Below are 71194 nucleotides of genomic sequence, written 5' to 3'. Positions count from 1 at the left end.
TGGTTAGAAGTTGAAAAAAGAAAATTAAAAGCAACAGTCAAGAACCATTTATATGAATGATGTGGAAAAAGGTTAAGAACAGAATAGACAAAGGCAAAGAAGAGATTTCAAACCCTGGGATATCTCAAGAGTTATTTTGAGCACATTTTAAGGAACTGGAGCCCTAATCAGAATATGGCTAATTTTATGCCTTCTAAAAGCAGAAGTAGATCCTATTTTGCTCATTTGCCTCTTTGGCAGATTAGATTAGAGGTTTTTAGCCTAGAGTCCACAGATACCCATTCAGTCTGTGAGCTTGTTTTTTATTTGTAAAAGGTATTTTGATACACATTAGTTTCAATACATTAGTTTCCTTTGTTATCCTATGTATTTTGTTTTAGGCATTTAAAAACCCCTACCAAGAAGGGGTCCATGACCCCAAAGATGTTAAGGACAAACCCTTGCTTTAAATGAAGGTGGAACCAGAGTGCTAGGCTCCAGATTCCATAAGCAGTGTGCTAATCATCATAAGATGATAATCCAAAAGGGCCATTCCTTTAGAAAGTGGAATTTAATCATAACCTAAGTAAAAAAAAATAAAACATTGGTATTCAAAATGGCCTAACTTGTAAATCAAATCAAATCCAGCCTAAGAAAACATATGAAGGAAAAAAAAAAAGATGGATGAAATGCAGCTTTAAATAACTGGCTGCAGATTGCAGACAGCTTCCCCAAATAATACTCCTCGTAAGGGCTATTAATTAATCTTTGGCTACTTCTGGGTCACCAATGTATCAAGCTGCCAAAAAAAAAAAAGTATTACACTCTTAAGCAACATCAGAGCAGTCATTACAAATGTGGCCACAAATGTTTCCCATTGTGGCCTTTAGTTTTAAAATAAAGAGGTGAGATATGAGCCCTCTCAGTCCCTAGTTCCAAAATTCTGGTTAGCAACAATATTAATAGAACCAGACACTGAACAACTGAACTCCAATACATAATTGCTAGATTGTATTAGTAAACACTGTATCCACTCAGTAAGGTTAGAAAGCCACATAAGTATACCTACTCTTATGGGTGGTGAGGGCCTCAGTTTCTTCCTCTGTAAAACAAAGGAGTTTGAACTAAATGATCTCTTTCAGGTCTAAAATTCCAGTGTTCTCTTCTAGGCCTATATTATGCTGAACTAGAGAAAGAACTTGCCTATTTTGGGTTAGTTTCATTAGAACTAAGATCTACTTATCAATGATAAAAAATATTTATATGCCATATCAATCATTACTTCTTACATTTTTCATCTTCCTTAGTGTTTCTCCTAACTTATCTTTGGAACTCTTCAGCATTCATTTTTAGAAAAACTGAGAAGTTAGCAAAGCCTGTCTTTGGTAGTACCCTCTAGTCTCCATTTCAGTATCCCTTATTTCCCCCTTCTTGATTCCCCACCTAACATATGATACTCTTATACTACTTTCAACCCCCAGCCAACAAGGGTGCCCCCATCTAGGGAAACACATTGGAGGTACTCTGAATCATTCTCCCTATTAAAACCTACTTTCGATTAGCTATCCAAGTTAATGTGCCACCTCTCCATTCCATAGTGTCCAACTCTCTGTGATGCCATTTGGGGTTTTCTTGGCAAAGATACTGGAGTAGTTTGCCGTTTCCTTCTTCAGTTCATTTTACAGATGAGGAAACTGAGGCAACCAGAGTTAAATGACTTGCCTAGGGTCACACAGTCAGTAAGTGTCTGAGGGCAGATTTGAACCAACAAAGATGAGACTGACTTCAGGCCCAGCACTCTATCCATTGCACCATCTAGCTGCACCACCCTACCCCAAAACAATAAACCTCAGATTATATAATTTGAGTCAACAACAGGCTGGTGGGGAAGATAGTTGGGGATGCGCACATCCTGTGCCCTTTACTTCATACACCTACATATAAAAAGCTGGTTCTGAAAGGCTTCCTTTATGTTCATGATAACAGTGCATCTCAGATGCAGAGCACTGGAAAGGACAGATGAATCTCCAAGTAAAAGATTTTGTTTCCATAGAAATATAAAATCAAGAGAGAGATACATTTTAAAATGAATTGAAAAATTCCCACTAAAGTTTTTATCAAAGACATGAAGTGAGAAAATTTTTTCCAAGCAGGGAGAGGTCGTTCCTATGGATGTTTTCCTTTTGTGCAACTAACACAGATTTTGGTTCATATAAATTAGGAATTAAGTGCCTTATGCTATAAATAAAATCTTTCCATTGTTCTAGAGAAAACCTTCCACTGCACACTCAGCATATCAGACTATAAACTAGCTACAGAACATCATACATTGCTATTCTAGGGTTGGTCACAGTGACATGGCAATTTGTATCTGATTCTGAATGTACCCAACTACCATAGATGTTAAACCAAACATGGCCAGTTCACCTCAAGTGGCCAGCTTATTTACTGGCCATCATATGTGGCCATCATATCTACCAATATTGAGAGAATGTACATATTAAATGTTCTTAAAAGACAAGATTTAATTGGGGGAGGGACATAGGGATAGAAACTAGATGAAGCAGCACACAGAGCATAGGACTGGGAACCAGGAAGACCAGTGTTCAAATCCTACCTTGGATACTTATTAGCTATTTAACCCTCGCACAGTCAGATAAACTCTCTCAGCCTCACTAGCCTTGTCTGTTACATCAGGATAGCAATAGCACCTAACTCACAGGGTTATTGTAAGGACCAAACAGGAACAAAATGGAAAGAGCTTTGCAAACGAAAAAGCAGTACACAAATGCTAGTTATTATTAATATAGTTATAGTACATATTATAATAATATAGCTATTATTACTGAGCTCAAAAGAGGATTTTATTTCATATCATTCTTCGTAGCCAGTTCTGAAGTCCATCCATCTCTCTTATCCTTTTAGTTATTGTTGTGTTGTTCAGTAATTTTTCATCTGTGCCGGACTCTTTGAGACCCCATCTGGGGTTTTCTTGGCAAAGATACTGGAGTGGTCTGCCATTTGCTTCTCCAACTCATTTTACAGATAAGGAAACTGAGGCAAATAGGGTTAAGTGATTTACCCTGGCTCATACAACTAAGTATGGGTCTGAAGCTAGATTTGAACTCAGGAAGATGAGTCTTCCTAACTCCAGGTAACTCCATCTACTTAGCCACTTAGCTGTCCACATCCCTTTAGTAATTACACACACACAAGTAGTTTACATATATGTATGTATATCATATATATTCATTATTACATAGCTGTAAAGTCAGAATTTTAAATCTATAGTCAAATTGAAAAAATGTTGAGATAAGAATGTAGATTAGAATTAGCAGACGAAAATCTAATAGCATACTGAGTACAAAATGATAGGAATTAAATACCTTTTGCATTCTTAGCAATATGGCTCTATTAGAACAATGCAGAAAGACTGTTTAAACCAGAATTCAAATGAACTTCCTTTTAAGTCAGATGACTGACAAAACAACTCACTTCTAAAAGTAGTTCACTTTTTTTCACTCAGTTTCCCTGAGATACCCCATATGGTGGCTGTGAACAATTAAGAGGTCTGATGGCTATCTGAAGGGGTATGATGCTTATGGATCTGTTAAAGGTTTACATGCCCAGGAAGCAAACCACTGTATGCTGTGAATGGGAAGGAAATGATACTGTACTTCAGAAAAGAGATAAAAATAGAATGACTGGCCTTCCAAATGTCTGGCCTTATGTTCTTGGCATATCCTTCAAATAGTATGCATCTAGAAAATAACAAATAAAAAGGATGATTCCACACTGACTTCTCATTAAACAGAGCAAAACCTGAATAATACTTAAGGAGGAGAAGGAAGATGAGTGATTTTCCTTTCTTGAAAAAACTATCTTCAGTATTAAAGCATAAAGGAGGACTATCACATATAATCAATTCAATTACTCACAACCATAGTAAATTTATTAATTTCCAGATAGCTCCTCCCTAACACCTAGCTAAGGGCTACTAGTCTTTACTTAAACACAATTAGCAGATAAATTCACTTCCCCCAAAAAAGCAATTCAATGCCAAATGAGTTTTGGAGTAGCTGATGAGATGGAGCATGGTTTAGAGGATAGAAAACCAGCTTCAAAACCAAAAAGTTCAAGTTCCACTTCTGATCCATACTGGCTATATGACCCTGGGCAAGTCATTTAACCCTTTAGTGCTCTGAGACACTCCAGCATTGCAAGTGGTAGAAAGAATTTTATAACCTGGGATTTCCCAATATCATTAAATCACAGTTCCTAGTCCCTATCTTGATGTTGTCAAGTATCCGTAAGTACTCCTACTTCTAATATCTTGTAGAGGAAAACTAGCAGAGAGGGGAAAGCACAACTTACCAGTGGTTTTCACAAAAGGCTCTTTTGTAGCCATACAATCAGAAAATAAACACCACCTACTTAAAAGTAGCACACTGGTTTTTTTTCCCCCTAGCGATTTATATTTATTACAGTAATGAAGATGGAAATTGGGCTTTGTTCCAAAAATCGTTCTGTACATCTACACAGGAGCCAAAGTAAAAGGGCTATGGGAAACAGGATCAAGAGGTATACCGTGGTCCATGACAAAGCAAATGACCAAGTCCTTGGAGGGTCTAGTAATGCTTCCTATTAGTAGAGTACAAAGAATAACTAAATTACTTACATATAATCTTCTAGGTAGAGCTGGTTCAGAAGGGTTACAGGCTGTATTTGGGCCAGGTGGACATTTAGTTTCATCTAACATTATGAAGGTATCACACACACCATCTCCCAACCTAGTTGGAAACATTAAGCAGACTTTAGTTGGAAACAGTCATCATTATTAGCATTTGTCTTCCAGCTCCCCCTCCCACCCCCCCAAAAAAAGGCTTTGATATTAACCTCTATATTTCTAACTATTCAGACAGCTACAGGAAGAACTATTTGATATCTAATACAATTAACAACGATTAACTGAAATAATGCTAGTAGAGCAGTTTTATTTTCCTTTTTTTTTTCATTTAAATGATTTCACTGATGTACCTGTATTTGAAAATTAAGAATTTGCATAGGCCTCATTTTTCAAATAACATAAAACATTTTTCTTTAACAAGTTATACAAATTGTCCAGTGAAAAGGTTTTCTTTCACACTACTTCAAAATTGAGGTTAGTTTAGACCTAAAGTTAAAAAATAAACCTCATCCTAGAAACTAAGGAAAATAGAAAAGAACACTGGAAGCAGAATTGCCAGATTCTAATCTACCTCTGATTGTGCTTCCTTTGGAGTAGTCAGCACCCTGGGCCTCAGATTCTCCTTCTACAAAAAGAGAAAGCCAATTCCCCCTCCCTGCCTTACTGGGATTAAAAAAAAAAGATTACAGATATCAAGATAATTGGAGTGAACAAGTCAAAATGTATCGTGTTCACATTTTCCCCCCACTTCACTTTCTGGCAGGGGAACAAGATTAATGAACAAAGAAATTATCTACAGAACCTAGAATCTGAAGAACCTAGAGAAGCAAAGGACTTGGTTAATCCACAAATTCATTCCACTGGTTAACATGTTCTATCTGCTACTAAAAATTTAGATTTCTTAAACATACACTGCATTTGCTTTTGGTACATTTTGCCACATTATTTTTCCTACCAATAGACCAAAGTACCAAGAATTCCTGTACATATAATCTTCTAGGTAGAGCTGTACTAGGATTTCTGTACTATTTTAATTTTTTTTCCAAACCACCAAGTAACAAAAAAAAAATTTAAGGCAAAACATTTAATAAGTCACATAACTGAATTATGCACAGACACCAAAATAATATAACAGTATGTCATGGTAAGTGTACATTAATGACTATGTTACAGGGGAAGGGGGAGGAAATGTCCTTTTTTTAACCAGTAGAATTGATTTACACTGTTTTGCATAACCAATTCTAGCCTGGGAGTTCAGAGGCTATTTGCAAATTGCCTCTGGGGGAGTTTAAAATACCAGCAAAAAAAAAAAAAAAACCCTCTTAAAAGATTTTTATTATGGCCTCCTTGTGCAAATGTGGCATATTTGGACTAATTTATATTTTTAATTGAATTTAAGAATTCTAGACTGTCTGACACTTTGCCAATGGGTTGCAGAAAACATGCTAGCGCCAGACAAGCTGCGATAGTGGAGAGAAGAAAACCTGAATCATTGAGTAATATCTGCGTGACCTTGGTCCACTTAACTTATCTGTGGCCTCAGTTTCCTAATCTGTAAAATGAAAAGGGTTGGACTAGATAGTTCAAAAGGTCTCCTCCTGCTTTAAATCCTATGGTTTCCTACTAGCACTAAAAAAAATCATCCAAGTATATAAACAGCAGAGGAAATAAAAGATAGGATTGTCCCCCAGAACACTAAGTGAAATGGGAAAAGAATTAGAAAAAGAGAAGCTATGAAAAGTCTTACTGGGGCATCTTACCTATTCCAAAGCCAGACCACACCCCACTGTGCAAATCCCCAAGTGTTCAGTCCTGTTTTTATCTTCCTTGACCAACAGGGATTCTCTGAAGGAATTTTGGTCCCCAGCTTCCCCAGTTAGCAAATGGCTTGGCTTTTCCGTTTTCCTTGGCTTATGCCTCCCAATCTAGCTAGCTCCTCTTTCAGGATAACCCCTCCTTCTCTTTCCCCTCCTAGGCTCTACTCCAACTCTCTCCCCCTTCTTGGGTGGCAGAAGGCAGAAGGAGGAAACCTACAACTGGGAGCAGGGGGTGGAGGTTGCAAACATCTCCCCAGAAAGATCACAAAGCTTTAACAAGTTCCCTCCCTCCTCTTCTGGGGTGTCTGCACGATGTCTACCAAATCTAACCCCCATTTCCCCCTCTGTTGGGGTCCTCTTTCCCAATCCCAGTTCCTCCTTTCTGCTTGACCACCCCTACCCCAAGCACAGACCCCTCCCGATCTTCCTGGATGCCCTTCCCCACTGCTGGATCTCGATCCTCTGCATGAGTGCCCCTCCCCAAACCTAGTCCCCCCTTTTTCCTACTGGGCCCCCTTCCTCAAGCCAATTTCCCCCTTTTCTCCTTCTGGGGTGCCCCTTCCCCACTGCTAGGTCCCACTTTTCTGGTGGGTCGTCTTCCCCAAACCCTGTCCCCCACGTTGTGCTACCCCCCCCACTTCTTCAACCCACACCCACCTCGTCTCCTGGGGGGCTCTTCCCCTCTGCCGGTGTTTCCTTATGCCTTCTTTCTGTTGCCCCTTTCCCCAATTCCAGCCCCCTCCTCATTCCTGGGGCTAGCTTCTTCTCTGATGGGGTCCCCTTCCTCCAAACCCGCCCCTCCTTTTCCTGCTGCGCCCCTCCCCCCGGCTCCGCAGGGCCCCAGCCCCACGCGAGCGCCCCTACCTCCGTGGTTCCTGGGCTGGGGGCCCCGCTCGTGGCGGCCCCGCATCCTTTCTGCCGGGCGCACGGGCAGCACCGCCCATGGCGCGACCCGGGACCCCTCCACGGCGAGGGGCGAAGGGAGCCTGGGAAGGACTGGCCGAGGCCGCCAGCGGTGGCGGGGATGGTGTGGGGGCCCGGCCCAGCCCTACCCAGCGCCGTTTCCCCGGGAGCCCCAGCCACACACGGCCGCTCCCGCCAGCGCCCGCACACGTCTGCTCCCTCCTCCCCCCCGCCCTCCCGGGGGCCGGGCTGGAGCCTCCGAGGGGAGGAGGAGGCGGGGATAGCGGCCTGGTTACCGCAGCAACAAGGCACGCCCGGGGGACGTCTCCCAGGACCGACGTGATGACGCACGCGGGAGAGGAGGGTCTCGAAAGCATCCGCTTACCCCTTGCCGCACTCCCGGCCCTGGCTGTCCCTTACCTGGTGCGCACTCCCCGTGGTCCTTGTTACCGAGTTTGGAAATGGAAAACTGGGAGAAAGAAGGCAAGAGGGAAGAACAGTAGTCGTTTTTCAGTCGTGTCCGACTCTCCGTGAACCTATTTGGGTTGGTTTTTTTTTTTACAGATACTGGAGTGGTTTGCTATTTCCTTCTCCAGCTTGACAGAAGAGGAAACTGAGGCAAAGAGGGTTAAGTGATTTCCGCAGAGTCACAGCTAGTAAGGGTCTGAGGCTGGATTTGAACTCAAGAAGAGGAGTCTTTAACCCGGCACTTTAGCCACTGCTCCACCTAGCTACCCTAGGAAGGCAAGGGACCCTTGCTTTGTATGTTTGCATGTTGTCTCCCCCATTAGATTGTAAGCTCCTTGAGGGCAGGGACTGCCTTTTGCAGTGTTTCCCTCTGTTAGCTCAGTGCCTGGCATATAGTAGGCACTCAATATTTATTGAATTGTCCCCTTTCATTTTGTAAATAAGAACTTTGACATTTGGAGAGGGGCATTGATTTACCCAAAGCCACACAGCTAGTAGGCATTAGAGCATGGATTTAAATACCTATCTTGTGTCTTCAGATTCCATGCTACTCCATCAATGCTATGGGGAAAGGGCTAGGAACAGACCATATACATAGGATGAATGGAAGGAAACAAACATGTAGTTTGATTAAGTATAAATCAATTAAATATATTAATACATAAATTATTTTCCAGGCCCTGCGCTAAGTGCTTAACAAGTTTTTCATTTGATTTTCACAACCCTGGAAGATAGGTGCCTTATTATCCCCATTTAAAATTAAAGAAACTGAGACAAACAAAAGTTTAGTCATTTGCCCAGGGTCACAAGATTAAGTAAAGTATCTGAGGTTTCATTCAAACTCAGTTATTTTCTACTCCAGGTTCAATGATTTATCTATCCACTGTGCCCCCTAGCTGCTTCTAGGACAGATGGATGACAAGAGAAATGTCCCTAGAGGAAGGTGTATGAGGCATTCAAGGAACATGGAATGTCATGGTTGTCCTCAATGATAATAACCTTTTTCAGCTCTCCTCCAAAGACGTCACTCCAGTTTCCCTTTGTAACCAAATTTCCAAATTTGGTGCTTGTTAAGTTATCCAGTCTTTTGGGGGTATCTATTTATATTTTCAGCTTGTACCACCCCTTATTTTTGAAGGTAGGGTAAGGGTAGAAAGGAGTTATAAAAGTTTATTTCCTGCTGAAATAAAAGAAAACAGGACTGGCATCCAAAATTACAAAGGGCAGACCTTGTTTATTGTTGCTGTTCATTTATTTCAGTCGTGTCTAACTCTTCATGACCTCATTTGGGGTTTTCTTGGAAAAGAGACTGGAGTGGTCTGTCGTTTGTCTCTCCAGCTCATTTTACAGATGAGGAAAGTGTTGGAAAGGTTAATTGACTTGCTCTGGATCATATAACTAGTAAGTGCCTGAGGCCAGATTTGAGCTCAGGAAGATCAGTCTTCTGGAGTTACTGCTCTTGCTGACTTAGCACTCTGTCCACTATATCACCAAACTAGACCTCAGTACTACTCTCCTTTCCTAAGACCACCATTTCTGCTCTGCTGCCCTTGTTAAGGGAGTGATTCCTGAGCCACTTCATCTATAAAGGCCTTCCTAGATTTACATCCCCTCCTTCTCCTCCCATTGGAAATCTTACAATTAGAATGTCAGAGCTCAATATTAGAGATCTTAAAGTCTAACTCCCTTGTCCATCTCCCTCCTCTTACATCGCATGGAGGAGAATTGACTAGACCAAAGATTTAGAGAAAAGAGTTAAGATTACAGGTCTTTTGTCTCTGGATCCTGTGTTCTTGCCTCTTAGAGTCATGTGTGTGTTTCAAGTTGACCCTGTTAAACTATAAGTTCCATGAAGCAGGTTAACACTCTATTTATCATCCTATCTCCCCTAGAAGTTGGTCTAGTAAAGGATACTCCTTTAGCATTAATTGAGCAAGAGTGAGAAAAACTTCAGTAGAGTTACATCAATCCACATAGTGGGAAAAGGGCTGTTGTTTAAACTGAATTCCAAACACTTAAAAAAAATACAATTGTAAGCCCCAAGTATATTTTCAAAGCATCACTGAGCCAATAAACTAATTGGATCAATCAAAACATCAACAATCTATAGACTCCCCTCTGAAAATTAAATTCATTGCAGAAGAGTGCAATGAATCTCAACATTCTAGACACCAGCGCCACATGGTGGCAGTAAGAGGACTCAACACCCTTGTCAATTCCGGCCCAAGCTTAGGCAAAAGTGATATATAGTCCATTCTTCTTCTGAGGCAGAGTATATCCAAAGTTCTAAGCCCCAACAGACTCTTCAGACTAGGGATACATTTCCTCCCATTTTATTATTCTTAATGATATTGTTAAGTTTTGTTGTGAAAGATACAAATAAGTGGAGTAAAACATTCATTAATTGCTCAACATTAGAAAATTGAAAATCGCAGCAAGGATAGGAAACTAAAGATCTATGGGATCTGAAGGAAGATGGTGATCAACATGATGGTGGTGGTTTGGCCGGCCCATGCTACCCTCTACCTTTCAGGATGCTGCTTCAGACAGGCAAGCTTGCCTGTTCTGTGAGTGACGATTGGCTGATAGATTGGGAATGACTGGCTCCTCCATAGGTGTTGCTTCCTCAAAATAAAAAGAATTCACTCCCACTTAAAAATTTTGGCCCTTAACATGCTCAACCAATGTTATTTTGGGCACTCATACATGAAACTTACAAAAAATATATTAATAACACATTTATACAACTCTTTAATGTTTACAAAGTGCCTTACAACCCCATTAGATAGTTAATACAATTACTATTATCCTCATTTTACAAATGTGGAAACTGAGCTCAGAGGTTAAATGACTTGCCTAAAGCCATGAACCTAGTAAATGATGTCAAGAGGATTCATATCTTTTGACTCAAAAAAATATTGTGCTTTCCACTGAACCCCAAATACTTGCTATCAATAGATCAACAAAAGCCCTGATTAATATGGTGGGTTGCCTCTGATCAAATGATGAATTTAAAGGGCATGAACCTTTGTCTGATTGGTCCATGTCCAATGATGTTATCATGAGCCTGTGGCTCTGTGCTGAGGGATATCACCTTGCACATGACAGGGAATTATTTATTAGTCTCCAGTGACTAGGGCTTCCCTAATTATAGTTGTTGACTGAGAATTGAGAGTCAAGACTTTTTTCGAGCTGTGGAAATAGCCCTGAATTTCTTTATTTCAAATACTTTTCCAGCACTTTCTCCCCATTGGATTACCAGCAAGGACTTCCCATTTCCTTTGCACCCACCCACCAGTGACAATAGTTGCTTACAACACAAACAAATGATAGTGGGAAATTTGCTTTCCTAAAAGAGATTGAATCCTTGGCTGTCTTCTTTTCTTTTCTATTTCCTTCCTGAGCATAGGTCAATGACTAGTAAAGGGTAATGAAAAATGAATATTTTCCAGCCTTGTTGGCTACTTTGTGCATTGAGAGTGCATATGTTCAGGATTAAGGCATCAACTAAACAGGAATGTAATTTCCATTAACCAATTCCTTGTTGAATTGCACCAAAGTTAAGATCATTATGTGTCTGAAAAACAAAAATCCATGCTTCATCTGGGATGGAGATGTGGACCTTGTGAGTTTTTCGGATAGTGCAGATCCAAGGTGAATGAGGACTTACCATTTAGTAGTTCCGCAAAGTTGTCTTTACCTTCCTCCTGGAAGAGTATAATTAATGTAATGAGATATAATGTATGAGATATTTTATGTTTTAAAACATCCCCATCCCAGCTGAAATCACTCCCCCAAGTTATAATCACACTGGCAAGATGGGTCTCCAGAGGGTGCACAGATTCTAGGGGTAACTCTGTGAGTACCTTACTAACATGATAGCTCTTTATGGATTCTTTCCCTTAACAATATGCCAGTAGTCTTAATTTATAAATTTATTTTAAAAAATTATAAAAGGCATTTGCAAGTGAGCAGAGGCAGGAGAACACTGTACACAGTAACAGCAATATGAACTTAGTTACAACTATAAAGAAGAAATAAGAATCTAATAGGACATTCAGAATGGGGAAACTTCACTGCAAGTCATCTGTCACAGGAGGGAATGGAGTGAATCACACAGAATAAGTGAATGTGGACAGATTGTGATCACAGATTTCATTATATCCATTTTCTCCCTAAGCCTATCCATCTCCCACACCTTCCTGTTACTATCAAGGACAGCATCATCCTTCTGGTTACTCAGGTTCTCACATCCCCAATGTCATTTTTGACTCATCACTTTCCCACACCCCACATCCACACAGCCAGTTGCCAAAACCTGTCAATTGCATGCCCTTATCACTCACATCTGTCCCCTTCTCTCAACTCACACAGCCCTTACCCTAGTATAGTTCATTCTCACCTCTCACCTGGTACTATTTCAGCAGGCCACTCAATTATTTCAGCTCTTTTCCATCCTCTAGACAGCAACCAAAGTGATTTTCCTAAAGTGCAGATCTGATCATATCATTCCCTTACTTATTAAATTTCAGCAGTCCCCTATTGACTCTGTTGTTGTTCAGTTGTGTCTGACTCTTTATGACCCTGTTTGGAGTTTTCTTGGCTAAGATACTGCTGTGGTTTGTCATTTCCTTTTCTAGCTCATTTTACAGAGGAGGAAACTAAGGCAAACACGGTAAAGTGACTTGCCCAGGGTCACACAGCGAGGAAGTGTCTGAGGCCAGATTTTGAACTCTAGTCTTCTTGACTTCAGGCCTGGCACTCCATCTACTGCACCACCTAACTGCCCTAATCGACTCTAGGATCAAATATTATTCTGTCTTTATCTCATCCATTTTAATTTTTTTCTGAATAACTTTTATAATGTGTATAATTATTAGAGCGATGGATAGTTCACTGGGCCTGGAGTTAGGAAGACCTGAGTTCAAATTTGGCCTTAGATACTTGCTAGCTATTTTACTCTGAGCACGTCATTTAACCTCTGCATCAGTAAAATGGAGGTAACAATATTACCTACCTCCTGGTTTGTTGTGAGAATCAAATGGGATAATGTTTGTAAAAGCACTTTGCAAACTTTAAAGTGCTATATAAATGCAAACGTAATAATAATAGTAATAACAAATATGCACATATTAGAGGTACATGCTCAAAAATCTTTCACTATATTAGCAGTACATGACTAAAAAAATGTGGAGGCCACGTAAAGGCTTAAAGAAGCTCCCTTGTATTGTTTCTTGGTAAATAAAGGATAGTAGGGTTGGAAATTGATCAAACTTAGCACTTTCCAGTTTTCATTCCGTGCTTAGAATAAACCAGAAGAGCTAATTAGGAGCATGCTTGAGCAACTGAACTAAGCTAAAAGATGAGGCCTTTGTTTGGGATTTAGTTTATATCACTCTGATAAGTGTGGACTACTCTACCACCAAGAGATGGCTTGAGAAATCACCTTAATGGGGTATGGCCGATGACACTTCATGAGGATGGATGATCTAGTCATCAGAGACTCTTTCAGGTCTAAGCTACGCCCTTTGAACATGGCCTATAAAAAGCAGCAGAACCAAAATGAGGGGAGAATTCTAGAGACGCCTGAGAATAGAAGTGCATGTAGCAGATTACTGTGCATCTATACAGTTCTGTCCAGGGAACTACTAATGGCTGCTGCGGAGACATGGGGTAGAGCCCTTTCAATCATGTGTCCTGATTTTTGTTGTTATTCAGTCGTGCTTGACTCTTTCTGACCCCATTTAAGGTTTTCTTGGCAAAGATACCAGATTAATTTGACATTTCCATCTCCAGCTCATTTTACAGATGAAGAAACTAAGGCAACCAGGATTAAGTGACTTACCCAGGGTCACACAGCTACTAAGTATCTGAGTCTGGATCTGAACTTAGGTCTTCCTGACTCTAGGCCCAGCACTCTATTCTCTGGGCCCCTTTACTGCTTACTCCTGCCCTGATTGGTGGAATTCATAGAATCTCCAGCCTTCTGGAGACTTGTCAAGAGTAAATAAAGGCCTGAGATTCTATAGAGTAGGGCTAGAGGAACAATAAGGAACCAAGTCACAGCATAGAAGAGCAAACCCTGAATTTTGCTTGGATGGTGCAAGATCTGAAGGAAAAGGAGTTATCCTTCTTGCAGAGCCTTTTTTTTTAGAGCTGTATCTAAATCCTTAGGGCAGCACTATAAGCCTGAAAGACAGGTTATAGGACAATAAATTTGGAGCTAGAAGAACCCTCAGAAATCATCTAATGGATGTTCTTCATTTCACAGATGAGAGACTGAGGCTCAGCCAAACCAAGTGATTTGCCCAATTTTACATAGTTAAAAAGTAGTCAGAGAAAGATTTGAACCCAGGCCTTCAGTCTCCAAGTCCAGTACTCTATCCACTACTCCACATAGGTAGAAGGCCTTAATAGGATGTTGAGAGGTTGACTCCCTAGCATACCTAAGTTCATTTCCCTTCTAAGGGTAGACTGAACCCTTAATGTATTATTATATTAAACAGACCAAAGTTCCCTTTAGGTTCCTGGGGTGGAAAGTGGAGCTGCAAGGAAGAAAGAATGTCTTGATTGTTATGGGTTCCTGTTAATCATTGTGGGTTTTTCCTCCTCTATTTGCTTATGAAAGCCTGTGAATTCTTGGTGTTTTCTGCATTGTTTCTCCATGACCTAAAATAAATAATAAAATAAAAAATAAAATTTTATTTTTCTGATAGACATAATTAATTAAATACTTGCTAGAGAGGGAAGAACCCTTCTTCTACATCTGTGAAGACCTAAGACCTGATATTCCCAGGAAAGAATCCAGATGGAGGCAAAATGAACCATATTTTGAAGTTCTAAAAGAAACCTTGTCCTAGGACAAAGCTCCAGAGGAAACACAAGCCAAAGAGAAAGGGTTTTGAAAAGGACCTTGTTCTGGGTTGGAATCAATTCCTGTTAGTCCTCTGGGAGTTTATGTTCAATGTTTGAATGAAATGAAGCATTCATAGGTAATTCAACAAATAACACAGGATTTACTAAACCACAGCAAGAGAAGGAAGTTCAATGGATATGCATTGAATATGCCCTGAGTTGATTCATCCTGGAAGACCTCCCTTGCCCCATTGCTCACTGGGGCCTACCATCTGAGCATTAGAGGGAGCCTAGAGTTCTGGTCCTCATGGCTGTTTCATACTCAGGCAACCAGAAAATGATGTCAACAGCCTGTATCTTTAGTCTCCTGAACCAATGGAGTCTTGAAAATGGTTTTAATACCTTAAAAAGAGAATAAATTTTTATGGATAACATATATATATATATATATATATATATATATATATATATATATATATATTTACATCACCTAAATTTCTCCCAGCATCTTGCTATATGCCATCTTCCATTCTAACAGCAAGGAATACAATATAAGCAAGGTCTTAAGGAACATTCTACTGAGGTGAGATAATACATAGAAGGGAGCTGAGAGAAGGAGGGGCAAGGTGGAAAAGTAGTCTGGTTAGTTAGAGGCTGCTGTGGTATTTCTTCAGATAGAGGATCTGGGAAGGAACTTACCCACCGGAGAAGGAAATAGCAGGAGTGGAAGGAAGCATTGCCAGCATGAGAAAGTCACTGGGATGAAGGTGGAAAAGTGTTCAGAGGCATTGGAGATTACCCCACCCACAAGGACGTAGCCCTGGCTCTGAATAATCAGGCCCAGGTGGACCTGGTCCATGACAAATCTTTGCAATTCACAGTGGGCATCTCTGTGTAAAGAGGTAGTCAGAGGAAGAAGTCACACCAGGAATATCAGGGTTAAAGCAAAGAACTGCCCTGTACCACCACATGCTTAATGTCCTCTAGTACACCAGCCCTGTGAGCCCTATGGAGGAGAGGACAGGCAGCCCCTTAGAAGCCTCTCATGGGGCACAAATTTTAGAAAATCTTTGCCCTGTGAGAGGCTTCTGAGGGACTACCTCACTTCTGTAGGGACTGGGTAGATAATTACTACCCCCTTGTTGCTAGAAAGCAAGTTACCTGACAGCAATGCCACCCCTTGGTCTACCAATCCCTCCCCTGGAAGGAGTTGTACAGTGATAATTAAGTGTTGTACTGGCAGTGATTCGGAGGCACCAATCAGTTCTAGATTACAGTAAGCAATGAGCTATAATGGGCCTGCCTTTTCCCACTGCTCACGCTAGGGTCCACTCTTTTGTGGCTGAGTTGCGATTGCTTCTGGGAGCCCCTTAATTCTCCACTGCTGTCAGCTCTGATGAGGACATCTCTGATCACTACCTTCTGGCCATTGCCAGCAGGGTTCAAGTCTCTGCCCACTAGCCTCTGATGCTGGGTCCTGTGCCTCTTCCTGTTCTGCCAGAGTCAGCTGCTTCCCTTATTTACCAGGATCTGTGTGCTTAGGTCCTGCTACTACCCCCTGTGCCAAGGCAGGTCAAGTGCCACTACTAGGACCTGAAGTCTCCTGCACTGCCCCGAACTAGGTCAAATGTTACCCCTTCTCCATGCCATGGCCTGACTGGGCTCCCCACCACGTTAGGATAGAATATTACCTTAGGCTCGAACTTTGCTGAAATTCACCTCTATCTCCCTATGCCCTGGCCTGCCTCACTCTGCAGAGCTTTGCTGGGGGCCTGCACTGCCTTCCTCTGCTTGGCAGGAGTGCTATGGGTGCTGCTCCTGCTGGGGCCGGGTGCTGCTCCTGCTGGGGCCAGGTGCTGCAGGCCAGTATCACTGGCTACTCCACCATTGCTGGTGTTACCAGTAACTGTCATGCAGGAAGGCCCAGGAACTCCAAAGGGGTGGATTTCACCTTATTCTCAGTGGTCAGCTTCTCCAGTACAGGAAATTCCTCCTGTGGAGTAGGACCCCACTAAAGGCCTGAGGACCTGACATCTCAAACTCACAATGCTGCTGTGAAAACTGCAATTAAATTAATTTAAGCTATAAATCAAATTTAATCAATTTTCTACCTATATTCAGGGAAAGATACATAATAAAACAAAAAAAAAACCCTCAAATCTGGAGACCCCTCTAGGCCAATACACATGCTCTATCTGCCATGTGCAAGCAATATCCGTTTCCACAATGGTGGGGCAGGATGCTGGTTCCTGAGTTCTGAGGGGGATAGGGTTTGGGGATGGGAGTGGGGATGGTCCTTACTGAAAACTGCAGAGAGAGAGATACAGTTCACAGTTTGGGTATGAGAGTGGAAAGTTTTTAAATTGATAAGGCACCCCTGTTTGTCCTTAGCAAAGTAATTGGGGTACAATTGGCAAATTTGTCCATGTCTTCAATTCCAAAAATATCTCTTGCCTCTTGGAAGGAATAATGTATTATCTTTTCAAATTGTGTCTCCCCTATTGCTTTGCACCAAAGAATTACAACAAAGTTCATGTGGTAGAAGTCTGCTTAGCTTCTCAAATACCAATTAAAAAAAAAAACCCTCAAATGGTTCCTCCTAGCAGGTTGCTAGATAATCCTAAAAATTCCAAGGATCTATGTTGTTTTGCATTCCTTCATTGCTGGGGTCCTTCACACCACCCCTACCTGGCTGGCTATGATTTTGATTTTTTTTTTCTAATCAAAGGGGTCATCCCTTGACTCACTTCTTTAAAAGGCCTACTCTACTGGGTATTAGTTTACTCAAAGTGAGCACCTGAAAAGGCCTTAGCCTAAAAGGGCCAGGGTCTCCCACTGAATCCTGGGCCATCTCCAGTCATCCTGATGAATATCTGGTCACTGGACCCAGATGGCTCCGGAGGAGAAGGTGAGGCTGGTGACCTTGTACAGCCCTCACTCACTCAAATCAAAGTCAGCTTCAAGTCATTTCATCATTTCCCTGATGCTGTGGTTCTCTTCAGAAATGAATGACAAACACAACAACGACAGTCTCTCCTTGCCATGGAAAGTTTGCTCTCAAATCTTCCAGAGAGAGGAGTATCTCACAGGAGGAGAGGAGTAGGCAATGACTGAAATTAGTAGAGCGGTGAATCATCAAGCCAGTTCCATTTGGTTTCTCACCTGAAGGGGGAGGGGCCATCAACTCAAGCTGTCAAGCCCTGGGGGGAAAGCCCTGCATACAAGGAAGGAGGCATTCCCTCAGGAATGAAAGGGAACCTTAATTTCTTTTCTTTTCTTTTTTAATTTTTAAAAATGTATTTATTTTCTTTTTGGAGGGGGAAGGGCAGGGCAATTGGGGTTAAGTGACTTGCCCAAGGTCACACAGCTAGTATGTGTTAAGTATTGGAGGCTACATTTGAACTCAGGTCCTCTTGATTCCAGGGCCAGTGCTCTATTCACTGCACCACCTAGCCACCCCAATTTTTTCTTTTCTTTATTGTTTTTGTGTTGGAGGAGTGCTGTCAAAAGCAAGGATAGGAGGTTACTTCTTAAAACTTTTAAAAATTGATGTTGGTTTGTTAACTTGTATCATTATGTATTTAAAAGTATAGAAGAATGTTAGTTACTGTATATTATTATGAACTGCCACATCAACTTTTCTAGATACTCTTTAGGCACTAGAGAAGGCACAGAAAGGTGGTTGTTGTTCAGTCATATTCCATTCTTCGTGACCCCATTTGGGGTTTTCTTGGCAAAGATACTGGAGTGACTTGCTATTTCCTCCTCCAGCCCATCTTACAGATGAGGAAACCGAGGCAAACAGGGTTAAGTGACTAAGTTATACAGCTATTAAGTGTCTGAAGCCAGATTTGAATTCAGGAAGATAAGCTTTCCTGATTCCAGGGTCAGCACTCTATTCACTGGGCCACCTGGCTGTCCCATAAAAATGTTGAACCTCCCTACTAAGGGCTAAAGGGCTCCCAGGATTTGACCTTTGCTAAAGAAACCCCTGTAGATTTGCTGAAAACAATCAATCTTAAAACTTGAGGAAGTATGTAAAGATGGAGTCAAAACCACTCCGTTTTAGCTCTGGTACCTTGACTAGGTGAGAACATGTCTCAGTCATTCAAAAGACTTTAGATTAAATAAGATGTAGCTCAACAATCTACTATTTTTCAGAAGGGTTAAGGAAACTTGACCCTCTAGGCATATGTATAAATTGTAAATCCAGCTAAGAAGGGAGCGACATCCTGAAGTTTGAGTGTGGAGGTTTAGTTGAAGTGGTCATGGAGGTTGTCCAATGCATAGTCCAAATAGAAGAAAGATTCCATAGTATCCTAGATGGTGGCATCCTCCAGATTGCTCCTGTTTGCATATGATGTTGTCCTGATTTCATTAATCATTGGAGCACTGTTGAACCTCCTCAATGAGATACATAATCACTCAAAAGAATTTGGTCTAATTGTCCATGCAGGAAAAAAAAAATAAGGGCATCCTATAGAGTTGTCCCAACAGTAAGGATCTTGGCCAGATGATGCAGGTGGAAAATCAACTGGCTTGGAATTGAATAGGAGGAAGAAAATGGGCTGCATTGTCTTTGGAAAATTGCCCAGTGCTTTTTAAAAATAGATTTTTATTTATATCTCTTGTTTTTACATTGCCTATCCTTCTCCCCTGTATCTCTCACTGTTTCTTCCCAGAGAGTCATTCCTTTAAAAAAAATGAATTCTCTTAAAAAGAGGAAGAGAATAAAACAATTAGCAAAACCAGTCAGCACATTGAAAACATCTGAATTTATATATTGTATTTCATACCTGTGGTCCACTTTGGTAAAGGGGGGTTGTCTTCTCATATTTCTTCTTGGGGGCTGTGCTTGTTTTTTATGATTTCACAACATTTCATATAGATTATTTTGTGATTGTTCTTCCTATTTACATTATTGTCATTGTGTCTATTGTTCTCCTGGATCCACTTACTTTACTGCATCAGTTCATGTATCTTGCATCATTGTATTAATCATGTTTATAATTTCTTACAGCACAGAAATATTCCATTGGAAGATAGGTGGTACAGTGGGTAGAGTGCCAGGCCTGAAGGTAGGAAGACCCATCTTCCTGAGTTCAACACTTACTAAGAGGTGTGACCTTGGAGAAATCACTGAACCCCATTTGCCTCAGTTTCCTCATCTGTAAAATTATCTAGAGAAGGAAATGGCAAACCACTCCAGTTTCTTTGCCAAGAAAACCTCAAATGGGGTCATGAAGAGTCAGACACATCTCCTGAAAAACAACTGAACAAGGACAAAAAGATTCCATTACATTCATGTACCACAATTTGTTTGGCCATTTCCCAGTCAATGGACATTTAATTTGGTTCTAGCTCTTCACTTCTGCCAAAAAAAAAAACAAAAACACACATTGCTACAAAACGTTTAGGGTACATGGAACCTTTCTTTTGAAAATAAACTCCTTGGTGTCGGCGCTTTTAACGACCCCAAGCTTCTCCCTGAGACAAAGGCCCATCTTTTGTTAATACTAATATTCTTCCGGTGGTATTGCATAACTGAAAAAGAATGAAATACATATTCTAAGAAGAATTAAATTTTCACATTGCCCAAAGGGTGATGGAGAGTATTGCATGACTGATTCTTTTCCTCCTTAATATTTATTTGTCTATTAATATACAGGTTATACCCCTGCACTTCCTCCCTCACTACACACACCTGCTCCCCTGCCATAATTTAAGTTTATTGAAACCTTAAATATTGTCTTGCTTCCTTTTCTCTGTGTCCTGGGAAGAGAAAAACACATCTCAGGCCCCCATTCCCAGCTTTTGTCTTGCAGAAGATAATGTACTCCTCTTTTCTCCTTTTCCCTGAATTAGATTTCTTGGCTAGTGAGATGAGACAAACTTCTAAACCTGAGGACACTTGGCTAGAGTCCACACAATTTTCCCTATGACGTAGGTCCTCAGCACAGTCCTGCCTGTTCCTGGTTCCATCAAGCAGTTGCTACAATCATATTGATGATGACAATGACAACGATGATGATGATGATCTTTTTAAAGTCCTGAACAGCCTAGCTCTAGCTGACCTTTCTAGGCTTAGTGCACATTATTTTCTTTTATATACCTTAGGATCCAGCCAAACTGACCTTCTTGGAATGAGACATGTTTTGGACGTGGTCAACATGAGAATTAGTTTTGCTTGATCACATGCATGTTTATTACAAAGGTTTTCTTTTCCTTTCTTTTTTTTTCAGCAGAAGGGTGGGGCAGGGGAATGGGAGAGGTGGGAGGAAAAAAATAAATAAATGTTCATTGAAAAAATAAACTGCCCTGTTTTATTTATATTTTATTATTTTTTAATGCATCATCAAGAAAAAGAAATTTCAACATTGGCTATGTCTGAAAATATATCTAATTCTACACCTTGAGTTCTTCACTGTGGAGGTGGATCATATGTTTCTGGAATCATGGTTAATTCTAGGTCTTAATTCTTTCAAAGTTTTTTTTTTCTTTACAATTTTGTTGTTATCACAAAAGTTGTTGTCCAGGGTTTGATCTTATTACTTTGCATCAGTTCATATGAAATTTCTCAGGTTTCTCTGAATCCTAGGAATCCCTTTTGTCATTTCTAACAACACAATAGCATTCCATTAAGTTTATACACTACACAATGATCAGTCAATTCCCAATTAATGCTTTTTTTTCTTTATATGGGATGTTCTATCGCTTTCCTTGGTACAATTATATAAGTTATCTCTCCACAACAGGAATGCACTTTTTCCTCCTCTCTCTCTCCTTCCTCTCCCTTCCCCTCCACCTCACAGAATCTCCAGTTTCCTTCAAGTATAGTCCAAGTATCACCTCCTACAGGAAACCCATCCTAATCCTATCACTTGCTAGAGCCCCTTTCTTAGAAATTACTTTGCATATATTATTTGTAACCCTGGCTACATTTATATTTAATTTTACATGTACATGTCATTCCCTTCCAATGAAATGTGAGCTCCTTGTAACCAATAGTATGTTTTTGTCTTTGTAGTCCTAACATGGTTCCTGGAATGACAGTTACTACAGAAATTCTTGGTGATTGAATGAATGGATGGACGGATGGCAAATATCTATATTACACTCTAAGATTTACAAAACATGACCCCAACAAATAATTGTAAGGTGGGCTGGTAATAGCTCTATCTGACAGATGAGGCAACCGTGGTTCATAGAGAGGTCACTTGCCCATGATGACAGCAAGTGTGGAGCCGGCTGTAACCAAAGGATAGAAAAACTTTTTCCAGGTTCTCTAACTTCCAGTTCAAACTCTGAAACTTGAGTATCTGTTAATCTTCTACTTACCTGTAATGTTTAAGCTCTCAAGTAAATCTATACTGGCAGTAAAAACTATGTGTGTTCAGAGAAAGACTGCATAGAACCTTGTGGGCATCTCTGATTTCTTCTGCATCAATTTGTCCTTCTTTTGGCCTAGCTTAGGCATTCCCCTGGAAAGTAGTGGAGGAAGAGACTCTGCCATCACAAGTGGCCTTCAATCAAAAAGTGAAGTGGTAGAATGAGAACTTCCAATCTCCACAATAATTTGTGTATATATACTTATGTACACATATGTATAAATGTGTATATATGCACATATACATATATACACACACAGAGATATTACTTAGAGTTGGCAGCAAAACAAATCAATCATCAATCAACCAGCATTGATTAAATACTTGCTTTGTTCCAGACACTATACTAAGTATTTATGGAGTAGGAAGGCAGAGTACTAAGAAATGAAATCTCTGCCCTCAGGGAGCTTACATTCTATTGAGGATATGGATATGAACACATATAAGTATACACAAACTTAGCCATGTGGTAGGGGCCATCCCCCATGATGGTAGGACACCTTTCAGTGTACCATAAGTGCCCCTTGTTAATCAACTTTTGCTTCTGGATGATGCAGTAATCCCTTATTGGTCCCCATGGCTGTGGAACTATGTTGAAGGTAATTAGTTTCTGAGCCAAGAAAAGCCTTGAACTTAATATCAACTAAGGAAAAACTTCCTTTCTCTTTGTCTCTTTTGAGTGTCATTTGGGACTCTGCTGCCTTTCTCTTTGACTTCTTGATGGGTAGGTAGAAGGAATTTCTCTCCCTTTCCCCACACCAGCAGTAATGACAGCTACACACACACCTGTGGCATTGTGAATCTATGCTTGACTAGCTGAACTAGCCCCAACATAGCACATGCTATTTATTTATTTATTTATTTATCTATTTTAAGCAATTGGGGTTAAGTAACTTGCTCAAGGTTACACGGCCAGTTATTTCTGGGTGTGGTGCTAAGTATCTGAGCCTGGATTTGATCCCCAAGTCATCCTGACTCTGGAGCCGATGCTCTAGCTCGCTGTGCTACCTGGTCGCCCCTAGCACATGCTATTTAGCAAGAAGACAGAGGCCTATGAGTCACTGAAGTGTCTTTAGCAGATGCCCAGCTTTGTAGTGAGTTGCAACAGTCAACTTTTGCTAGCAATACGCACTTGATCCAGAACTCTTGAGCTAATGAAGTAGCTTCTAAGACAAAAAATGTCCACTAATCACTGTTTAGTCACCTGTGCTCAGGGATAAACACACAAACAGAAAGGGGCATCCAAGGACTTCAGGTTCTGTCTCAGATTCACTTAGGGAAGTACATATTCTGGTTGCCATGTGTTTATAGCGTCCATAACTGCTGGGGGAGGAGAAGGAAGGAAAATCTCCCTCACCCAATTGGGAAGTCCAAATGAGAGCTGGAAGAATCCCAAGACATGCTTGAAAAGGTGGAAGACAGAGGAATTTTTTTTTGTACTGAGTGCCTGTTATAAACTACTAAATGAAAGGCTCTTCCTGGCTCAAACCCTACTCATATTTTTTTTTAATCCCACAGTTACAAGGAACAAGGAAGAGTACAGTGAGCTCCCAAGGTATGAATCCTTAAGCACACAGGTGCCCCAGCAAGGACCAAGACCCAGGCCCATCCCCACTCATGGTCAAGTTCATTTGAGAGAGAGGTACTAGCAGCTGAGAGATTAGGAAGGGACTTATATTTGAGGGTGTTTTTTGAGGAGGTAGGAATGAAAAGGGTGGGGAGATGGTCACTGACTAACTTTCTCACAACCTGAGAAGGTACAATGAAGAGAAACCTGAACAGTAACCTTCAAACCTTACTAACCAACAGCCTGTTCAGACCTGCCTTAAAAAAATTCATTTGCAATGAACACCAGGACTTGTTGCTAAGGAGCCTTCACAAAGGATCTCTAGTGACTTAGCTCTTGCTATGAGTGACAGCTAGTCCAATTAAACCTGACTCAGTGTGCCCTTTTAAAATCAGAGAGGAACTGTTTGTCTTAGGGCCAAAGTTAGACTGGTTGGAGACAGACATGTAGGCCTATTTGGTTGAAAATGGAATTCCTCCTTGCTACCATGGGTCACAGCTCAACATTTAACCACAAATCAATCAAATGTTGGCTGGGAATAGACACTAACTTCAGACAGTACAAACATATCTATACACACCCAAACCCAAACTCACTCTACTTTTGAAAAGTATGCAAAAATGCTGTTGAGTAAGCTAATAGGCACCATTGTGGGTCCCTTCAAAATCCAAAATAATTCTTGGTTTGTTAGTTAAGATACCTCTTCTGTACTTGTTTATAGGATCATAGTGTTATAGCTACAAGGAACTTTAAAAGCAAACCCCTTTATTTTACAGAGTTGTGACTTACCCAGTCACACGGATCCTAAGAGATACAGGTAGAATTAAATCCCAGGTCTTCTGACTCCAAAACCACTTTTTACTACTGAAACACACTGACCTTGATTCAGGCCTTGGCTCTGCCACTTCACTGTGATTTTGGGCAAGTTGCTTATAACCAACTCTGATCAACAAAATGTTTCTACTCTGTACCATGGCACTGCTGGGCATCGATGATACAATAACAAAACAAATATTCTCTGCTCTCAAAAAGAGAATGCTATTGTTTAGGAGTATGATGAGGTGGCATATGGACATTATATTTTGAGTAGGGAACAAGTATTACTAGCTAAGGGGATCAGGAAAAGTCTTATAGAGGATCTATAAGTATATATAAGAGTATCTTAGGGGAGCCCAAAAGGAACCTTCAGATTCTGTCTAAAGAGACAAATACATTTTAGGCATGGGTAACTGTCTGTAAAAAGATCAGAAGGTAGGAGGTTAAATGTTGAATTGGAAGAAGAGCAAATAGGCTAGTCTGGCTAGCAGGTAGAATGCATGAAGGGGAGAAATGTGAAGAAAGCCTGGCAGCTGGGCTGGAGCCAGAATGTGAGAGGCTCTAAATGCCAGTGTAATACATATAGACTCTGGTGGTCTTTATCAGAATTCCTGAATGCACCAACAAGGTGGGTCTTTCAAGCAGGGCTGGCTATGACTCTGCTAGGGATTCTAGGGGTAGCAAGGAAGCAAGGAGGGTTTCTTTCTAGTGCTATAGAGCTCACCAGCCCTTGTGTGTTCCACTCCCCTCCCCACAATTATCAATAGACAGCAATGAATCCGTCTGACTTAATCAGCTTTAAGAAATGAGTATTTACTATGGTCACATACATGTTGTTACTGCCTTTTCTCCCCTCACCCCAAAGCCTGTGAAATATTCTAGAATAATACAGAGTACAACAGAAAGCAGTCTCAAGCTTCTCCTTCCAGGAGTACTCACGAACTTCTCCTTGAGCAAGCTGCAGCTTTTCTGTTGGCCTCCTTGTGGAGCCTTGAATCTGCCTTTCTTTACAGAGTACAATTGGTTCTTGGTTTGGGATGAAAACACTGCCAATAATCACTATTGTACTGGGGATATAGTCAGTCAATAAACATTTAAGTACCTACTATTGTGCCAGACACAGTACTAAGTGCTGGGGATAAAAATACAAAGAAAAAGAATCCCTGTCCTCAAGGAATTGACAATCTAATTGGAAGAGACAACATACAAATAACCACACACAAACAAGCTATAGGTAGGATAAACAGAAAACAATCAGCAGAAGAAAGGCCCTAGGACTACACAGGGAACGTTTGGCTTTGAGGCCACACGTGGCCCTCTAGGTCCTCAAGTGTGGCCCTTTGAAGCCAAACTTCACGGACCTTTATTCCTCTTATACATGCACACATGCATACATACATAATACATACATGCCTACATACACACATATGTATGAAGTTCCTCTTAATAAAAGGATTTGTTCTGTAAAACTTGGTCTCACTCAGAAGGCTGCACCCAAGGCCCTAGAAGGCTATGTGTGGTTTCAAGGCCACAGGTTCCCCATCCTGGCACTAGAATTAAGAGGGATCAATCAAGGATTCCTATAGAAGGTGGGATTTTAGCTTGGACTTGAAGAAGCCAGGAAATCCAAAGGGGAAATGAAGAGGGAGTTTCAGTCAGTTATAAGATATGGTAATGAAGCCACTGTCATTGAATTATTGAGTAGTTAGGAGGGTTAAGAAGTAAGAAGTTTGGAGAGGTGGAGGTGGGGGTGGGGGTAAGCTATGAGGAGCTTTGAAGGGCAAAGAGGATTTTATGAAAAATTTCAAATGCTCTGATCCTCTAAATTTCTTAAGGTCCTCCTCTGGCCAACGCATATTGGGAGAGAGAGAAGAGAGACTGGGAGAGCAGAAACAAAAGCTCAGGCTTACTAATTTCCCTTAAGTAATTCTTTCTCAGAGGCTTAACCCAAACTGCTTCCTTCTGGGTCACCATTTACTTGGATCTTAATTCCAATTAGCTTTCCAGTGTTACACAGACCCCACAGGGTATTTCTAAGTCCCTCAACCAATCTGAAGTTTTCCTATTCCACTTAGGAAGGCACCCAGGCCTTGTTCACACTGAGTCTATAACCCATGTGTGTTTCCCCTTAATAAATGTATCAGGGCTAAATGGGGTGATTTTGATGTCTCTTCTCCCTACCCCTAACCCCACCCCACCCCAAGCTGAAGTGTTTGTATTTAATTCTTGAGGCAACAGGGACTCACTGTGGGGACAGCATAGAACAGGATGAAGAGTGCTAGATTCGAAGTCAGCTGGGTTTGAATTTTTTTTAATTTGCTACATGAGTGACCATAGACGAATCTCAACTCTTTAAGTGCCAGTTTCCTTATATGTAAAAATATGGAAGATGGACTAGATCAGATATTCATAGATTTAGAATGGGAAGTCCACCCTCATTTTACAGATGAGGAACAGAGACCTGGAGATCTGAACTGACTTCTCCAGAGTCACACAACAGTTGTCTTTGAGGCAGGATGAGCCAACTCTTCCTGGCTCCAAAGCCAGTCCTATATCCATAATGTGCCATGCCTTCTTGGTTCAAGACTCTAGTTTCCAGGATTTAGAGTTGGAAGGGTCTTTAGCAATCATCAAGTCCAATCTCTTTGTACTAGAGGTGAGGAAACTGAGGTCTAGGGAAGTTAAGTGAGTTGTCTATGGTCACACATGTGGTTGTTGTTGTTCAGTCCTGCCTGACTCTTCACAACTCCATTTGGGGTTTTCTTGGCAAAGACACTGGATTGATTTGCTATTTCCTTCTCTGGCTCATTTTACAGATAAGGAAACTGAGGCAAACAGGGTGAAGTGACTTGCCCAGGGACACACAGCTAGAAAGTATATGAGGTCACATTTGAACTTAGGTCTTCTTGACTATAGGCCCAACACTCTATCCACTGTTTTCCACCCCCAGCTACCTCTAGTGGTAGAGGAAGAGTTCTAACTCAGGACTTCTTTTTTTTTTTCTTCATAATTTATTTATTTTTAGTTTTCAATATTCATTTCCACAAGGTTTTGAGTTCCAAATTTTCTCCACCCACCCCCAAGATTTCAAGCATACTGATTACCCCTTCCCCCAGTTTGCCCTCTCTTCTATCCCCCCCCTCCCCATTACCCTCTTTACCCCCTTCCCCCTTACTTTCTTGTAGGGCAAGATGGATTTCCATACCCCATTGCCTGTATATTTTATTTCCCAACTGCATGTAAAAACAATTTTTTAACATTTGCTTTTAAAACTTTGAGTTCCAGATTCTCTCCCTTCTTCCCTTCTCACTCACCACCATTGAGAAGACAATCGATTCAATATAGATTACACATGTGTAGTTATGCAAAACATTTCCATAGTGGTCATGATGTGAAAGACTAACTATATTTCCCTCCATCCTATTCCACCCCCCCCATTTATTCTATTTTCTCCTTTGACTGTTCCTTTTCAAACATATGTGCTTCTGACTACCCCCTCTCCCAATCTGCCCTCCCTTCTATCATGCCCCCTTTTATCCCCTTCCCCCCTACTTTCCAGTAGGGCAAGATACCCAGTTGCTAACTCAGGACTTCTTGACTTTAAATCTAGTGCTTTCTGTACTCTACCATGATGTGCTTCCTGACTATATAAGTGTGAGTTATTGTTATCCTCATTTTGTAGATGAGGAAGATGGAATGTAAAGTGGCTCATTCACAGTCCAGTAGTTAGTATGTACTGGAACCCAGAATATTCTAACTCTAAGGCCAGAACTCTTTCCATTCTTCCAAGCTGGCTCCCAGGCAGCAATAAATAACAAAAGATCAAAGGATCTGGAGCTGGGAGGGACTTCAGAGGCTCCCCAGTTCAATCCCTTTATTTTAGAGCGTAAGTTATAGGGAAACCACAGTTAACCGGAGGCCAAATAATTAGAACCTTGTATCAAATCCTTCTCCCATAATCCACCTTCGGAGAAAAAAAAGCCTTTTGAAAGAACATCAGGCATTCATGCAGTGAAGCTACTTTGGGAGTATGTCTTAGAGACAGTTCAGTTCCACTAATACCCTTGCACACTACCCTCATCTTCATTTCTATTCAATAAGGAATAATATTCAGAACATGGATTTATGGGATACGAAAAGATCTCAAGATGCCTTCTAAATCACCAAAGAACGTGTCAGTAAAGTTCAGCATAAGACAATTAGTTACAAGGCAAAGAAGGGATAGGGACCCACCGGAATTAATTGAATAGGGTGGGAGGGGGCTGACTAGGTCAAACATGTGCTTAGGAAGATCACTTGGTCAGCTGAGTGGACGGTGTTATGGAGTGGGGGGAGCCTTGGGGCAGGACGACCCAGTAGCAGGCTTTTTGCAAAGTCCTGAAGGAAGGTGGTGAGGACCTGCACCAGAGAGGTGGCGGTGTCGGAGCAGAGAAGCGGTGTGGGGAAGGGGACGGGGACAGGGACGGGGACGGGGAAGGGGAAGGGGAAAGAGAAGGGAAAGGGGAGGAGAAAGGGAAGGGGAAGTTGTACAGGAGAGCAGACAGGCACCAGCACTGGTCTCCAGCAGCGAAGCCGGCGGGAGGGAGCCGAGACCCCGTGCAGCCCAAGGGGCGGGGCTTCTACCAGGAAGGGGCAGAACCCTTCTTTCGGGGCCCGCTCTCACTTCCGGCCTGTATGTGTCCACTGGGGGCGAGAGAGGTGCTTGTCACCCTCTGTTACTGGCCGGATCTTTTTAGAAGCAGGACCAGCATGGCCGCCCCCAGAGCCACTGGCCAGGAGCCGGGTTGGTCGTGGCCCTGATGGGGTCTCCTCCTTAGCAGACGCGTCGGGGCAGCCCCCAGCCCAGCCCGGCCCAGGCCTAGCCTCCGCCCCCTGCTCTTTTTCCCCGGTGGCGAAGGCAGCGGTGTGGGGTCGTCATGTTCGCTAAGGCCTTTCGGGTTAAGTCTAACACGGCAGTCAAGGGCTCGGACAGGTGAGGGTCGGGGGCCCTTGGGCCCCGGGCGGGGGGATCTCGAAGGGCCTTGAACCCCAGAAGTGCTCGGTGCACTTGGGGGACCGTGAGCACTAGAGGGACTTGATGGCCTGGACCCGGGGAGGCTCGGGGAGACCTGGGGAGACAGTCCGAGGGGCTCGCACTCTTGGTCCCCAGGAATTCCTCTAGCCCCTGGGTTTTCTAGACCTCTCCGAGCCCGGTCGGGTATGGGAGGGGGGTTGGGCTGCCGGGGAAACCTTGCTGGAAGGAGCTGCCCCACCCAAGGATGCACGTGTCTGGTAGCTCGTCCGTTCTGTTGTTTGGCCGGCAGACCCTGGGGGTGCAGAGCATTCACTTTCCGGGAGAGCTGGGAGGGACCTTAGCGATCCCCCAGGCCAGTTACCTCATATTTTAGGGGAAGGTCTGAGATAGCTAGTGAACGTGGAACTTGAATACCTCTGAAGAGGCATTCGGAGAAGAGATGCCCCCGCATTCATGAACGCACTCTGAAGAGGCATGCATGATGCCCTGAAGATGAGCATCCCACAGAGGGGCGTAATGGAAAGGTGCATGGAGAGTATGAACAAGTTGTAGCCTGTGACCAAGGAGAAACTGAAGAAAAAACAGGAATTAGAGAATGTCCTCAGGGAATTGTAGGTCTGAGAATGAGGGTGGCTTATATGGAGTTAAGGAATGGCAGATGGCCAGCCAGAGGGCCCTGATGGATGATACCCTGTTGGTTGAGCCCCTTGTGATAAATGTGTTTTGGAAAGATATGGAAGAGAGGGACTCGGGAAAAGCAGGCACAGATGAGTTGCAGTTTGCTTTTTTTGTTTTTGGAAGGAACTTCTAAATAGATGACATCACTGGTTCATTTCATTATTTGAGAATAACCAGTGAGTTAATTCAGTACTTTTATAGATTCTCAAGCAGTCAAGCAATTAAGGCCACTAAGTGGTGAAGTGGATAAGGCATTGGGCCTGGTGCCAGGAAGAACTGAATTTGTATCTAGCCTTAGATATTTATTAGTTTTGTGACCCTGGGTAAGTCATGTAAGCCTTCATCTGCCTCAGTTTCCTCAGTTGTAAAGTGTGGATAAAAATAACACCTACCTCTCACAAGGTTGTCCTGAAAATCACATGAATTAATATTGTAAAGCTTAGCACAGTGCCAGGCACTTAATAAATACTTGTTGCCTTCCCTGACCTTTCAGTCAACAAGTAAATACTAAGTGCTTTTTTTGCAAGTATTGTGATAAGTGGTTGTAAATCCATTAATAAGCCTATGTGACCATGTGTCCCCTTTTCCCTTGGAACAGGAGCTGTGTTCCCAGGAGTTTCAATCAAGAGTGTCTTGCAGCTTTCACAGCTGTGATACATCCTGAGGGATGAACTTGCCTAAGGAGGTGATTGCTTAGGGGGAGGCTTGCTTGTAGGGAGACTTTCACACTTGTTGGTACTAAGCTAATTAGACACTGAGTCAGGCCTGTTGTGGTGCATTCTGGGTCTGAGCCTATTAGTTGAAAACTGTATACTGGGAGGTTGGTATTTTACTTTGGGTGCTCATTCATGAGAAGGACCTTTTGATTTTCTTTAATGGGACTCTTAGTAGCCCCCCTGCCTACTCAGAGGTTTGTGCTCTCCCGGTCTAGTGGTATTTATAGGTGGTTGTATTACTTTGTTCAGACTGTAGAAGCCCTGTCTGTTGAATCTCTGTGCTAATTTCTTTGCTTGTATTTTCTACTTACTTGTAATTAAAGTAAGATTGTTGACCCCCTTTAAAGTTATCTTTCCTTTAGAAAAGCAGATGAGAGAACCTGTGCTAGCAAGCCACCCTGGGTGTGCTAGGGTACTTGTTAATACAGTCCTAGAGTTACAAAGACAGCTCCTAGTTTCCAGGAGCTTACTGTCTGTAAGGTCACTCAACCAGTTTGCACTTTTATTCGTCTGCTTCTAAAGCAAAGATGAACAGCAACTTTTTAAAATGCCTATTTTGTTGCAGGCATAGCACTTGGTGCTTAGGATACAAAAACAAAACTGAGGACAGTTCCTGTCTTCAAGGGACGTACATTGTATCAAAGTAGAGATGATATGTAACATAGATGTACATAAATAGGAATATACAAAATAGATACAATATCTATTTTGAGGGGAAGATTCTAGCAGTTGCTATATGGGGAAAGGCCTCACGGAAGACAAAGTGGTACTTGAGCTGAGCCTTGAAGGAAATCAGGGATTCTGAGAGAGGGAGGGCAGGGATTTCATTGCAGTAGTACAGATATAGGGATCATGGGTGATGGAGTGCTATGTATGAGGAACAGCCAGAAGGCCAGTTTATCTGAAGTATGTGTGGAAGGGAATAAGGTGCTCATAAGGCAGGAATGGTATGGTAGTGCTAGGTAAATGTAAAATAAAGACAGAACTTCCAAACTGAGAACACATTCTCATGCACAGGTCTGACCATCTTCTCCAGCTGAAGAAGCTTCAATGATTTCCCTTTGCCATTAATGGTTAAAATAAAACCTCTAGTTTGGCATTGCAGGTGCTTCACAATCTGGCACCAGCCTACTTCTTTCTAACTGCTTACGTATTACTTCCCTTCATGTACTCTACTCCAATTGAACTGGTTTCTTCTATGTTTCCTTTCCATGATATTCTGTGATTTCTGTCCTTCTATACCTTTGTATGTCCCATTCTTCAAATATTTTCTTTCCTCTCCTCTGCCTTTTATAATCTCTAGCTCTTTTCAAGTTTCAACTTAAGGTTCATCTTCTTCAAGAGCTTTTTCCAATTTCCCCAGTCATTAGACCTTTCCCCCCAAAGCAATGTGTATGTATGTAGGTTATCCTACATTTCTGATCTGGGAACATGATGTATTCTCCCAGGAGACTTTATGTTCCTAAAGGCCAGGGACTGGCTCACTTTTGTATTTGTATCCTCTGGGCCCGGTACAACACCTGGCAAGCAATAGGTGCTTAATAAGTGCTTGTTGATTGACTGATATTATACTAGTAGGGAGTAACAGCAGCCTCTTGGAGGAGGCAGTCACAGAAGGCCTTCTGTAAGGGGTGTCACTTGAGCTGGGCTTGGCAGAAAGGTTGAAGGAATTCTGAGAGCTGAAGGTTGGGATGAAGTGCAGTCCAGACCTGTGGAAAGGTTCAGAGATGGGAGATGGAGTTTTGTGTGTGAGGCCAGGAGTCAAGGAGGCCAGTTTAACTAGACTGTAGCGTGAATGATGGGGGAGTAATGAGTAGAGCCTAGATAGGAATGCTGGCAACAGATTAACAAGGGCTTTAAATGCCACAGAAGTTTGTATTTGTCCCTTGAGACAGTATGGAGCCACTGGAGTTTCTTGGTCAGGGGATTGATACTGTCAGACTTGTTCTTTTGGACTATCATTTTGGCAGCTTTATGGAGTTTGGATTGGAGAGGGGGAGAGATAGGAGGCAGTGAGACTAATTAGGTGGTTATTGATTATAGTACTCTGGGTTAGAGGTCATGAGGCCCTGAATGAGCATGGTAGCCACCTGGGTGGACAGAAAAGAGATGGCAAAGAGGTAGAATCAGTAAGATATGGCAACTAATTGAATCTGAGGCTTCAGTGAGAATGAGAAGATGACACTGATGTTTCCAATTTGGGTTACTGGAAGGATGCAAAAGTTATTGATGGAAATAAGGAAGTTAGGAAGGGGGTGACCTGCCTTTGGAGTCAAGGGAGGGGATAGATAAGTGGAGAATGAGATTCAAATGCGATTAAGTAGTAGCAAAAGTTGTAGTAAGGAACTGACTGTCAAAGCAGTATTGTAAAGAATCACTTTGAGATCAGTGCTTTATAGTCCCCTGCTCTACAATAGTACTGTCTTATGCTGATTCAATTTTCAATGGCAAATTATAGAAGAGAAACAGGTACATAGGGAAAGTGTCCCACGTTAAGGAGTCTTTCCATTTCAGTTTAAGAAACCAAGTGGCCCAGTAGATAGAGCACTAGAACTGGAGTTGGGAAGACCAGAGTTCACATTCAGCCTCAGACACTTAATAACTGTGTGAACCTGGACAAGTCACTTAACCTCTGTCTGTCTTCATTCCCTCAGCTGTAAAATGGAGATAATACTAACATCTACCTCCCAGGGTTGTTGTGAGGACAAAATAAGATAATATTCATAAAGTCCTCTGTAAACCTTTAAGCTCTGCCTTTGATGTGTACCTTGTGGTTTTTTTTTAACTCACATGGTCTATTTTCCTTATCATAAATAAGAGGATGAGCCATTCCTACCTGTTTTCTGTTCTCCAGGAAACTGGATGGGGACAAGTTAGGGATAGGAGAAAGAACAAGGAATCTTAAAGGCATTGGAAATCCAGTGTTTTGCACTGAGATAGTGTGATAAATGGAATTAGGTTTGCACCATGAGCCTGGAGACCAAGTTCTGAAAGGACCATTTACTGGTCATGTGACCTGTGACTTCATCTCTCTGGCTCTCCGTTCCTGGTTTGTAGAGCAAGGGTAATGCCTACCATTTCTTCTCCCTCCCTCCCAGGCTTGTTGTGAGGAAAGCACTTGGTAAGCCATCAAGTGCTACTGCAGAAGCAGTATGTCCTTGAGGTTTCATTTCCGGTCTTTTGAGGTGTGTGTCATTTCCCATACCCCACTTTGTCAGAGGGAGGCTTTCTGTGTTCACCCCTCTCATAATGTTGGGTGTGCTTTTTGTAGGAGGAAGCTTCGGGCTGATGTGGCAGCTGCTTTCCCTGCCTTTGGGCCAGAGCAGCTCTCCGAGCTAGTGCCTGGGAAGGATGAGCTCAACATTGTGAAGCTCTACGCCCACAAAGGAGATGCAGTCACTGTATATGTCAGTGGTGGAAACCCCGTTCTGTTTGAGCTGAAGGGAACTCTGTATCCCACAGGTATGCAAATGGAAGCAGCAGTTCTCCTGATACGTGGCTCTTTCTCCCATTTCTCTCTCCCTCACTCTGCTTCTCCCAAAACCAAATGAACAATACTTAAAAACCTTAATCAGTTGCCCATCTTTAGTCTTTCCCAATCTTCTGTTTTCCTTATACTAGAATGAGAAACCTCAGGACATCAGGAACAGGGAAGGAGAGAAGAGGAATTAGTATGAGAGGAGGTAGAAGGAAATAGATTTGAAGGAAAGTTCTGAAGTGGAGAAAAAACTGTTAATAGAATTACCAGGCAAAAAGCAGGGATCCTGAGAATGGTAGGATTTCGTGAAGTATCCTATAATATTCCTTTAAGGTGGGGAGAGGGAAATCTATCCTTAGTTATTTTTCATTCAGTTAACATTCATTGTACCAGCTCTATGCCAGGCACTGTACTGGGGCACTGTCATTCTATAATGACAAAACTGTAACAGTTCCAGGCCTCCTGGCATTTTATTGGGGGAGGGAGGAGATGTATTTACACAAATAAGTAAAGGCAAGGTTACTTTGAGGAAGGAGAGGCTGCTAACAGCTATGGGCATCAGAAGAGTTCCCAGAAGTGGTGGAGTCTTAAATGAAGATAATGGTTCTATATCAGGAGGCTGTATATTACAAGCATGGGGACTTTTATGAATGAAAATAAGTGAGAAATGGAATGTCAAGTTTTAGAAACAGCTGAGAATCCAGTTTGACTGGAATATGGGGTGAATGGAAGACAGTAATATGAAATAAAGCTAGACAGGTAGTTTAGAGTGTGCCCCTAGGAAGCCTCAGGTGTCAGGCTGAGAGCAATGGGAGGTTTTTAATGATGTGATCAGACGTGTGCCTTAGGAAGGTTAATTTAGCAGCTATGTGGAGAATTGATTGAACAGAAGAAATTGGCAGCAAGGAAGCCAGTTAGGAAGCTGTTGGAATTTCCCAGGTCAGAATTGATGAGAACCTGAACTAGGGTGGAGTGGAGTGGTTTGGGGATTAAGAAGGGAACAGTTGTGTGAGAAATGTTGTGAAGGTGGAATCAGTGAGACTTGCCATGTGACTGGGTATGTGGACTAAGGAATAGGATAGTTCCAACATTATCTGGGTGACTGGGAGAATGGTGAATAGTTCCTATAATGATGTAGATAATGAGTTTTGTTTTGAACATGTTGGATGTGAGATGCAAATGGGACATCTAGAAGGAAATGTCTAGCAAGCTGTCACCAGTATAGCCTTGGAGTTAAGAAGACATATTGGGGATAGATATATGGCCTCCTCTTCAGAGATTGGAGTGAAAGAAGAAGATGGGTGAAATTGTAGTCTCTTGAGGTGTGGATTAAGGGAGATAAAGGAGTTCAGAACAGGTAGTCTGGATTTTTTCTGTAAAGTAGGAAGCAAAGAGCTAAGGACTCATTTGCTAAGGGTGGGTTTGGAAGTGCTGTATTGGAGTGGGGCCAGGAGACAGTATAAGGTTTGGAACAGGGAACAGAAGCAGTCAAAGAAGACCATAAAGATTACCTTGAGGGCCTTGTTGAAATTAAATAACTTGAATTTGTAGTGAATTCAATTGGCATAGTTGTATGACTGCCATTGTTCAGCATCCTGGCATGATATACAGAAATATCGTAAGAAAAAGATTTAAAAGGGTTGGGCCTAATATTTTTTTTAAGCAATTGGGGTTAAATAACTTGCTCAAGGTTACACGGCCAGTTATTTCTGGGTGTGGTGCTAAGTATCTGAGCCCGGATTCGATTCCCAGGTCATCTCGACACTGGGGCCAGTGCTCTTACTCGATGAGCCACCTGGCCGCCCTTAGGTTGGGCCTAATTAAAATATCCACTTGGGTCCCAGAAAAGAGGAAGAGATAGAAAGACTGTTGTTGAAATCTAATTAACCATTGATGATAGATACAAAAATTAAGGGAAGCAACCCATTTAGGACATTTAAAAGACTTTTGTGACAGATGGGATGGCACCTGCCCTTTAGCAATATACTGCATAGCTAGATGCTGAGCCAAGGGCCTTTCTTTAATTCTAGCGGAAGCGACTCCTCCGCTGTAGCTGGTTAGCTCTCTTAGAAGCTGGACAGACAGGGTTGGTGGAATGTGCAGGGAGAGTGGAGGAGCAGGGAAGAGTTTTGCCTTTCTTTACAATCCCAGCCCTTAGCCTAGTGTCTGGGTTGTGAGCGCTTCTTCCTGCTTCTTGACTAAGGATCACAAGTGGCCTTAAGGCCCAGTTCTGTACATGCAAGTATAATGCATAGTCCTGGCCTTTAAAGGAGCCTGTCTCATAGGCATATGGGGCACATCACTATGGAAAAATTAATATACAATACAAAACAACCAGTGCCAAATAAAATAGTATAGATAATAAGAGTCACAGAGCAATGTGATGTATTGGAGACAGCCTTGCACTGAGAGTCAGAAGTCTCAGATTCCAGTCCTGTCTCTGCTACTTATTAGCTGAGTGACCCTAGGCTAGTCCACTAACCTTTCCATGCCTTAGTTTTTTCATTTGCAAAATGTTTGCCATGCTTACTTGATACAGTTCTTGTTAGAATCACATGAGAATAATAAGTGTTTTGAAGACTGTAAAATTCCATGAAAATGTAAGATTTCATTACTGTGGGCTTCCTTTTGCACAGTGTACACCTTATGGTCTTACCCTGATCTTCTGCCGGCCTTCACGACATGGCCTCCTGTGCTGGAGAAGCTGGTTGGGGGAGCAGGTAAGGAAGTGTTTGTCTGTTCACTTGGGCTGTTTTTTAAATTCCACCAAGGAAGGAGTAAGAGGTTTAAGATGAAGTGCATCAGGAGTCTAGATTTATTCATGAGGCTCATTGAAAAGAATCTACAAATATGTATCTGGAGTCTTTGAAGCAGACAGGTGTAGCAGCAAGCACCCCAGTGTCCCCAGGGTGGCTGCCAACACAGGTTTTTAGATCTGCTTTGTTAAAGGAAAACAACTCAAAATTGGTTAACAAGCTTACTTTTATCAGTCACATATGTATTGTTTACCTAGTTCAGGGGAAAAAGGTCAGCACCCCGAACTTCAGAGTATACATACAGAATTATCAAGACAGAGAAACAGATCAAGTAGACAGGTTTCCAAACTGTCCAACCATTACATCCATACCAAATCAACATCTGGGTTTTTCAAAGCTGGGGAGACTCTCAACAACGGCTTCCCAGAGTCTCATCTGATCAAATCACAGAACACTTCTCAAAGTGAGCCCCAAAACAAAGCCTCAAATCAGGGTTTATATAGCCTTCTCCTGGCTCAGAGAATGTAACAACCTTCTGGACCCACTGGCCAATCAAAAAGTATCTCCTGAAAAACAAGCCTCCCACCCCAGGTTCCAGGTGCACTTTAGCCTAGGGGCAGGGAAGATCTTAAAAATTTACATTCCCATTACAGCAGGTCACAAGTGCAGTGAGAAAACCCATCTGGAAGTCCCAGTGCTTTGGCCCTCTTCCCAACCTCATTTCCTATTGTTGTAATGACACATCTGACAACTCGTGTCCTCAAGTAGAGGTCTAATGCTGTTCTTAATTTTTCGGTTTTTAATGTCATTGTTACTCTTGGTAATTCAAACCAGGCATAAATCTTGCCAAAGTAATAGCATTTAATTGAAAGTTTTCCCTCTGTGTGTAGCTTTTAGTTGTACTTCATGTCAAAGTTTGGGATCCCTAGCTAGCCTGCTTTTAAAATGGGGAATTCTAGTAGTTCCTTCATGAAGTCTCCTTTCATTAGTTTCAGTATCCCCAGGTTCACTTCTCCCTTTTAGAGTATCCTTAGGTACATCTGTCCCTCTCTCCTTCCCCTCAAAGAAAAATATCCATATAAACTTGTCCTCCCAGAGCTGTCTAGCAGGGGCTGGGAGGGAGGGCCTCTGTATTCCATCACTTAGGTAATCAGGGGTCTTCCCTACTAATTCATTTCAATCCAACAGACATTTTTTAAAGCATCTACTATAGTTAAGTGTTAGGATTACAAATGAGTTCCTGTCCCCTAGGAGTGTGATTTGTACCATTCTTTTCTTGCTTAAGCGAATAGCAGAATGGAAATTTTGTTTCTATTCTTCCTGTGCATAGTCTCTGGAATTGTTCTAGCTCTGAAAATAAATTTTGAAAAATTCAGTGTTTGTTTTGGGGCTTCCTCAGACCAGAGCAGTAAGTGTGAATTATAAGGAATCCACAATTAATGAGGTAATGGGATATGCTTCTAATCAAAACTAGCATTTTCTAGTCAAGCACCTTAATTTAAATCTCATAATCTCCCTAGATGGTAGAGGGGCAGAGGAGTCCAAGGAATTTGTAAGGATTAGAGAAAGATTTATGGATGTATGATTACATTTTAGTGAAGAGGTGTCTCAGTGTATTTCGGGATGGAAAAAACAAACTGGTATGGAGACCTGAAAGTTAGAATAGAGGACTTAGTTTGAATGAGAAAGAGTATGCCTTTCCCTCTAGGTTTTGGTCAGAGCATACAGAAGACATTGGGGTTGACATTAAGAATTAGGTGGTAATTCCAGCTTATCTTTCTACCGTAGATCACCCCAAAAGCAATAGAGCAAAGGATGACCTCAGAGTCATCTGTCTGGCATTGTCTATCATCTGTCTATCATTGTCCTGGCATACTGGTGTTGAACAGAGGTCATTCCATTCTGGGGTCATTTGGTTTAGTCTCCTGCCTGTATATGGGACTTTACTCAAACCACCTGAGGTAAAATAAAACGGTGGTTATAATTTTTTTTAAAATTGATTTGTTTATTTACTTTTAGTTTACAACATTCAGTTCCACAGTCCCTTGAGTTTCAAATTTTCTCCTCTTCCCTCCACCCCCCATGGCAGCATGCACTCAAATATAGGATCTACAAATATCTTCACATTAATCATTAGTCAGGTTGTAAAGAAGGATTACAACTGATGGAATGATCAGTGGGAAAGAGGAAACAAAACAAAACAAGAAAAAGAAACAGAGCAAGTAGTTTGTTTCAATCTGCATTCAGACTCCACATCTCTTTCTCTGGATGTGGGTATCTCTTCATGAATCTTTTGGGGTTGTCTTATAACCTTACATTGCTGAGAGGAGCCCAGTCTGTTGAAGTTAGTTGTCACACATACATTGTGTCTGTGATTGTGTACAGATTTCTCCTGGATCTGCTCTTCTCGCTCAGCATAAGTTTATATATGTCTCTCCAGGTTATTATGAAGTCTGTCTGCTCCTCATTTCTTATAGCACAATAGTATTCCATCACATTCATATACCACAATTTGTTCAGCCATTCCCCAATTGATGGGCATCCCTTTGATTTCCAATTCTTTGCCACTACAAAGAGCCGCTATAAATACTTTTGTACATGTGGGTCTTCCTCCTACTCCTCTGATCTCTTTGGGATGTAACCCTAGAAGTGGTATTGCTGGGTCAAAGGGCATAGTTCCAGATTGCTCTCCAGAATGGTTGGATCAGTTCACAACTCCACCAATGATGCATTAGTGTTCCAATTTTTCCACATCCTCTCCAGCATTTATCATTTTCATGTTTTGTCATCTTAGCCGATCTGGCCAGTGAGATGTGGTACCTCAGAGTTGTTTTTGATTTGCATTTCTCTAATCAATAGTGATTTAGAACATTTTTTCATATGCTTATAGAAATCTTTAATTTCATCTTCTGAGAACTGCCTGCTTATATTCTTTGACAATTTATCAATTGTGGAGTGGCTTGTATTCTTATAGATTCAACTCAATTCTTTGTATATTTTAGAAATGAAGTCTTTATCAGAGACACTGGTTGTAAAAATTCTTTCCCAGTTTTCCACTTTCCTCTTAATCTTGGTAACATTGGCTTTATTTGTACAGAAGCTTTTCCATTTAATGTAATCAAAATTATGCATTTTCCATTTTATAATGCTCTCTAACTCTTGTTTCATCATGAAATCTTCCCCTCTCCATAGATCTGACAGGTAGACTATCCCTTGCTCTCCCAGATTGCTTACAGTATCAGCCTTTATACCTAGATCATGCACCCATTTAGACTTGATTTTGGTGTATGGTATTAGATATTGGTCTATGCCCTCTTTCTGCCATACTGTGTTCCAGTTTTCCTAGCAGTTTTTGTCAAATAGTGCGTTCTTATCCCCAAAACTGGGGTCTTTGGGTTTATCAGAGAGTAGATTATTATAGTCATTGGGTGCTGGGTCTTGTGTACCCAATCTATTCCATTGATCCACTACTCTTTTCCTCAGCCAGTACCAAGTAGTTTTGATGACTACTGTTTTATAATACAGATTAAAACCTGGTATGGGTAGGCTACCTTCCCTAGCATTTCTTTTCATTAATTGCCTTGATATTCTGGACCTTTTGTTCTTCCAAATGAATTTTGCTACTATTTTTTCTAGTTCTGCAAAGTAATTTTTTGGTAGATTGATTGGTATAGCACTAAATATGTAATTTAATTTAGGTTAAATTGTCATTTTATTATATTAGCTCGACCCAGCCATGAGCAATTGACGTTTTCCCAATTAAGTGAGATCTGACTTTATTTGTGTGAAAAGTTTTTTGTAACTGTGTTCATGTAAGTCCTGGTTTTGGTTTGGCAGGTAGATTCCCAAATATTTTATAATGTCTACAGTAACTTTAAATGGGATTTCTCTTTCTGTCTGTTGGATTTCATTAGAGATGTATAGGAATGCCAAAGACTTATGTGGGTTTATTTTATATCCTGCAACTTTGCAAAATTTATTTATTATCTCAAGTAGTTTTTTACTTGATTCTCTAGGAGGTTATCATGTTTTTATTTTTCAATGTTCAAGTATTTCTTCAGTAGTTCCAGAAGCTTTTGAAATAACTGAATTAAGTGACCTCCAAGGACCCTTGCAAATCTAAAATTCTGTGATTTACTGATGTGATAAAGCAAGAAGTCAAGTGTAATGCTTTGAATAGAAATGTTTCTTCTCCTTTTTATATTATAGATTTGATGCTGCCTGGGCTCACGATGCCACCTGGTGGTTTGCCTCAGGTACAGCAGGGTGACCTCTGTGCCATCACCTTGGTGGGTAACAGGTACTGTACCAGCCAGTTTCATTGTTTGTGGGGGATAAGGAAAGAGAAGAAAGGAGAACAGAGGAAGAGACAACTTTATGAGGGGGGAGGGAAGGAGATAAAAACATGTGAAGCAAATGGGGCAGAGATGAGAAGATAGTTTAATAGTTTGATTGGGTCCTCCCTAGTCAGGGAGAGCTGGTCACTTAAGTGACTATAGTATGGGATTCCATGTGTTTCAGCTGGTGTATCTCTATTGAGAGAGGTGGAGAGAGAGAAAGAGAGTAAAAGAGTATGTGTGTGCTGTGGGAGAAGGGGGAAAGAGAAAAAGAAGAGTTTAAGGAAGAATTTAATTTCAGGTCTTTGGTGTTTCTCCTTTTGATCTGCTCACATTGGAGCCTCCTAGAATCAAATACTGTACTTAAAGCAGCCTTGGAAATATTTACTTGCCTGCTTGTCCTGAGTTGATTTTGGGTGAATAGAAAAGAATGGTGGTTTCATTCATTTTTTTTCCGTGTATCACAGTTAAGGTGGAAGATGGCTGGGAAGTGAGGATGATATGGTTAATTTGGCCTTTAGAAAATTTGTTAATAAAATTATATTAAGTTCTAACTCAATTGCTCATGGCTGGAGCCACCGGGGCAGCTAGGTGACACAGTAAATAGAGTACCAGCCCTGGAGTAATACAGGACCTAAGTTAAAATCTGGTCTCAGCCACTTAACACCTTGGGCAAGTCACTTAACCCCAATTGCCTTGCCTTTCCCCCTCCAAAAAGCAAAAAAAAAAGTGGGGGGGGGGGACCACCAGTATTTTTGCTTTTTAGCCCTTCCTGTATAAAATATGATGATGAAAAAGATAAAATAGCTAACATTTATGTAGTGCTTACTACATGCCAGGCACTGTGGTAAACGATTTATGAGTATTATCTCATTTGATCCTTTGATCAATGACCTTGGGAAGTAGTTGTTATTATTATCCCCATTTTTATAATTGAGGAAACTTAGACAAATAGGTTGTGACTTGTCCATGGTCAGTCACAGAGCTACTAAGTACCTGAGGTCAGATTATGAGTGAATTTAGATATTGATATATCTACAAAGTTGTCATTTAATCATGGAGGGTGAAATACCAATTGGAAACAAAAGTTTCATGAATAAGCCACTTGAAGATAATTGAAACTTGACTATATTTAGTTACCATGATGAGCAGGGATGTGCTTCTGTTACCATGTGGGGGTGAATTAATGTTATGTACTCTTAAAAGGTTCTACCACCTCCTGATTCTGTTTCATCTTCTTTCCTTAGGGCTCCGGTTGCAATTGGAGTGGCCACCATGTCTACAGCTGAGATGCTGGCCTCTGGACTGAAGGGGAGAGGTTTTACGGTGCTCCATACCTATCTTGACCATTTGTGGTAGGTATATTGTCTTTCCAGTTTCTTATCGAGGTGGGGTAGAGTAGAGAAAGCCCAAGACTAGGGATCGAGCCATGTGAACTGTGATCTTGTCTTTACCATTAACTTCTCTGAGCCTCAGTATTCTCATCTGTAAAAAAGATGGAGGTGGGCCAGTGTAATCCTTGAGGCCCTCTTTACCTAGAGAATTGTTTCTATCCCTTCCCATGTCATAAAGGTGATTCAAAGACTCTTGAGAGAGAGCTATGCTTCTTTGTAAAAAGACATTGCTGAAACTGAAGGTGGCACAGTAGTTATGAGGCCTAGCACAGAACCTGTCAACTGAGGACATGACAGTGATCCCTAGAGAAAAGCTGTTTCCTGGTGACACGAGAGTGTCGAGTTCAGAATTGTTTCCTGATAGACCCCAATCTGTCACTGTCATGATAACCAACAGTATTTTGACAGTCCTTAGTTTCATCATTTTATTTCACTTCTTTTTTCTTGGCAGTTCATGGGTTTTTACTAAGTGTGATAGAAATAGCAATAAGTTTCCTAGCTGTATTTTTTTCAAATAGAAGAGCAACTAGTGTGTTGGCCTATTTTATCTTTATCCAAATGAGAGCTGTCCAGGAGTGGAATGGGAGACCTCTGGAAGTGGTGGACTCCTCATCACTGGAAACCTTCATGTGGCAGCTGGATGAACAGTCATCAGGGATGTTCTTGTTCAGGTGTAGGTTGGATTAGGTAACGTGCAAGGTCTCTCTTGGCACAAAGATTCCATAATTCACAGTGCATTTTCTTGTTTTTGTATTTAAAAATTTTTTTACTGATCCTTTTTGTTTTTCTATCCTAGTCATTTCCAGATCTGTCCATTACTCACACCCTACCCTCATTGGAATTGAGCCCTACCTTGTGTATCAGCAATGCCATATTCACAATGCCTATAGAGATTACAAATATGCTGATATAATTATCCATCACAAAATACGTCAGGTTTGCCATTTGGGGAAATAAACTAGAAAATTTATTAAGATACCAAAAGACTGAGTCCCAAAACCAGAAAGTGAAAGCCATCAGAGTAGTTATGACATTGGCACAGGTAGATAAAGTAGAAAGCACCCACATTCTCAAGCCTTTAAAACAGAACAGGCTACCTCAGGCAAAGGTCCTCCTCTCCCCACTCACAGCAACCACCCAGCGTCCGGGAAGCATGCTCCCAGCAGCTCCGGCCCCTGGCAGTGCTCAGCAGGGGTCCTAACTCAAAAAAAAGGCAACCGCCGCCAACTGCCACCCGCAGGACCGTTAGCTCGGCTTTTCACTTTCTCTTGCTCTGCTATGTCAGCACGTCCATGGGGCATGGGAGATCTTTAAATCCCATAACCCTTACACCTTGTCACAGAGTAAAACAGTTAAGCAGAAGCAAAGACAATCAATTCAGTGACCATACCTGACCATGTATGTGACATTCTACCTCCATTGTCCCCTGCTTTACAGTGCGTTTTCTAAAGTAGACTTAGGTTGGCTTTTTCAGTCCAATGATTTGAGGGCTAATTGCAGACATTAATTAGGACCATTCTTTGACTGGTCAGTGTACTCTATAGCAGCCATGGTGGCATAGCCTCAGAATAGATCATTCTCTTAGATCATCCATCACCAAGTGTTCTCTCTTGATCTTTTTGCAGCAATGTTTGGTGGTGTTCTGTGTGCCTCCAGCATACCTTTATAGACTTCCTGGCTGGGACTCCCATGGCCACCAGCTCTGCTCAGCTTTGGCTCTCTAGTTTTGGGTACAGCAAAGAGAATTTGCAGATTCCTTTCCCACCTCAGATGCCTTGGAATTGTTTGTTGACATTTCAGTCTGTTCTTATCTGCCTTTTCATATCTTTGTGCTGTGAAAATGTGGTCTTTTTTCCTGGCCAGTTAAGTCGACTGCAGCTGGATTTGCATCAGCAAGTTTTCTCAGTGACCTGAGGTTATCCAGCTCTCAATAGACTAGTGTTTCGTGGCTCACACACAAACCTTCAGGCACACTGTGGCATATGATCCAGTTAGTTCTGAAAACATGCAAAGTAACTATAACATTTGACTAACTGGTAAAAGGAAAATTCCTTAGCAAAAAAATGCCATTTTTCCCTTTTGGGTTACCTCTGTCTTCAAAGTGCTCTGGAACCTTGAGGGACAAACTTTCATTGGCAGTTTGGTCATAAATCCTGATATTACATGGAGAATTTCAGAGTGTTATTAGTTCCTTAGAGACCACTTCATTCAACTCCCTTATTTCATAGGGGAGGAAACCCAGATGTGAGTGACCTGGCCAAAGTCACACAGGCAGAGATGAGACCAATCCCATTGCTCCTTACCCATACTTGATGCTTCTTGGTACACATTGGGCAATTTGGAAAAGAATATAGCTATTATATATAGCTAATATAGGTATGGAACATTGCATATGTTGTCATATTTTCTCGATATGTTGATCTGTTTGGGGGAATTTTTTTTTCTCTTTGGAGCGGGGAAGGCAGGGCAGTTGGGGTTAAGTGACTTGGCCAAGGTCACATGGCTAGTAAGTGTTAAGTGAGGCCAGATTTGAACCCAGGTCCTCCTGACTCCAGGGCTAGTGCTCTATTCACTACGCCACCTAGCTGACCCTCTCTTTTGTTTTTTAATAAAACATCTTTGTTACAAATGATGGCTATCTGAGGTTGGGGGAAGGCAGAGGGTAATATGGAGAAAATCTAGGCAATGTGAAAATAGAAAAAATTAATACATTTTTTTAAAAGGTATATGTGTGTGTGTGTGTGTGTATATATATATATATATATATATATATATATTTCTTTTTTTTTTGCTTTTTGGAGGGCAATTGGGGTTAAGTGACTTCCCCAAGGTCACACAGCTAGTTTTTGTGTTAAGTGTCTGAGGTCAGATTTGAACTCGGGTCCTCCTGACTCCAGGGCCAGTGTTCTATTCACTGCGCCACCTAGCCACCCCATGGTATGTATACTTTAAAGTATGGATATTGCTAGTACCAATTGACTTAATCTCATTTGATATATTAAGATATATCTTTAATACTTTTTTAAAGTTTTGATTTCTCTTATAAATTTTGGCTTTGATTTTAACCATTTTCGTGCATGTGTACGTCATTATCTGTGCACATTATCATCACCCATTCGAATCAGGGACAAGGCAAGAATTATTCTTTCTTCATTTTAGAGAAGACAAATTTAAGGTGTAATCGTTTTGTAGCTAAGAATTCGAGATAGAGTTGGGATGAAAATCTAAACCCTCTGCTTTCCAGTCTACTTTGCCCCTTCAGCTTCCTTCCCTCTTGGCTCCTGCCATTCCCTGAATTGCCTTCCAGTTCTCTCTAGTCATTACTACAGCTCTGCTCTGAATTTCTCACATGACCTTTTTCCAGGCAATTTGGGGACAAATCATCTCCACCCTCCATTGCCCTATTGGACCAAGATCCTCCAGAATGTAGGGGGAACGTTAAAGAGGAGGGGCCAGTACAGGTAGATTCTGTTCTTCAGGGAGACATGGAATGTCTCACCCTGCAAGGAGATGAGGAGAGCAGCATGGCGCACAAGACACCCTCTTCAGAAGCCACCGAGGAATTAACGGAAGCAGGAATGGACCAGGATCCAGCTGGTAGCAAGACCTTTCAAGGTACTGGCCTAAGAGAAGTGAGTTTGGGCTTTCCTCCTTTCCATTTATGTGACTGTTCTTCTCTCTTCTCCTTTTTGTACAGAATAACCGCTAGGTTTAGGGAGAAGAAACTCCTTGTTCTGAGGTGGGAATAAGCTCACAGTCTCCATAGTTCTGACTCCTCTCATGTTCTGGATGCTTTCTCAGCTTCAGCCATCTTTCCCTGGCCACCTTGCTCACCCATTTAGATTGCTGAAGGTCAAAGTTGGAATAATGTCCTTAGAATTTGGAGAGCTTGTATAGATTAGGGTCATTATTATAGCTTTCATTCAGTTTTCTCTGTCAAAAGGGATCATTTCTCAGGGAGCTGTGGCCATTTCAGTGCCTGGAAATTGAGTCCCTTCAGAATCTTTGCGGGGGGGTGGTGGGGGGGGCACCTTTTTTCCAGCCTCTATCTTCCTCTTGTCGACTACTCAATGACAAACAGCATATGCTTTTGTCTTTTTCTCCCAGAGCAAATGGATGAGCTGCTGCTGAGATGTTTCTTCCATGCCCTGAAGTGCCGGGTTACAAAGGCTGACCTCCCCTTACTCACCAGCACTTTCCTGGGTAGCCACATGTTTTCCTGCTGGTATGGAGAGGACCAGACTGGGATGAAAGACCAATGGGTTGGGCTGTTATTGTTGCTTGTCCAGCATCTCTGTGCTCTGATTGGAGAGAGAGGGTGGGGGAATGTTGGGAAAAGGTGCAGAGTGGGGTTGGCACATTGACCTGGACAGTTAACTGGATTCCATGTCCTAAAAAGTTACCTTTCCCTGTCAGAGTAGATGAAGAAATTATCTAGAATTCAGGCTGAGATTTTCCCTGGGTAATTCCATAGGTCAATACTGAGGATACCACACCTCCTGAAACTACCTTCAGGTGGTCAGTATTTTCCCACATTGACAGAGGAGAAAATCCTGTGCAGTAAATCCGCTCTCACTAGACTGTAAGCATTTGAAGGAAGAGTTGTGTTATATTTTAATCTGCTGTGAGGCCTTGTACATAGTAGGTTGAATTGAAATGGCAGCGTCATTAACCTTTTCTTCAGGAGCTCCAGTTTTCAAAGGCTTTTTCTTCCACCTTCACAGCTAAAAGTGATGCCCTCCAGGTAGCCTTGATGGGCTGGTCAGAGAGAATGAAGTCAAATGAGTGCCTCAGTGTCTGTAAAGCTGCAGTGAGGGATTTAACCTGGGAGGCTTTTTAAAAAAAAATCAAAAACCTCATTTCACTTTGAGGCCAAACCCCTCTTAGGGGCCTCGAATCAGTTTTTTAATGATTTTTTTTTTGGTGTGATTCTGCTTTTGTCGCTTGTAGGTCTCTTCAAGGCCTTGTATCTAAATGCCAGGGCTTGGGGTGTATGTTGAAGACTTAATGATTTGAGCCAGAATTCTGCTGGATTAGGGAGGTTATTGAGAAATGTTGGTTTTCTTGTCTAGTAGTAAGCCACAGCAAAAGCCTAAGTAACAAGGGTTCCAGGACTGGGAGGCGTTGAGAACATCCTCAAGTCCTCGGAAGCACTTTGAAACTATTTCACTTTGTCTCCTTTCCCACCTCTTCTAAGAATGGGTTGGAGAACAGGGAAGAAAAGTCCCTACACCCAGCATCGTTACTCCGTGCTCAAGCCTCCGTCACTATTGCTTTCCCTTCTTAACATGCATTTCTGCTGTCTCTAGCCCTGAAGGACAACAGTTGGACATAAAGAAGTCAAGCTACAAAAAGGCAAGTGAGGCTCTTAGCCTGACTGTTGGTGGAAGGGGGACAAGCAGAATTAGTGGACCTGGTTGCCGGGGAGCAGTGTCCCTGTGGCCCAACCAGCCCATGCCAACCCTTGAAGCTCTTTGTCCCAGGTATGAGCCCTTTCTCATGTGGGTTCTGTAAAGGCTCAGCTGGTGCAAAGTCTCCACCTCCCTTCATCATCCTGGTCACTACTACATATACCCCACTACAGGGTAGGAGCTTTTCATTTCCCAGTTTAAAAAGGGTAGGAACTAGGTCTCAAACATCTTGGCTCCCCCCACAGCTTAGCACAGTGCTTTGTATGTATAATAAGTCCTCAAGAGATGTTTGTTGAATGAATGAAGTTCTTGGATTTGCCCCATGGCCCTGGCCACTGACTTTCTCTCCCTCAGCTCTCTAAGTTTCTGCACCACATGATGAAGGAGCAGATTGTGCAGGTGAAGGAATTGAGCAAAGGTGTGGAGAGCATTGTGGCTGTGGACTGGAAACACCCTAGGTGAGAGCTGAGGGCCCATTGTGGGTCTGCCTGGAACTTGGATGTAGAATGCTTTTTCTCACTTTTTCTTCCTCATGGGTTTCAGCATTACATCTTTTGTTGTACCTGACCCCTCCCTGACTGCCCAGAGTGTCCAACAGGATACCAAGGAGAAGCCTTATCACCCACCAGTTCTCGAATCCCTTTACTGCATCCCAGCCAACATGACCTCTCTCTTCCAGGCATCTGGCCACAAGTGAGTCGTAAAGGACATCTGCCAACCAGCTGTCTAGTCTGATCCACATTGCCTCTCAGCTCACCTCAGCTCTGTTGTGGCCAGCACATCCATCCCTTCCCTTGGCTTTCTGTTGCCCAAGTCTAGCTCCAGTCCTCCCTCCACCAGCAAGTTCCTCTGGGGCTCATGGAAATGGGGAAAATGTTCAACCCATTGTCAGTTATCATGTTCCCTTTCCACCTCATCAGAAAGTAGAAATAGAGCAGGAAAGATGGGGAGAGAACCCTCTCAGAAGGAAGTCCTTAGCTTGTGTTACATGGTTCTTATCACAGTGGAGTCCACCTCTTTGTACCTCTTTTTTCTCCCAGGAAGGGGAGTACTCTCTCATGCAGTGAGGTCCGTGCAATCATCATTGACTATGCAAAGAAAAACAACCTGGTTGATGCAGACAACAAAAAGTAAGTAAAAAAGCATGTGGCAGTCTTTTGCCCTAAAAACCAGGCTACTCTGAGATGTGTGTGTGTGTATGTGTGTGTGTGTGTGTTTTCATAGATGAGTCAGAGAATGCTAAAATTGGAGATCTTTCACAGATTTATCTTTGATTTTGTAGATGGGCCACTAGGCCATATAAAAGTCAATTGAAGGATGTAGAAGTACTTAACCTGGATAGTAGAAAACTCAACAGGAACATGACAGCTGTCCTCAAGTATTTGAAGAACTATTCTCTGGAAGCAGGATTAGACTTATCCTACATGGCCTCAGAGAAAAGGATTGGGTTTATGCAAAGAAGCAGATTTAGATTTAGTATAAAGTTAAATTTCCCAACAGTTAGAACTGTCCAAAAATGAAATGGGCTGACTCAACAAAGGCAGTTAGGGAGAAGTCAGATGACCACTTGTACGTCTCCGTGTCTTCCTGAGGTCCTTCCAAGTGAGAGTCTAGAAGGCTGGGCCCAGGGAAGTGATGTGAAGAAGTTTGTCCTACCTGTCTCCCCACTTGTTGTTGGGAGAAATGTAAGGCACTCTCTGAGTGTGAGCAACTGTCATCGTTCCATACTGTCACAAAACTAGGTGGCAGAACCAAGCCTAGAACCCAGATCTCCAAATTCTCAATTCTGTGGTCTTTCTACTTCAACATGTTCTATGTTCTACTTCCAGGAACTCTGGCATGATTTCTTCCCTTTGTGTGGCATATTACTTGATAAATGATCTTACTCTCGATCTATTGTGAAATTTTTAGGAGGTGGCTCCTAGGACAAGAAAGCACAAGTCTAAATGTCATTCTGTCCCCTTCCCTTTAGTCTTGTGAAGATGGATCCCATTTTGTGTGACTGCATCTTGGAAAAAGCTGAACAACATACAATATTGAGGCTTCCATGGGATAAACTCATTGAAAGGTAATAGAGATTCCCATAATCTCAACCATAAAATGGGGGATAATAACAGTACCTACCTCATAGGGTGGATGTGAGGATCAAATGAGATACTATTTGTTTAAAAAAAGAGTGCTTAGCACACTGTCAGTACATAATAGGTGCTATATAAATGCTTATTCACACCCTCTTTCATTAACTTTATTTAATTTCTCTCTGTGCCCTTTCTTCCTCTCCCTTGAATCACCTGATTGCATCACATTTTTATTTATTTTGAAATTTTTTTCCAATTACATGTAAAAACAGTTAACATTTAAAAAAAAATTTTGAGTTCCAAATTCTCTCTCTCCTTTTATTCCTTCCTCCCACACCCCCTTTGCTGAGAGGGCAAGCAATTTGATACAGATTATACATGTGCAGTCATACATATTTGTATATTAGTCATATTATTAAAGAAAACACAGATAAAAAAAAAGCCAAGAAAAATAAAGTTGTTTCTTTTTAAAGTATGCTTTGACTTGCATTCAGAATGTTCCATCAGTTCTTTTCCTGGAGGTGGATGTTATTTTTCATCACAAGTCCTTTGGGACTCTCTTGGATCATTGTATTGCTGAGAATAGCTAAGTCAGTCACAGTTGATCATTGTATAGTATTGTTGTTACTATGTACACTGTTTTCTTGGTTCCCCTCACTTCACTTTGCTTCAATTCATATAAGTCTTTTCCAGGTTTTCCTGAAAGCATCCTGCTCGTCATTTCTTTTTGATTCATGTGTAAATTGGATTTAAGTGAGGCAGAGTAGCACCAACAGTAGTACGCCATCCCAATCATATACCACAACTTGTTCAGCCATTCCCCAATTGATAGGCATCCCCTCAATTTCCTTTTTTTTCTGCTACCACAAGAAGAGCTGCTGTGTACATAGAGGTCCTTTTCCTTTTTTTTTTTTTTAATCTAATTGGTATATAGACCTAGTAGTGGTATTGCTAGGTCAAAGAGCTTTATACCTTTGGGTGTCGTTTTAGTTGCTCTCCAGAATGGTTGGATCAGTTCACAACTCCACCCATAGTGTATTAGTGTCCCAGTTTTCCTATATCCCCTCTAATATTTGTCATTTTCCTTGTAGCCAATCTGATAGGTGTGGGGCAGTACCTCAGGGTTGTTTTCATTTACATTTTTCTAATCAATTGTGATTTAGAGCATTTTTCATATGACTAGATAGTGTTAATTTCTTCATCCCCAAACTACCTATTCATATCCTTTGACCATTTATCAATTGGGGAATGACCTGTATTCTTATAAATTTGACACAGTTCTCTGTATATTTGAGAAAAGACCTTTATCAGAGGAACTTACTGTAAGAATTTTTTTTAGTTATTATTTATTTCCCTCCATCCTGTTATTTCTATTTATCCTTCTTTCTCTTCTTTTGCCCTTTCTCTCCTCAAAAGTGTTTTGTTTCTGACCACTGTCTCCCCCCAAATCTGTCCTTCCTTCTTTCAGCCCCTCCCCCCTTCTGTTATCCTCTTCTCCTCCTATTCCTTGGAGGGCAAGATATGTTTCTGTACCCAACTGGGTATGTATGTTATCTCTCTTTGAGTCAGTTCTAATGAGAGTAAGGTTCAAGCATTATCCATTACCCCTACTCATATCTTCCCCTCTGTCATGTAAAAGCTCTATCATGCCTCTTTTATGTGAGCTAATTTACCCCATTTTGCCTTTCCCTTCCCCATTCTCCCAGTGCATTCCTTTCTTACCCCTTAATTTTTTTTTCTAGATACCATCATAGTCAACTCACATCCATGCCCTCTGTCTATAAATACTCTGCCTAACTGCAGAGTATTTTAGTTTACAGGATTCAATTGCACAATTCCTTGAGTTTCACATTTTGTCCCCCTTCCTCCCCTCCCCCCATGGCAGCATATAGTCAAGTATAGGATCTGAAATACTTTCACATTTTACATTAGTCAGGTTATAAAGACGGATTGTATCAGATGGAATGAAAAATGGTAAAGAGGACATAAAACCAAACAATAAAGGGGAAAAGATCAGGTATTTTGCTTCCACCTGGATATAAACTCAGTTCTTTCTAGTTCTTTCTCTGGGTGCACATATTTCTCTCCATCATGATTCTTTTGGGATTGACTTATATCACTGCATTGCTGAGAAGAGTCCAGTCTATCAAAGTTGGTCATCACACATACATTGTGTCTATAATTGTGTACAAATTTCTCCTGGTTCTACTCTTCTCACTCAGCATCAGTTTGTATAAGCCTCTCCAGGTAAATATGAAGACCGTCTGCTCCTCGTTTCTTATAGCACAGTAGTATTCCATAACATGAATATACCACAACTTGTTCAACCATTCCCCAATTGATCGGCACCCCCTTAATTTCCAATTCTTTGCCACCACAAAAAGAGCAGCTATAAACATTTTTGTACATATGGGTCTTCCTCCCACTTCCATGATCTCTTTGGGATATAACCCTAGGAGTGGTATTGCTGGGTCAAAGGGTATGAAAGTATTTATAGCCCTTTGGGCATAATTCCAGATTGCTCTCCAGAAAGGCTGGATCAGTTAACTCCACCAGCAATGCACTAGTGTTCCAATTTGCCCACATCCTCTCCAGCATTTCTCATTTTCCTGTTTTGTCATCTTAGCCAATCTGACTGGTGAGATGTGGTACCTCAGAGTTGTTTTGATTTGCATTTCTCTAATCAATAATGATTTAGAGCATTTCTTCATGTGCTTATAGATATCTTTAATTTCTTTCTCTGAAAATTGCCTGTTCATATCCTTTGACCAGCCAATTCTACTTTCTAAGAAGTTCTTGTCAGTGAACTTTTGTGCCTCTTTTACCATTTGGTCTATTATGTTTTTAAGGTGTCATTTTCTTCAGTATTTTTGGTGCCTCCTTTACCAAATTGTTGACTCTTTTTTCATGATTTTCTTGAAGCGCTCTCATTTATTTTCTCAATTTTCCTTCTACCTCTCTTATTTGATCTTTATTTTTTTTTTCATTTTTCAAATGTTTTATTAATTTCTGATTTACATCATTCATTTCCACCAGATTTTGAGTTACAAATTTTCTCCCCATTTTTCCCCTATCCACTGCCCCAAAATAGCAGTCCTACAGGATATCCCCTCCTCCAATCTGCTCTCTCCCATATTTTCTCCCATACCCCTTTCGACTTTTCCAGTGGATCTCTATGCCCCAGTGCCTGTATATCTTATTTCCCAATTACATGTAAGATAGTATTAATAATAGTGTGTGTGTATGTATATATATATTTGAATATTTGATTTTAAAACTTTGAATTCCAGATTCATTCCCTTCCTCCCTTGTCACCCACCCTTACTGGGAAGATAAGCAGTTAAGTACAGGTTGTACATGTGTGGCTAAGGCAAAACAGTAACATAGTAGATATATTGTTAAAGACTGACTATATTTCTGGAACTCCCTCCTATCCCACCTCCCACTTGTTCTATTCTCTACTTTGATCCTGTCCCTTTTCAAAAGTGGGTGCTTCCAACTTCCCTCCCCCCCATCCTGCCCTCCCTTCTATCATCCCCCCTCTCATCCCCTTCCCCCCCCCACTCTCCTGGAGGGTGAGATACCCTATTTAGTGTGTATTTCATTCCCTCCCCAAGCCAAATTCAATGGGAATAAGGTTGACCCATTCCCTTTTGCCTTCCTATTCTTCCCCTCCATTGTAACCATTTTCCCTTGCCTCTTCTATATGAGATAGTTTACCCCATTCTGTCTCTCCCCATCTCCTCTCATTATATTCCTCTCTTACCTCTTAATTTTACCTTTTAAGTATCATCCCTTCCTGTTAAATTGGTCTTGTGCCCTCTATTTATGTATACCTGTAAACATATATACACACATTCACATATGTATTCATATGCCCATATACCCTCGTATATAGAGATATATAATATTTCTAATCCCTTCAACTACTGAGAAAAGTTTCATAAGTTACTTTTATTGTTTTTCCATGTAGGAATGTTAATAGTTCAACTTTGATAAGTTCCTTATAATTTCTTTTCCCTGTTTACCTTCTCATGCTTCTTTTGCTTCTTGTATCTGAATGTCAAATTTTCTATTCAACTCTGGTTTTTTCTTCAAGAATGCTTGAAAGTCCTCTGTTCCACTGAATGACCATATTTTCCCCTGAAACATGATACTCAGTTTTGCTGGGTAGGTGAATCTTGGTTTTAATCCCAGCTCCTTTGACCTCCAGAATATCATATTCCAAGCCCTTTGATCTTTTAGTGTAGAAGCTGCCAGATCCTGGGTTATCCTGATTGTGTTTCCACAATATTCAAATTGTTTCTTCCTGGCTGCTTGTAATATTCTCTCCTTAATCTGGGAATTCCGGAACCTGGCTATAATATTCCTAGGAGTTTTCTTTTTGGGATCTTTTTCAGGAGGTGATCAGTGGATTCTTTCAACCTCTATTTTGCCCTCTGGTTCTAAAACATCAGGGCAGTTTTTTTTTGAGAACTTCCTGGAAGATGATTTCTAGCTTCTTCCTTTGATCATGGCTTTCAGGTAGTCCAATAATTTTTAAATTATCTCTCCTGGATCTATTTTTCCAGGTGAGTGGTTTTTCCCATGAGATATTTCACATTGCCTTCTATTCTTTCATTTGTTTGGATCTGGTTAACAGCATCTTGATTTCTCATAAAGTCATTAGCTTCCATTTGCTCCAATATAATTCTGAAGCAATGATTCTCCTCATTGAGCTTTTGAGATTCTTTTTCCATCTGGCAAATTCAGCTTTTTAAGGCATCCTTCTCATTGCCTTTTTGAGCCTCTTTTGCCATTTGAGTTAGTCTATTTTTTAAGGTGGTATTTTCTTCAGTTAGGCTGTTGACTCTCATTTCATAATTTTCTTGCATTGTTCTCATTTCTCTTCCCAATTTTTCCTCCACTTCTCTTATCTGCTTCTTAAGGTCCTCTGTGGCCTATAACCAGCTTGTATTTTCCTTTGAAGCTTTTGGTGCAGGAGTTCTGACTTCACTGTCTTCCTCTTGTTCCATGCTTTGCTCCTTTATATGTCCCCAAAATAGGAGTCTAATGTTGGAATCTTTTGTCTGCTTTGTTTCCTTTGCTGGGTCATATCACCCCTCAGTCACGTGACCCCTGGGCTTTTTGCCACAGTAGGACTCTGCCACCAGACAGGGGAGCTTTTGTCCCAAATGCTGGGGTTTTCTCAGCTGCCAGAGGTATTAGATGGGTGCCCTCTCTGAGGTATGCACACGCTCTGGCAAGCTGGACACACACCCCAGGACCTCCACCCTAGACTGCAATCCAGATGCAAGCAGGTTAAAGCAAGAGCAATTACCCCTCAGACTGGTGTTTGGTCCCCCTATACTCTGCAGGCCAGGAGCTGAAGCTGCCATGTGACACTGGATGGCTGTGCTGGCATCTCAGCAGCTTCTCACCCCGGGGGCAAAAGCCACGCACTCCCACTTAGTGAGTCCCAAAGTCCAGACTACACTGACCTCTCACTTTGTCCTTCACATCTATGTGTTGATAAATCTGGAAACGGCAACAGCTGCTGCTGATCTGGAGTCCCTCTGGCCTGTGGCTGGTCAGGCCCACCCTGGGGCTAAAGCCTTGGGGTGGGGCTGGGCTAGGCTCCCAGAGCACTGCGTTGGCTGATTCCTGCTGGCCTGCCGGGCTGTCCTCAGCAGGAGGTTAGCTTCTCTGTGTCATTTTGTGGGTTCTGCAGCTCCAAAGTTTGTTTAGAGTCCCCTTTTTACATGGATTGGGGAAGGTGGAAGCCAGAGCAGCGGGGAGGTCCTGCTTCTACTCTGCCATCTTGACTCCGCCCCCCTTATTTGATCTTTAAAATGCTTTTTGAACTCTTCCAGAAATTTTTTTTGGGCCTGAGATCAATTCACATTTTTCTTTGAGGCTTTTCATGTAGTTGCTTTGACTTTATCTTCTTCTGTCTTGATCTTCCCTGTCACCAAAGTAACTTTCTATGGTCACGTTCTTTTTTTGTTGTTTGCTTGTTTTTCCGGCATATTTCTTGGCTTATAACTTATATTAAAGGTAGGCTCTGCTCCTGGGCTGAAGGGGACACTGTCCCAGGCTTCAGGTTTTTTGTGCAGTGTTTTCAGAGCTAGTTCTGGAGGGGGTCTTTAGGTTTTCAGTTCTTCTAAATTGGTATGATCTAAGGAGAAGTGTGGTCTGACCTGTGCTCTGGTCTGTGAGTGACCACCCTCTTTTCCACTCTGGAACTATGACCAGGGTCCCCCACTCTCCTGCAGCAATATGTTCTAAGTCTCCTAGTCCTCCTCCTTTTCCTGAGACTGTGACCCAGAATCAAGTATGGGCAGTGTAACGGAGTCCTGCCCCCAGTGCCAGCAAAAGGATACTTGTAATCTTCTTCTGACCAGTTATCCAACCCCCTCAGTGACGGTGATCTGAGTGCTCTGGAAGCCTCTGCTGATCGCCAGGGCATGGCTTGTGCCAGGCCTTGCTCTCTCTCATTCCAGTTATATATACCTTACCTGCTGACCTTCTGAGTTGTCTTGGGCTGGGAAAATTGTTTCATGCCTTCTTTTTGTTGGTTGTATCACTCCCAAATTCATTTTGAGGCATTGTGTTGAAGTCGTTTGGAGGGGAATTGGGGAGAGCTCAGGTGAGTCCCTGCCTGTACTCCACCATCATGGCTCTGCCCACATCACATTTTTTAAAGAGTCATCCAACATTTATTAAGGGCCTGCTGTGTGTAGGGTATTGTGTTAACTGCTGATGTGGAGAAAAATTTTACAGAAGACATGATCCCATGGAACTTATAGCTTGGTATAAGGGGTTAAGACAGAAGAGAAGTGTATGTCGTTATTACATGTTGAATTCATGAGGTGTAAAATAAATGCATGATTTGAAGTATCATATATGGAACTGCATGGGACCTTGGAGTTCACCTAGTCCAACTTTATTTTACATATGAGAAACTGAAATCCAGAGAGTGACTTATCCAACATTACAAGGGTGGTAATAGTGGAGCCTAGTGTACTGTAGTATGCTGGAATTTCCAGGAGGGAGAGAAATCTTTTGAAGAATGTGAAATGAGGAAATTCTAGGCATAGGAAACAGTGGGAACAAAGGCATGAAGGTGTGAACCCCTTGGGGCAGGTTTGGGGTCCAGGACACAGAGTGTAATATGTGGAGGGAGTCTGTGAGGGAAAACTGGAGAAGGGGAGGACCTGGACTGCCCAGCCCAGGAGTTTAGACATCACACAGTTGGCCATAAAGAAACTATGATGTAACCAAACCCAGAGGTTACTGGCATTGATATAAAAGACAGGTGGGGAGCAGAGGCAGGGAGACCTGCTGGGAGGCCACAGAAATAATCTGATGGGTGCTAAGTGGTCCAGGCATCCATAGTGGTGACAGTGGTCAACAACTGAGGGAAATACTGCAGAGGCAGAAATGGTAGGACTTACTAAGTGTATGTGAGAGGGAGAATGGAAAACCCAGAGAGAGCCCCAGAACTTTGAACATGAGGGCTGGTAAACTGTGGGCCCACATGTATATATAGGAAAGTCAGAATGAGGAATAGGTCTAGGGGAAAACATAATAAGCTCTGTTTTGGGTGGTTAGATTTGAGATGTCTGTGGGACTTCCAGGTAGAGTTGCTACATTAGCAGTTGGAGAAATGGGTCTGGAGCTTAGAAAATACATCAAGTAGACACATTTGGAGTTACTATTTTCTATAGACGAGTTGAGATCACAGGGCTGACTGTGGTTAACAAAGGAGAAAGTGTAGAGAAGAAAGAGAAGAGGAACCATGATACGTCCTTGTAGATCCTTCACAGACAAGGAGCCTGAAAGGGATTCTTAGGGGCTGTAGGACAGGCAGGCCAGCACTGGTGCTTTTGAAGCTAAGGAAGAAGTAAATATCTGTAGGAGGAGTTAGTCACCAGTGTCAGAAGGTCCAGATGGCAGTGAGGCTGAGAACTGAAAAAAGGCCATTGGATTTGGTGGTGATGTTATTGGTGACCTCGGAGAGATCAGTTTCTGTCCCCCTCCCCATTCCCCACAATTCACATTGAGCTGTTGACCTTTTAAAGAGTGTTTCTCTTCAGGACATTTCTAGTTTGAAGCACCCTCTAGGAGGGAAGGGCAAGAGAAAGAGCAACACGAATGATCAAAGGATTAGAAGGACTCTAGAGAAAGTGAGAAAGAAACAGAGAAAATTGAGGAGAAGGTGCTTTTCCTTTTATTTTTTCTTTTTGGAGGGCAATTGGAGTTAAGTGACTTGCCCAAGGTCACACGGCTAGTTTTTGTGTTAAGTGTCTGAGGCTGGATTTGAACTCAGGTCCTCCAGATTCCAGGGCCGGTACTCTATTCACTGCACCACCTACCCGCCCCTTTATTTTATTTTTTCTTATTTTTTAAATTTTTCTTATTTTTTGAAGGTGCTTTTCTAAAACTATTTGAAGGCAGGTTTTTGCTGCTTCTTGTCCACAGGATACTTCTGCTAAATAGATTAGGTAAATTTCCAGGGCACTAGCTCACTGAGAACAGATCAAGGATTCAGGCCATTGTTCCTCACTCTTGTAACAGAAAGTAGAACTTTTCTGCTTGTATCTCTCTCTCTCTCTCTCTGCCTAATGGGGGCCTGTGCCCTGACTTGAACTGTGGAGGGGAGAGGATGCCTTCTGCCAGGTGAAGTGAGTGGGGGGCTCCCTGGCTGTAGGACTCTGACCTTTGTCAACCCTGCTATTTCAGATGCCTTCAGAGATTGAAGCCTGCCTATCAAGTGACCTTTTATGGCCAAGAGCCTATTGTGAAGAAGGGAAAAATCTGTCCAATTGACATCACCTTAGCACAGAGAGCATGCAATAAAAAGGTAAAAAAGAAACTCCATGGAGCCTCAAAGTTAGTGAGGATTTGGGGGGGTCATATAGTTCTATATTTACCTGAGCAGGAACCCTCTCTGTGATATCCTGACTGGTGGTCCTCCAAATTCTTTGTGAATACCACCAGTGATGGATAACTCACTACCTACCAAGGCTGCCTATCCTCCCATTCAACTATTCTAATTGTTAGCACGATTTTCCATATACCAATTCTAAATCTGCCCCTTTGCAACTCCAGTTCTAGGGCCAGGCAGAACAAACCTAGTCCCTCTACCATATAGCAGACCTTCAGATCCTTGAAGATAACAACTCCTCTGGGCCCCATCTTAGTCTTCTTTATGGAGGGTTTCTGGGAGGACATTGGCAAGAATCTTACTGAATTAGACAGTGTAGAGCAGTTGGTGTCTGGGCTGGGGAAGAGAGGATTCCCTCTCTGTGATCTGAGACTGCCTCTCACGTGAAGGGTCTAATTCTCAGGAAGGTTCTTCTTAAATAACCGCAGTCAGCCTGTGTAACTTCAGAACAAGCCCAGCACACTTTCTTTCCCATGAACCCGTCATCGGACTCATCAAGGTGGTTTCGGTCTCTCTGCTGGACATGAGCCCTCTCAGTCATAGCCCCTGAGGTCATTGCCTGCCATTTAAGTTGTATAATGGGTTAGGCGCTGTACAGAAGGAAGCAGAAACCAACACTGCTCTTCACAAGCTTATACTCTGCAAACAGATTGAGTGCTTGGCTTGAAAAATGAAATTAAAACAAACAACAAACTAAAAACCAATTCCTGGAGCCAGGTTGGCAGATTTTAAGCTCTAATAGTGTTCTTTTCACATTTAGGCCCTGTTTAATTGATAGAGTGACCCCTTGGAAAACCTAAGGTTTTGACAAAGCTACCTGAGTTATTAGGACGAGGGTTTGTGTGTGGTGGGGGAGAGGGGGGGGGGAGTTGTTCCATGGTGACTCCCAGACACTCCCACCCCCCTTAGTGACTGACGCCTGTGCCATGCCTTCAAGTTCAAACTTCCTTTACATAGCAGGTGTGTGGGTGTCTGTGTATATGTGTGTTTTTCTTGAACATCTGTAACAGTATCTCTCCTGAATGCAGAAATACGTTACCATATCTTCTCATCATGCATGAAACATCCTGTTTTTGTAGCCATGGGGAATGTTACAGACTTTTAAAATATTTTTGCCCAGCCCATTCTGATGAGGGGCACACACCTTTATTTGTAAAGCAAGGAAACAATGAAAATGTGTGTGAGCATGTTGAGGATTGAGTGGCTTCTGGTTGGGGCTTTCTTGTTTTGGAGGCAGTTGTAAGGTAGACAGATCCTCCTCCAACATAGGGAGGGGGAGCAGTCACAGAAGTCAGAAGAATGTATGGGTGGGTGAGGGTGTGCATGTTCTGCTTTCCATTCTTATCTAGTCCTGACTTTCATCTACAGGTGACCTTGATCCGGAACCTGGAGGTCTTTGGTCTTGACCCGTATTCTGTGGCTGCCATCCTCCAGCAACGGGGCCAGGCCAGTGCCACCGTCACCCCTGTTCCTGGGACCAAGGATGCCATTCAGGTCCAAATCCAAGGGAATCAGATCACTCACCTGAGTCAGCTCTTGCTTGGTGAGCGTCTTCCCCTTAGCTAAGCTTTGTCTAAGTCTTTGAGAGTATGAGGCAGTGTCATTCATCTAGGGCCAAGTACCTGTTATGACTAAACCCCAGTTCCAGGTGCTTAAGAGAGCAGAGAGAAGGGGAAAATAAAATATAGGTCCCTACCCTCAGGGAGTTTACATTCTGTTTGGAGAAGATAAACAGACATGAAATGACTAAAGAAAGCTTAGAAAGTGTCCTCCACCAGGACCATTTACTGTAGTACAGAGTCCTAAAGTACTCAGGGCCTGCTATGGAGAAGGGAGCCACTAATCATGGGTAGCCTCCCAGACAAAGTGAAGGTCTGGCAGAGAAGAGAGCAGTGTTGGGTGCTGATACCTGAATATGCAAAGACTGGAAAACAAGGAACACCTGGAGAGCTGGGTTGCTGGTAGCTCAGCTGAGCAGGAACAGAGATGGGTCTGGTAGGGAACAGCTGAGCATTTGGATGCTGAGTGGTGGGGGGGCGGGGGATGATTGGCAGAGGGTCTTGGATGCTGCCAAGCTAAGAAGTCTGTCTGCCTTTTTTTTGCATTGTAGAGGAATACAACATCCCTCGAAAGTATATCCAAGGTTTGGAAAAGGCTCCCAAAACTGGCAAGAAGAAGTGATGCCTCTGGTGTCAAACTGCACATTTCTTGGAAATCTGAATCTCTGAGCTGGTAATTTATGTAACTTTTTGACTTTTGAGAGGATGAAACGTAATTCTTTACCAAAATAAATTTTTATTCTTGTGCTCCTTATTCCTATATATATATATATATATGTTTTAAATCTTATTTTTATTGCTGTCTTTTATTTTTACATCACTCTCATTTCCAAATACATTGTTCCCCTCTCCTGTAGCCAGTGATTTATCCTATAGAGGGGATAAATACTGGACCTGTGATTTCACTGGCAAAGGGAACTCCCAGGTAAGGAAACATCCCTAAGTCCCATCTTCATAATCCCTCTGAAGGAAATAAACCAGTACTGCTGAACTTTAATCAAATATATTTTAAATTCACAGAAGAAAAGGGCTGGGAAGGGAGGCAGCATTTGGCTCTCTCCTCCTTTCTCCTGCTTCAGGGCTGGCTGCCTCTGCTCAAGTCCAGGAAGGACTATTCCCACCAGTTCTTACAACCCTCCACAGAATGCTGTACAGGCTGCTTTCGTCCCTTTACTGACCTAGTGTGCCCACTGAAAGACCCCTGCAGATGTTTAAAGAGTCTTTACTAGATGGGAGAGGACTCAGTTTTCTGCGGTCATAAACACAGAAATTGCAGCAGGAAGGACTTAGGGGGACGTAAAGGCAATACAGGCAGACAATCGTCCGTGGCAGAGAAGAGCTCTGCCCAGTGAAGTGGTCTGTGGCCACCACTCTAGATGGCCCTGTCATTAACAGCATCAGATCATTTGGTTCCACTGAATGGTTGTATATGGTGGATGCTTACGTGGGCTTCTTGTCTGTGCAGTCCTACCTGTCCCTCACTGTGTTATTTGCTCTACTAGTTGTATCCTGTTTACACGTTGTGGTGTTATTCTGGGACTGTGTGTGATCCTAGTGCTATTCAATCCAAAAAATGCTTATCTACTACTTGGCTGCGTGTGGCCTTGGGCAGACTGCTTCCTCTCTCCAAGGCTGTTGAGGCCTACTTTGCACGAAGAAGACTATTTTGAAGACATTCATGAAGGGGAAACCTCTCCGCATCCCCTTCTACTTTGGGACAGCTCTGATTGGTAGGAGCTCTTTCCTGACATCAAGCCTCAGGCAGGGGCTTGGGACAGATTCTCTCAGGTCTTGCTGTTGTGTGATGAGAATTATATCATGGCAATTCCCCTGGCTCCTCCCCAATCTCATCCCAGACAAACACCTAACCTATTCACCTGAGAGCTTGAAGAGAAGCAGAGTATATATAAGGGTCTAAGGGTCAAAATCTATGAATGGCAGGGGCAGGGTGGCATCCCAGCACTTCTCACTCACAAATTTTCTACACAGGTTTCATCGCAGTGCTTTATTACTCAAAGACCAAGAAGATGACATTTAGCATAATCATCACAGTATTTGAGATGGAAGGAACTCCTTCCTTCCCCCCCCCCATATGTATTGAGTCCAACCTATAACAAAACGTTGGGACATCCAAAGCTTATTCAACATGGACCCTTTCCTATACAGTAGAAATAACACCAAGACCTTCACCAAGGAGGATGATGATGTTGCTGGCCCAGTGTCAGGACCTGTGGTGTAAATTGCTTTTCTGGAAGTGGCAGAGTGCACTAACCACCATTCTCTCCTATCACCCTTCCCACCATCTTTGTTGACTCAAGAGATGGCTAGATGTACAGTCTATGACTGGAATGGCTCCTCCACTCCCTTCCTCTCGTGTGTTAATTCAGTTGACCTCTGGGGTATGAACCCCTAACTTTGAACTCATTAGCACCATGGTTCTCCATGGGGTCATGATTAAAATGGAGAACAGCTAATCATACTACCCTTAATATACATGAAGACAACTAAAGTCTTCAAACTATTTGGTCAATATTGTGTCCCAAAAGAATTTGAAAAATAATATTTTCTGATCTTACTCCCCACTCAGAGGGAGGTGATGACTTAGGGCAAGTTGGAAAAATTGGAGGAAACAATACCAGATGCATTGCTTTTGCGCCAAACTTTTTATTTTTAATATATCTATATTTTTTTTACAACTCAGACTGATGTTTTAAAAAAAGTTCATACAACACACATACATATATACATAACACACACACACACTAAGCAACACAACCTTTAGGAAGGCACTGCCAGCAGTCACATCCACCTCTGAGAGAGAAGGAATTCTTTTTTCATACTATTTTTTTCTTTTAGAGCTTTAGACCTCGGCCCAGGTCCAAGATCTAGCTGTGCTTTCTTTAGAATCTGAGCTATCCCATACTTTTTGCCACACTCTCTCTGTATAGCTATGTACTATATTTGTATCTCTCTCTCTCTATATATATATATATATATCTATGTAATAGTTTTCTTTATTCCCCTTAAAAATAAAATCGCCTTTCCCATTGGAGGGAGGTTTTCAGCAGCATTCACGGCAGTTGCAGCAAGAGCCATGCCCTATACCAAGGTTGTAGACATGCAGGATTAAGGGAAATGGGTTTTTCCCCTTTAAACCAAAGGGAGAGGAGGTTTGTTTTATTTTTGTTTTTTTTTGAAGGAGGGAGTGAGATGTGGGATGAGGGGAGAAGGGGTATTTGTATAGGTTGCTATTCTTTTATATATAGACTGTGCATGTGGGTATACATATACACACATATATAATTTATATTATATATCATGTATTTATGTATGTATATACACATACACCTGTATTCTCCAGAGGCAACAGTGAAGGTGGGTGTTTAGTGGGAGAGATGAGGGAGAAAGGTCATCCCTTGAGGCCTTGGAGAAGCTGGGACATGAGCTTACCTATAAGTAATGGGGATTTGGGAATTTGGAAATTGAGGGCAAGGGGAAAAAGGGTCTCTCAAGGGCTGAGCCTGGAGTCCGACCCTCAGTTGAAAATTACAATCCTCCTGTCCTTGCCTTGACATGTGTCTTTGTTGTTTTCTGGGCCTAAGCCTGTGGTTCCATCAGCAGAGTGAACAATACCAGTAACATCAGCATCTGCTCACAGCTTACATAGTCTTAGAAAGTTGACTGGGGTGCTGAGGTTAAAGTGATTTGCCTCGGGTCCCAAAGCCACTCTATCAGAGCAGGAACTTGAACCCAGGCAGGTCTTCTGACTCTGAAAGCAGACCCACTGGTCCCTGCTGCCTCTCTACATACCTGGCTGATAATGTGAATTGGTTGGTTTTTAAATGAAATTTGCACCAGTCCAATGAGCCAGCACAAACCAGCAGTCAGGAAGCCATGTGTCCCCTACCCCCACCCCTGTACAACACCCCCAAGGATGAGAGGCAGCTGTGATAGGGGAAGAGAAGTCCATTCTTCCCTTTGGTGGGCTGGGAAGGGTGTCCTCTGTCTAGCACGATCACACTGGGGCAGGGCACCAGGCAAGCAGCATCTTGGAACCTTGAACTTATTCCCGTACCCCCTTTAAAGACAGAAAGGCACTGAGGTCAAAGGGGAGACAAGGGCCCTGGGGTTCTCCTTCCATTTTGGGGTCACTCCAGGCATAGTGCCCAGTCTTCAGAATGGAAGGTTTGAGTTTGTAGTTCCCTACTCTGAGGGCAGGTCTTCTGGCTGCAAATGGAATCCCACAGGACCAGGGCCTGAGGCAGAAGGCAGAGGGAGGGAGCAGTGGTAGCCCTGTGATGTCTGGATCAGGGCATCTCAGGCACAATAGAGCCTCTTGCCTACTCTCAGAGGTTGGAGGTTGCTTGTTGGATGCTTTTCTGAAATACATTTTAGTCTCTGTCCACCTCAGTCTCCTTTCTCAGGAACAAAAATTTAAAATGAGAACCCCTGGGCAGGGAAGAGGCCAGTTTCACTTTGGGAGAAATATCAGGAAGATGGAAAGAGCATGAAATTTATGTTGAGAAAAATTTTCCGACAGATGTGGATGCGTGCACACCCACTCACAAACACACACATATGCACCTAAGACATCACCCTCATAATATCATCGTGTGCTAGAGAGGCACACATTGACGACCTCTACAGAAACCCCAAGCCACTCAGGGTTTCTTAGCAGGGGCCACTGATTTTAGGCCTCTCTGAGCCTGAATTCTAGGCACCTGTAGCTGGGGGAGGGCTGAAGATGGAGGAGAAGGTACTAGCTAATGCTCTCCTCCACTTTTCCTATTATTCCCTTTCTCCCCTGCTTCTGGTGGTCTATTGTGAGCCTGCTAGGTCTCCACAAAAATGAACATTTAGCTCTTTTATTATGTGACTCAATAAATAAAGCTGTTCAATAAGGGAAGGGAGGGAAGAAGACAGAACAAAGGTCCAGGAAGGAAGATGCATCTCTTTAAAAATCATTTTTTCTTGCTTTTCCCATATCTGCCTTTGCCAACCAGAGTGCTGGGTCCTGGATGGGTGATGTGTCAAGGCAGCTATTGGGTTTCTGAAAGGCCTGTGGTTTGACAGAGCAAGAGAAAGATTCTCTTAGAACACTGCTGCTGCTTCCACAACAGCGTCTCTGGGGTCCGAGAGGTGACATGGGCAGGGGCGAGAGGAGAATCCCAAGACAGAACACATCAGAGAAGTTACCGCTCCATATGGAACAACTTAGGGATGAGCACAGAAGTGCCTGGCCAGATGTGTCCTGAGAAAAGTGTCTTGCAAAACCATCAGAGTGCCAGTCCATTCTCTGGAGCAGTTCCAGGACCAGGGAGGAAGGGAGGGCAGGCAGGGTTAGCCAGGTTTGCCCTGGGCATCTCTCAAAAGTTCCTCCAGTCTTTGCTTAAATTTGTCATACTTCCTTTGCACTTGCTGGATTTTGTCCTGTTCTTCCTTTTCCAGGATGGTTAAGAAGTTCTGGAGCTCTGGGATGGAGAAGGCGTCCCACTGTGGAGGGGGAAGGGTTAGAGAGAGAAACAGCATCAGCCCAATAGCTAGCAGCTGGGTGTCTTGCTGCCCACTGCAGCCCAGTGGTAGCCCTGGGACTTCTGGGTCAGGGCATCTCAGGCACATTCTAATTACCTAATTCCCTTCCCTTGGACCTTATAGTTCCCATTTCTGTTCTGCCTGGTTAGTCTGAAAACAACAATGCTCACATTTTTTTCCCACCTGTGACCCACTTGCCCCATTTATTACTTCGGAGCAAAACAACCAAAAAATCCTTTAACAAATCATCAAAAAGTTACTGGAAAAGGGATATTTCTTTCAATGGGGCCAACCAGGTGAGTCAACACAACCCACCTACAACCAACCCAGTAGGCTTCAAAGACAAGGTACATAGGCACAGGATTAGTAATTGTGTTGGACCTACCTCCACCTCTCCTGTCTCATTCTCCTTCAGCACGAAACTGAGGATGTCTGTGTCAGGACCCGCGAGCAGGCGAAGGTAGAGGGGACAGTCGTTGATGGAGAGTTTCTGAAACAGCACTAAAAGACAAGAGAATGGGTTGAGGGCCTCTCATCCCAGAGAGGAAGGGCAGGGGTCCATCTGGGGGTGTTTAGCTGCTGAGGACAATGTTGGAACACCATCCCAGAATGTTAAGGGGTTTTCTAGTTTAATGAGGAATCTGAGATCCAAGAGATGAAGTAATTTGCTTCAGGTCACACCATCAAATGGCAATGGAGCCAGCTCTGGATCCAAGGTCCTTTGACTCCCATCCCAGGGTGCTTTTCACCATCCTGTGCTGCCATCTTTGCTGGAGATCCAGAGGGCACAGGAGTTGACTAGGACTGGAACTAGTTGACTACAACATTGGTCCCTAAGACTAAGGCTATAAACTTTTCATCAGTGTTGAGTCCCAAAAGGCTCTTTAATAGTAACATGTAACCTATATCAAATTGCTTAACACTTTAGGGAGGGAGAGAATTTGAAACTCAACATTTAAAAAAATGAATGTTGAAAATTGTTTTTACATGTAATTGAGGAAAAATATATTTAAAATAATAACATAAAGAAACACTATGGTACAGTGAAAACAGCAGGTCTGCAGTTGGAGATTTGGGTTCAAAGCCCAGTTTGTCAGTTGTTAACCTGTGTTATTACTTCGAGTAAGTAATTTAATGTCTCTGGGCTTCAATGTCCTCACCTGTAAAAGGAGGAGTTGAAATAGATGAACTCTGAGGCCCCTCCCAGTTCTCTTTCTATGATACAATGCTTTAGCTGGTATGGGGACTTTTCTACTGTTAGATAGCCTAGTAGTTCATAACTTATAGTATTAAGAGAGCTTCCTGAGGTTCAGAGAGTGACTTCACCAGGGTCACACAGACAGTAAACGTCAGAGGTGTAATTGGAACCCAGATCTCTCTGCCTTCCAAATCTAGCACTCTAGGCACTATTCCATGCTGCCTCTAATGATGATACTTTATACAGAAATACGGCTTTTATGGGTGTCCATGGCAACATAATTACCTTAGAACATATATTCCTGTTCTCCACATTCTATTCAGAGATGGGGAGAGTCCAAATCCATGACACAGATTAGAAAATTTAAGCCTGGAGGAACTAGCTGAGGGTGCCTCCACCTAGCCTCTGTGATGGTAGGTTTAATTGGGTGTTGTCTTTACCACAGATCTGAATATTTTAGGGCAAGCTAATTTGCCCACAAAACATTTGGGGGTCTGAAAGTATACTGATGAAACACTTCAGTGTTGCTCTAGGAAGCATGTGAGACTTTCTCCTCTCAGTTTGACCCTAAGATTAGAGGGAGAAGTGTTTGGAAAATTTTTGAACCAACAAACCTATTTTCATACCAGAAAATTGCTGCATGCGATAGGAGCTTACATTTATAAAGCCAAGTGAAGTTTTGCATCGAGCCTCATAACAATTCTAGGAGGTGGGTGATATTATTTCCATTTTACAGATCAAGAATTTGGCACTCCCAGATGTCACTCTCTCAGGGTAAGTTAGCTAGTCAGTGTCTTGAGTAGAACCCAAACCCAGGACTTTCAGACTCCTAGGTGTAATTTACAAAGTGTGTTGGAGAAAAGTACTTTTGATGCAAATGCAATTTCACATTTAACATATTTTGGACAGAAAATATTACTGGCATCAAGATTTTCTCATGGAATTCCTATTCTCACTATGTGAAATATCACAGTTTCCCTGGGGGCACAAACTTGGACATGTGACTCTGGGGTTGGCCATCCTGCCTCCTCGTGGGAGAGCCCCCTTTCTGGCTGGGTCGCTCCTCCTACCTTGTCCATCCTTGTGCGTGCGCTTAAACAGAGCAAACTTCTGGGGATTGTCCACCACCATGAACTTCTTGAGTAGCCCTTGGATGACTTCGCTGACCGTGGTGGTACTGCTAATATGCAGCTGCTTGATGGCATCCAACGGCAAGTAGAAGGACGTCCTCTTGTCCGTGGTGGCGGCCAAGTTCACCTCTTTGACGGCATCATAGATGGACCGGGGCCGGATTCCAGCCGGCACAGTCACAGGCCTCCGAAGTTTCAGATGCACTTTAATGAAGCCTGTATAGGTGCCGTCGTCACTCTGCTCCACAAAACCATCAGAGGAAGGAAGGAGACAAGTCAATATGCTTGGGTCAACATCCTCAGAGTGACCACCCTCTTCAGGGGATGCCTCCTACAGTGAGACAGAGCTCTTAGAGCTGTGGACCCTGGTGGGTGTTCCCGGGGCCTGCCAGACTTCATCTGGGAAGGGTATAAATATTGGAAAATGACCCCTTAATGGAAAGCAACCCCCTCTTTCCCTTGCCTCTTTCAGTTTTGAGAGGAAAGAGGAGATGTTGGATGTCCCTTTCCTACCATGCCAGGCAAAATTCCCAAATCACAAGGCAATGTTTTAGGTAAGGATCCTTTGCAAGCCCTAAGTGTCTTTAAATGCAACCACTGGCTTTTCCTAATCCTCCCTCTCCCAGTTGCCAAAGCCTCTCCCCCATATTGTAAAATTATTTTATGTTTATTTTCTATACACTAATATTTGCTCATGTTTCTTCCCCTTTAGAATGTAAGCTCTTTAAGGAAGGGGCTGTTTCAGGTTTTTGTTGTTTTTATATCCCCAGCACCAAATATAGCACTTGGCACACCATAGGCACATGTAGACTGATTGATGGTAGCTGCTCTCCCTCTATCCCCTTCTGAATCTCCTTCTGAAAGATGCAAACACTACAGGCCACGAGACAAATGTCCTGCTGTCCTCAGAAGACCTTGAAGCAGGTTCCGAACCATTGTTCTTCAGACTCGTCACAAGGCAGGCACCCTGGGCCTTAGGTCTCACAATCAGGGACAGTCACTTGGAATTTCTTTCTACATCTTTCTCCAAAGGTCTGGGACCCAAAGGAGAGAATTCAACCCCAGTAAATGAACTACCAGGCTGCAGGAGGTAACATGGTACAGGGCTTTTAAAAGGAGGACTTTAGTCCCAGCCCTGCTAACCCCTGCCTGTACGGTCCCAAGTCACATCATCTCTCTGGGCCTGTTTCCTCATCTGCAAAATGGTGGGGTTGGACTAGATGAGCCCTCTTGAAGACACTCTGGAGCCTGACATTCTATGACTTGCCCACTAGGCTACACTGTTCCTCCATCCCTTTGTCCTCTCTGAGACCCACTGGGCTCCATTGCTGCTCAATCACCAGCAGAGGGCAGGGCCCACCAGCCGGTCCCCTAAAGAGTGCATTACCCCCCCCACCCCTGAGTGCTCAACCTGTACTTAGTGTTCAACCACTACCTAAGCAACAAACTTAGGATCTCACAATATAGTGCTCAGAGGGCATCTAGTTCAACCCACTCCTTTTACAGATGGGGAAACTGAGGCCCAGAGTGATTATGGTCAAGTAGGGAATGAGCCATAGAGCAGGATTAGAATCCACAGGGAAGGTGGCAGAGACCCCACAGGGGGGCACCGGCTCTCTGGAGCCGGGAATCGGGGCCCCTTGACTCACCAGCTTCATGCCCAAGCAGTTTTTCTCCTTGCTATTGTAGCTGTCAATTTTCTGTTTGATTTCCTTAAGTGTGGGGGCCTGGCGCTTCTCTTCTTCCACAGGTTTGCAGACATTCTGAAAGAAGATGGTAGGGGCATTATTCCATGAGGGCAGCCCATCAGGGTTGGCTGCCAGGAACCTGGCTTGGAATCCCAACTCTACTACTTAACCCATGACCTTGCTGCCCCATTCCATCTGTCCCTCCCCCTTCCAGCAGCTGGCCAGCACTTAGAGGGCAGGAGCTGCTTTTGTGTTTGGAAGCACACAGTAGGCACTTCATAAATGCACTATGGGGAAAAAAAGACCTCTCCAACTCTTTGTTTCCTTATCTATAAAACAGCCAGAGGTCTTCTAAGATTCCTTAGCTGTATGTGACCTTGCACTAACACTTATTTTATGCCTGGACTTGATTTTACAGATCACAAAGTGATTTTAAAAAAACCTTCTCAGGACTTTCATCCTCCTTCTAATTCTGGGGGGCCTCAAAGTGGAGAAAAGAGAGAATGTTCTTGGAATGTAAGCTCCTTGAGGGCAGGCACCCTTTTATGGTCTGCTGGGTCTTTTTTTTTTTTTTTTGTAAAATGTAAAAAGTGGGGCTAGATTTCAGGTATGGAAAATGTTATAATGCCCATTCATTAAGCACCTACTTCAGAGAAATGAACTAAGCTCTTGGTACCCTGGCTAATAAGTATAGACATTTTTATTGTAGCCTGAAGTACTGAATTCCTACTTAAGCAGGGACATTGGGACCCCAGGGCCATCACATGCTGAGGTCTGAGGATGTGTAGGCATCCAGTCAAAGGCCTGCAGGAGAAC

General features: G+C 42.5%; 3 protein-coding genes across 12 annotated transcripts in view; 1 reads left to right on the top strand and 2 right to left on the bottom strand.

The window, feature by feature from the left end:
• DYRK3 (dual specificity tyrosine phosphorylation regulated kinase 3) overlaps positions 1 to 7607 on the bottom strand; it is a 15214-nt gene extending 7607 nt beyond the window's left edge. Inside the window, exons 1-4 of one of the 4 annotated variants that reach the window (XM_069074720.1) lie at positions 7506 to 7604; positions 7348 to 7385; positions 4658 to 4769; positions 3689 to 3740 (exon numbers count right to left, since the gene is read on the bottom strand). In XM_069074720.1, coding sequence (XP_068930821.1) covers positions 3689 to 3740; positions 4658 to 4731 — 126 coding nt within the window. In that variant the 5' untranslated portion in view covers positions 4732 to 4769; positions 7348 to 7385; positions 7506 to 7604. Of the gene's footprint in view, positions 1 to 1048; positions 1082 to 3688; positions 3741 to 4657; positions 4770 to 7347 lie in introns of all 4 variants that reach the window. The other 3 variants (XM_069074721.1, XM_069074718.1, XM_069074719.1) reach the window with 3 other exon arrangements.
• Positions 7608 to 29141: 21534 nt separating this feature from the next.
• Positions 29142 to 61584, top strand: EIF2D (eukaryotic translation initiation factor 2D). Of its 5 annotated transcripts, none has more exons than XM_069074727.1 (15): positions 29142 to 29452; positions 34160 to 34350; positions 37003 to 37086; positions 41332 to 41422; positions 42707 to 42814; positions 46218 to 46468; positions 46961 to 47056; positions 48051 to 48208; positions 48619 to 48722; positions 48808 to 48957; positions 49305 to 49394; positions 50237 to 50332; positions 59067 to 59143; positions 60766 to 60814; positions 61382 to 61584. In XM_069074727.1, coding segments are annotated over exons 1-15 (1602 nt in total). In that variant the 5' UTR covers positions 29142 to 29396; the 3' UTR covers positions 61383 to 61584. The 5 variants fall into 5 exon arrangements, with proteins under 5 accessions (XP_068930828.1, XP_068930824.1, XP_068930825.1 ...); XM_069074723.1 differs by having other exon boundaries at positions 59067 to 59187; positions 60640 to 60814; XM_069074724.1 differs by having other exon boundaries at positions 46961 to 47078; positions 48163 to 48208; positions 59067 to 59187; positions 60640 to 60814.
• A 1894-nt stretch (positions 61585 to 63478) lies between these two features.
• RASSF5 (Ras association domain family member 5) overlaps positions 63479 to 71194 on the bottom strand; it is a 107033-nt gene continuing 99317 nt past the window's right edge. For all 3 annotated transcript variants that reach the window (XM_069074728.1, XM_069074729.1, XM_069074730.1), the window contains 4 exons: positions 70340 to 70453; positions 68631 to 68928; positions 66748 to 66863; positions 63479 to 66323 (listed from right to left, as the gene is read on the bottom strand). In XM_069074728.1, coding sequence (XP_068930829.1) covers positions 66171 to 66323; positions 66748 to 66863; positions 68631 to 68928; positions 70340 to 70453 — 681 coding nt within the window. In that variant the 3' untranslated portion in view covers positions 63479 to 66170. The remainder of the gene's footprint in view (positions 66324 to 66747; positions 66864 to 68630; positions 68929 to 70339; positions 70454 to 71194) is intronic.

This window comes from Petaurus breviceps, unplaced genomic scaffold, assembly GCF_028583685.1.
Source record: "Petaurus breviceps papuanus isolate PSGF00001 unplaced genomic scaffold, PetGlider_PUasm1.0 90895, whole genome shotgun sequence".
Taxonomy (NCBI): domain Eukaryota; kingdom Metazoa; phylum Chordata; class Mammalia; order Diprotodontia; family Petauridae; genus Petaurus; species Petaurus breviceps.
The sequence above is the reverse complement of the archived record's forward strand: the minus strand, read 5'-3'. Positions and strand labels throughout refer to the sequence as shown.

Bases quoted from the DNA above. Each gene is read 5' to 3' on its own strand.
- EIF2D (XM_069074723.1), top strand. From the start codon at position 29,397: ATGTTCGCTAAGGCCTTTCGGGTTAAGTCTAACACGGCAGTCAAGGGC. The intron at 37,087-41,331 runs GTAAGGAAGTGT...TTTATATTATAG, and splicing joins GAAGCTGGTTGGGGGAGCAG to ATTTGATGCTGCCTGGGCTC. The intron at 46,469-46,960 runs GTACTGGCCTAA...TTTTTCTCCCAG, and splicing joins TGGTAGCAAGACCTTTCAAG to AGCAAATGGATGAGCTGCTG.